Source organism: Diplodia corticola, assembly GCF_001883845.1.
Source record: "Diplodia corticola strain CBS 112549 chromosome Unknown scaffold101, whole genome shotgun sequence".
Classification (NCBI taxonomy): domain Eukaryota; kingdom Fungi; phylum Ascomycota; class Dothideomycetes; order Botryosphaeriales; family Botryosphaeriaceae; genus Diplodia; species Diplodia corticola.
The window spans coordinates 1-60,315 of NW_017971580.1; the positions used below are offsets into that span (position 1 = coordinate 1).

A 60,315-nucleotide genomic window follows, 5' to 3' on the forward strand; every position below is an offset into this window, starting at 1 on the left:
GGGGGGGGGGGATGTCGGCGGCAGCGGCGAGGGGCAGCGCCGCAGGGGAAAACGACGAACCTGACGACGCTGAGGAGGAGGAAAACAACCTCCCCGACGGCGGCGGAGGCGGCGGCTTCCCAGCAACCCTAGTGCTGTCCCACGCGACGGGCGCCAGGGCGCCACGCCCTCCGACATCGCCCAGGTGCTGAAAGCCCACCCACCCGGGGCACCTCGCTCGCTCGCTCGCTCGCCAGCGCGTACGCCCTCTCGACCGAGCTGCACCTACATGGGCGCTGGGCCGGCCAGCCGGCCGCTCGCCCTCGCCCTCGCCTGCCCGCGGACACCGCCTGAGTTCCCGGCCTCCACCACCACTTCCACCACTTCCACCTCCGACGCCTTCCGACGCCCTTCCCCCATCGCCTGCGTCGTCAGCAAACGACTGCCAACCACTCGGCCGGCACACCCTTCCTTCCTTCCTCCCGAGCGAGCGAGCTGCGGCTGGTGGGCCTACCTGCAGTCCGCGCGCGCAGCGAGGCGAGGCGAGCGCAACGACGCGCGCGCACTACCTGGCTGGCGGCAGGGGGCCGTGCCGCGCTGTGCCGCGCAAGGCGTGGCGGACGGTGGAGGACGCGTTCAACCTAGCTGGGGACGGCCAAGGGGGGGGGGGCGCGCGCGCTCTAGGGCTGGGAGGGGTCGTGGGCCGTGTTGCGCGCGAGGGCGAGAAGGGCGAGAGAGCGGATGTGGTGGTGTGTGGGATGCGACGGGTCCTGGCATTAGTGTGCGCGGCGCGGGAGGGAGGATCCGGTGGCGGCGGTGGTGGTGATGCACGCGGGGGGCGCGGGGGGCGCGGGGGATGTCGAGTGTGTTGTGGTGGATGGGGTGGTGAGGGAGAGGGGAGGGAAGCTGGTGGAGGAGGGGATGGTGGTGGAGGAGGGGGTTAGGGGCGTTGTGGGTGGGGTGGGGTGATGTGGCGAGGGAGTTGGTGAGGAGCAGGGAGGAGGTGAAGAAGAGGGGAGAGGGGGTCGATTTCGAGGCCGCGAGGAGGGTGTTGGTGGAGACGTGGTATGTTGATGCGGCCAAGGTTGTTGGCGAGGTTTGAGTTGAGGTGTTTTTCCCTTGTTTCGAGGTCTGAGACATGCCGGCATGAACGGTTCCTCCCGGTCGCACGGGGGGGAGGCTGCGGCCGGTGACTGGTCGGAAGATGCTGTGTCTGATAAGAGCCGTGCTAATTATGGAGATTCCTTGCGACGTTCTCGTTCAGGGTCCATGGATCCACGGTCCCGTTAGAACACATGTTACCTTGCTGCATTGCGTGACCCCAACAGGGTGATATGCAGCGTGAGCCATACCCTGATGGAACCACAATAATCAAAACGCGCACGCTTGACGCACGATAAGAAGAAAGATTTTCATCCCCGATGCTCATCGCAAATCACAAGCAACTCGCCAAGTGCGGTCCATTGCCACCCCTAAACCGTTAGGTACCGCATAGCGAGCTCACCTGGGCTATAAGTTCAGGCTGCACACTCTGCTGCCAACAACTCAACTCACGCGCAACCTCAAAGCCCTCTCCTCACATACCTTGTTCGCTTTTCGGAACATGGCAGCAGACAACAGTCGGACGCCTGGCGTCTCCATCGACTCCCAGCCAACAACTCCCACGCCCAACCAGCGGCCCTCAATCTCAAGAAGCAGTTCTTACACCAAATACTTTGTCCAGACTCCTCGGGCTATGGCTTCAGGTGGGTGTTTCGTTTGTCGCCTCGCTCGGGTCTTCAGCCGTTGCTAACAGGCACCTTCATCAGGCCTCTGGGATTTCTGCAAATACGGCCCCGACATCCCCGACTCCCCAGAGCGGATGCTCAGCGTGGTGCCTGCAGATCCGGAAAAACGCCGCCTGCCCTGGAAGAGGTGGGAGGGATGGTGAACGATTTTAGTCGGTGATGCTGGTCATCTGATCTAGTTTCGCAATCCGCTCGAGTGTGATGGGAGAGAAGGGAATTTTGGTCGATAGAGGAGTTCGTGGTTTGGTTTTAGAGAGAATTAGATCATGGTAGTAATCGTAATGATGATCCATCTGGTGAGTTGTCAATTTTTGTGGGTGCAGCAGTGTGGCGTTGTGTCAGAGTTGCGCGACCCCTGTGCGACTTGCAAAGAGCACTTTCGTCTCCCTCGGGTGGTTAGGAATGCATGCAGTGCCTCGGGCAGGCGTGTAAAATGACCTGGACAGACAATTGACAGGCGTTCGAGATGATTGGCGTGTGTGCATGGCTGGGAGTACCGTCAGCCAAGAACCCTCGGAGCACTTTCTGGGCGATGCTCGAAGGGACGGTCTTCTATTCTCGTGAGCAGCACTACCATTGCCTGGAGGCCTGACGAGGGCAGCCGTCCCTTCACGCGCGCCACGGCTGACTATTTGCGTCATGGTTGGCTGCTGGATGAGTTGCATGAGAGCGGAAGGTGATGGAAAGGCGTCGTGGCTTCGTGGGGGTTCGGTGGTTGGCAGCTCCGCGGCAGCAAACGTGTGCATCCACAGCCCGTCCGCCCGGCGAAATCACGGCTGTGGCTCGTGCGAGCATATGACATATGATGCCTCTAATAATTGATCGCACTGTCCAGAGCCCCTCCATCATCCCAAGCACACATAACACACCTAGGCACGCGTCAACCGCAAGTCGACAAGCTTTGTCACATTCCTAAATCCTACCTCTGCTGGGCCGTGCTCTAAGCTCCGACGACAGGTTCAATTGAGCGGACAAACAACTATTCTGCGCCACGCGAGCTTCCCATCACCACACTTCGAGCGTCCACCGCAACACCCATGGAGCGCACCCTCGAGGGCTCCTGCGCCTGCGGCCGCAACCACTACGTCGTCCAAGTCCCTCCCGCCTCCGACCAGCTCGCCTCCGTCCTCTTCGACAGCAGTCTCCGAACCCGTAAGCAACCCAGTCATCCCCTCCCCAAAGCTCCCGACGCCCGAAACTAACCGTACCGCCTTGTCCTCCAACACAAACAGGCCGCCACCAAGGCACACCGTTCAGCGCCTTCCTCCGCGTGCCCCTGAGCTGGTACCGCTCATCCGCCGAGCCGCTCTACCCGGACGAGCCGCTCTCCCTCATCCGCCGCACCTTCCACGAGCCGCAACCGCCGACGCCGCCGCCGACGCCGACGGCCACGACGCCGACCCCGCCCCTCGGCCTCCGCCGCCAGTTCTGCGGCTTCTGCGGCACGCCGCTGACGTCGTGGCACGAGCGCACGCGCGAGGACGCCGACTTCATCTCGCTGACCCTCGGCAGCCTGCGCGAGCAGGACGTGCGCGAGCTCGAGGACATGGGGCTGTTCCACCACAATGGCGACGCGGAAGCGGGGATAATGTCGGCGCCGGCGAGTAGGGCTGCGACGCCGCCCGGGGGCCAGCAGCAGCGACAGCCGAGACTGGCGCGGGAGGTCTTTGGGCCGTTGCAGGTCACGCCGGGGCAGGGCGCGCCGTGGTTCGAGCGGTTGGTGGAGAACAGTCGGCTGGGGACGATAAATAGGACGCGTGGGGGATATGCGGCCGACGATGGCTCCTATCGCGAGGAGTGGGAGGTGGTGGAGTTTGCGAACGATGAGGGCGAGCCCATGGATACGGAGCCGGTCTTTACCGGGAAGAGAAAGTTGTCGTCGTCGTGATTGCTGCATCCTTCCACGTTGGGGGTTTGTAGCCGAGTTGGTGGCATTGTTGGAATCTTTGTCGCATCTTTCTGGAGCTACTGTGGGCGTTATGAGCTGGCTTTGGGTGGGTTCCTCCACAACACACGCGGCGAATTTGTTAACATAGTTGGAGCCTTGGCAATATCTGGCCTTCCCTTCGTTTTTCACCTCTAAATAGATCTTTTCGTGGAAACGAAGAAGAATGTTTCCGTCTGAAATTACTGTTTGTAATCCTGTTTACAGGCTGAAGTACACATTCTTTAGTCGTTCAAACTGTATAACCTTTTAAGGTTGTTTTCGTGCAGTTTTGTTGTAGTAGCGCAGTAAGCGCTCTACTCGGCATAGTCCGCACAGTTGGTTCCATGGAATCAACTTGCAGACGGCCACGCACGACATCAGCATGTCGCAACAGATCTTTCGGTCCCGGCTAGTGTGGCAGAGGCATCTCGAGTCCACGTTCTGTGCAGGGCGCCAACGCGACAGAAGCAAGAGCAATTGCAAACGTGCCGGTCTGCGTAGGTGCGGAGCTGGAGCTTGCGATGCTGCGCATGTCCTTTTCAGGCGGCGCAAACCATTCAAGCTTCCAAGCGGACCTTTTGCCACGCAGAGCTCCGGGTGGGCTATGATATATCCTTATTCCCATCCGAGATCGTTTGGACTTTCCGGTATTCTTCCTCCAGTTTTCGTTGCATTTCGAAATCGAGCATACGTTCGCGCTTTAGCTTTTGCTGTTCGAGGTCGCGGAGGACGCCAGCATGCATTGCCTAGTATCGCATTAGTTGGTGACATTGCCATAGCACGTATGCGTTGAGCGTACCGCTTTCTCAGCCTTCTGTTGGTAATGCACCATGATGACGATGCCGATGGCGCCGGCGGTGGTGCCCAGGAGGGTGAGCTTGGAGGCCGTAGACATGATGGCGGAGAAGAGAATGGCACTACTCCCGCAAGGTCAGGGGATCGCTCCGCAGGAAGAAGTGTGGCCGATCGAGAGCGAATGAGACACGAGAAGGTGGTGCGAGGGACAAGACGGGCCGGGATATTTTGAGATTGGCGGGCGTCAGTCAGGCGCCGCACTCACCGCCTTAGAGGCTTGGCTCGAGCTCCACGCGGGCAAGCACGACCGACGACGGTGGGTGCTGCAACTCCAGTCGCAGCTCCAAGCATCGGGCACCTTCGACCTTCTCGCGACCATCCCACCCACCTCGTCATCGATCCCTCCAATATCCCGGCACCATGGTGCGTCGAGCCTCGCAGCCCGCCCCTGCCTTGCTCCCATGCTGACCTGTCTCTCGCAGTCCGCCCAGAACTCCGCGGGCATTCAGACGCTGCTCGACGTAAGCTAGCCCGAAGTTGCGGGTCCATGTCAACGACACCGAGCTCACAGCAACGCACAGGCCGAGCGTGAGGCCCAGAAGATCGTCCAGAAAGGTCAGCATCGAGACACCCTCTCCAGACTCCGGCCAGGCTAACCTCTCTCCAGCCAGAGAATGTACTTCAGCTCCGATCCCCCACCGCCGCTCTCGGTGACGACCCTCTCGGACGTTTCTTATCTGACCGCATCCCGTAGACCGCACCAAGCGCGTGAAGGACGCCCGCAGCGAGGCCCAGAAGGAGATCGACGAGTACAAGAGCAAGAAGGAAGAGGAGTTCAAGGCCTTTGAGACGGAGGTACGACCCACGCGATGCCCGCCGTGATGGACCGCGCCATACGAGAATGGCCCACGCAACTGACGATGACTTTCTACTATAGCACTCCAGCGGCAACAAGAAGGCCGAGGAGGAGGCAGACAAGGCGACGGAGGTCAAGCTGCAGGAGATCAAGGATATCGGCGGCAAGGGCGGCAGCTCGGTCGTCGACCAGCTGCTCGAGGCCGTCACCAATGTCAACGCAGAGCCCGCGGCGTAGAAGGACTGAAAACCCTCGGCATTCACTATGGTTACCCTCTGAAACGCATCATGTTGTCCTGTTCTGATCATGTATGAGCTGACGGCTCTTCTCCTCTATACGCAGTGCGAGGCCTTCGACGTGTCCGCACCTGTCGCGTCGGTTGTGTTCATAGAGTCGGCCTGTATCATAGACGTTGCGAGCTGCTTTGGCACAGCGGCGGCTGGCATGTAAAGGCAGTCTGTTTACCTGCGACGTGACTCGTCTTGAATGCAAGCTAGTAAAGCACACGGTGGTGTTTCATCATCTCGATTCGTGAACCTAAAAACAAGTCTGCAACGATCATTTCTGTGTTTATGCAGGAGCTCTCGGCAATCATCGACAAGGTACCTCGTGCAAGGGACCTTGTGCATGGGGTTGCCGACCGCGCTACGTCATCGCGAACAACATCATCTGGAGCTCCAACACGCCATCTCTACTTTTCTTGACAATTTACTTTACACGTCTCACGCTATACTACCTTACCACAGATACAATGACCTCCGCGCTGCTGATACGGCGCCAGACCATTGGTATCCTGGCCAGGGAAGTCCGCGCCTCTTATCGCACGATACACAGCTCGCCCGTCGCTCAAGCATCGGACCCACGCATCGACGACCTCGACTTGGGGCACGAGTACCGCAACGAGTTCGCCGCCTTGCGAGACAAATATGGTCTGTAGCAGCGCTATACACTCACTCGCGCGCCCAGCCATCCAGCCACCCATCCAGCAACTAACACACACGCCATCACCACAGACAAACCGGTACGCCGCCCACCCAACCCAACCGACCTGGCAACCAGCTAGCCCGCTCCTTAGCTACCCACAAGCACCCACCGGCACTGACATAACGCCCCGAACAGAAATACCCCATCGTCCTCGCCCACGGCCTCTTCGGCTTCGACGAGCTGCGCCTCGCGGGGCCGTACCTGCCCGGCTTGCAGTACTGGCGCGGCGTGCGCGACGCGCTGGAAGCGAACGGGATAGAAGTCATCACCACGGCCGTCTCGCCGTCCGGCAGCATCGAGGAGAGGGGGAAGAAGCTGGCGGAGGTCATTGCCGCACATCCGGCCGTGAAGGTCGCGGAGGGGAGGGAAGGGGGGAGGGGGGTCAATATCATTGCGTGAGTTGGTTTGGGGCCTTTGCGGGGGAAGGGGGGGTGGTGTGTGTGTTTGTGTGGGTGTGTGTGCTGATGCGATAGGTGTGGTGGGCAGGCATAGTATGGTATGGTGGTGGTTCTGTCTGGGTCGATTACGCTGATGGACTTGGTGAGCTGATGAACGGAGATAGGGGTAAGTGCTACCTGCTTTCTTTTGGATGGGCGGGGTTGGCTGACGAGGCTGCGCAGAGGACTGGATTCGCGGTACATGATCAGCCAGCTGAGGCCACGCAACGTCGACGTCAAGTCCTTGACTACCATTGCGACACCACACCGCGGTTCCGCCTTTGCGGATTGGATGATGGACCAGATTGGAGGTGCGTCTCCGGACGTGGTGGACCATGAGTGGTGCTAATGCCGACGTCAGCGGATAACCTGCCTAGGGCGTATAGTGTGCTGAAGTTCTGCAGACTTGAGACGGGAGCTTTCGCACAACTGACCCGAAAGTACATGCAGGAGGAGTTTAACCCCAGAACCCCGGACCGTGAGGGCGTGAAGTACTACTCGTATGGCGCCACGCTGGAACCGGAGCGTTGGTCGAGCTTCAAGCAGTTGCACGATCTGGTCGCGATTTTGGAGAATGCGCCAAACGACGGGCTTGTCAGGTATGGCGCGACTCGGCTTTCGGAATTTGTCGATGATTGCTAACACGCATTCGCAGTGTCCCAAGTAGTAAATGGGGGACGTACAAGGGCACCATTTCGGGAGTCAGCCATCTGGACCTCATCAATTGGACCTCACGGGTCAAGTGGATGCTTTACTCCTTGGTGGGGTACAAGCCGACGTGAGTCTCCTCGTGTTTGGGAAGGTGAACGGGACTGATGGATTGCGCAGCTTTAACGCAATTGCGTTCTATTTGGATATTTGCGGTAAGATACTCACGAGAGTTTCTCGGGACTTGACTCACCCAATTGCAGATATGTTAGCGAAAGAGGGACTATAGATTCCAGGGGACGTCATCCACGATGACGGAGGATCGCCCGAATAGAGCGAATCAAAGGTTCTGCATGTATCGGGACTGATATACCCACCTAGACTACCCAGCACGTGCTACGATGTTCATTCCAATCAGTTGTTCACGTAGATCCTTTCTCGAATTGTCCCTGTTGCCGAGTCTATGAGGCTGAAGTGGGGTACGTTCTCATTGGCTCATTCATCCATGCCGCCGGCTTACGTACATGCACGCATGCGCGCAAATGCGCGAGAAGCCTTCTCATAAGACGTGCAAGAGTCGCCATCTCCTGGTCGGCTCTTTTTCTTGCGACCTTTAATGCTTTCACCTCCTTGCCTGTACTAAGTGCGGCACGCTCTTATCTCGAATTTGAAGAGGCTCGTACGAAAGGCACATCGCTACATACTTGCTGACAACTAACTCATTCGCAGATGCAGACAAGCTGTCCCCCGTACGAATATGGATGATCCACGGCCCTCTCTAGCATCCAGGTCCCCGCTGGTAGGCCATCCGCCATACGATAGGAACGCGCAGTATCAACAGTGTAAAGCCGATGGAGCGACGGAACACACGTCTGTGATCCAGTGTTCGTCTTCTCTTCATGCTCCGGAGCGCGCAGCGCCATTACTGGATGCAGATGTTGAGAACAACGAAATCCCACGACATGGAAACTCGCATCTAAGAATTGGCGGGGCACGAAGGGTCGCTTGTCCATTCACCAAGAAGTTTCCATTGATGCAGCCCATTGATTCATCTTGCCTCTTCGGCTTTACTTGTACAGCGAGACTCAAGTGAGTTTAAAATATTCAAGCAGCTATTTCACCTAAAGACACCCATGATATAATATGCATGTCTAACTGATATAGGGAACATCTTTACAGGCGTCATAGACTCCCCGACCGCCACTGCCACCTCTGCTACGAAGGCTTTGAGGATCATGAAACGCTATACAAGCACTTGTGGACGCAACAGGGCGGTAGCCAGTGCTCTGGTTCTGGGCGTACCCCCGACATGTATATGCTCAAGCCACAGGAGAGGCAGCTCAAGATGAGACATAGAAGGGTTTGCAGCGAAGAAGAGAAATGGAGGAACATCTACTGCATTCTTTTTCAGAATGAGGAGAACACGCTGAACAGCATCCCCTCTCCATGTAAGACTTATCCATTCATTTCGTTCTGTTACTACAATAGCTTATCCGGAAACAGTCATCGATGACTACAGCCCTGTCGTCACCAATCCTCACCACCAATATCGGCATGGCGCAACGAACCACCCCCCGGTTTCCCCTGAGACAGAACGCAGAGTTCAGGCGGATGACTTCCATCACTTTGGGCAACAGCCCGGACGACGACGCATGATCCAAAACTTCGTCGAAGCCGAGCACATTGACAACGGGTATAAGAACCTGGTTGATCAGAGACGGAAGCATTTTCTACTGGAAGCATCCGTACACGTCAACTCGGAGGCCGTACCCACCTCACAGCCTTCAGATCCCGCAGATTTTTCTTCCCCTGACGCTGATATGAAGCGATCTTCGAAAGAGAAGTATGCCCCCCAAACTTACGAGTTGGGCCATGCGTGGAAAGCCACCTACAGCTGTCCGGCCATTGCATGCAATCGTAGGGGAATTGAGGCTTTCTACCCCGAAGACGAACTCCAAGCACACCTTCAACGTGCACACTCCCGTGATGACCTGTGCGCATGTCCTGCCTTCAACTGTTCAATCCAGACGCTTCCTCTCGATCTAATGCTCATTCACGTATCGAGTCACGAATCCAACCAACTATCACAGTCCCTCACGGCATTGCAACACCACCGACCCTCGCAGTGTCCTCTGGATCAATGCAGTTCCTGTCTAGGTGCCGATACGGCCCAACTCTCGAACCATGTACTATCCCACACAGAAGAAGACCGTTCCAAGGCCCAACTCAAACTCTCCATGGCAGGCTACAATCATTTGACGGGGAACCCGATCTGCCCCATCTGCCATCTGGAATCCGCCCCAGACCTATTTGCGAGACACGTCCATGATCAGCACCTTATGAAACCAGGATCGTCCGAGAGCTCGGATGTCTCACTTGCATTCGAACACCGCCGCCAGATCTTGTGGCTTTATCCCGGATTTTCCAATCATTTTATCTTTGACGACCTCCGCGAACCCCGTGGTGCTTTGCAAATGCCTTCCGATTCGACCTTGACTTGTAAAAGTCCATTTGGGTGGGGTTGCGATCTGGATTCCGCTCTTGGAGAATCCATCGTCAGCGAGGAAGGATATACCTGGAATGGCTTTTTCACAAATCTGGCGACCATCCTGCCTGGTTCATCGGCCTCGGAAAATTGCTGGGAGCATTCAAGTGCTATCACTGATGGAAACATCAGTGACGAAACGGACCAGGGCGCACCTGAAGAACAGGTTTCTGCGAAAGATGGCAACGCCCTGAATGTGGTTCACGAGTTGTTAGCGTCCAGGGAAAACAGCTTCGTTGCTCTCCTTACTTCCAAGATAAAAGAACGATTGGGATACGACGAGGATTCCAATTACTCGGAGACTTCCAGCGATGATTCTACATCAACAGGTGAATCATTCATAGCTATCGTCGCCTGTCAAGAAGGGAACGAGGAAAACAGTCGAGCGGATGAATCCGCAACTCTGCGCTCAACGCGCTTTTCCTCCTCTGAGAAAGGAAAAAAGAGGACGACCTCTGGAATTGGAGCTGACGAGGAAAATGACGAGTCTCAAGGACGTGACTTGAAACGGAAGCGCACAAATTCTCCGGCTGACACGTCCAAGAATTCACAGAAGCGATTTGCCTGTCAATACAGAAAAAGATTTCCTCGTATTCCAGGATTGGCTCCATCCTGTTCTCATGGGTTCTCGACCCCAGGCAGAGTAAAGTATGTTCACTTCCATATTCGATTGGAGATTTCATACTAATGAAAATCAAAAGAGAACATCTTTCACGAAGACATGCCCTTAGGGAAATACACTGTCCAGAATGCTTTGAAGAATTCCAGAATTTGGAAGGCTTAGCAAGACACCTCAGACCGAGCGCTTCGGGTCAAAGTGGCTGTCCAGGGCATCGGCCACGTCCTGAATATAAGTTCGGTTCGGAAGAAAGAAAAGCGCTGGAGCCAAAACAACGGAAAAACCTTCCAGACGTTGAGAAATGGAAAGTGATGTGGCGGATCGTATTCCCCGATGCTATTGCTCAACAAGACATACCATGCCCGTGTAAGATTTTTGAGACTTCACCTATTGCCTACATTATACAGAAACTAATCATTCTGAACAGACATGGACGGAGAAGACGATTACACTGCTGCTCAGTACTCTCACATAATGCAAAATCGGTTGCCTGAAATTCTGCACGAGCGAGTCAGAGGACTGCTGGACATGGAACGAGGGATTCTGGAGGCGAGGGCTGAAAGCATCATCGATAGAGTGCTTCCAGAGATCATCCGATCCATACGGGAAGAACTCGACCACGAGCGCGAACCTCAACCATTTCGACGCGACGGCATGGAGCCTCCAGTCTCCAGAATTCTAGCTGCAGACTCAAATACTGTCGCGACTTTGGTCCAGCTGCCTGAAGTGACCGAGAACACTGTGATGCCTTCCAGCCAACGAGCAAATGGAACTGGTGACGGTTCATCGAGCAATATCAACCGCATCGGAAAGCACAACTTGACTATAGCGCGGAGCTGTATTGGCGAGGCCAGTGATTCCGGGTATCAGTCCGGTTCCTTCGACATACAAGCTTCGGACACGCAAAACCTCCATCAATCAGACAGCCCATCTCGACTGGAACAGAATGAAGAGCCTAGTACCACTGGGATTTCTTCAGGAACAATGCACGATGTCTCTATCACGGCTGATGTATCGCGTAACGCTTCCTTCGAACCATTTCTGGCACCGGAACCAAGTCTCTTGGACACTCCCGAAGTAAATGGTCCCGAGTTTCCTCAGAACTCACAAGGTAGAGGTGGGTATCCCATGCCACAACTTCTTGGCCCGTTGGTAGATACAGCGGATTCCGGTGAACAACCTCCGGGTCCAGACTTCCCTTTCTTTGACTTCGATCCAGATCTTGGCACGTTTGGTTTTACCTCTCAAGGTGAAAACGAGCCTTTTTCTTTTGATGATTTCTTCTTCGACAGCACTGAAGATTTCAATCTGATTACTCAAGACTCCCAAAATGGGAATCCGGGCTTGAGCCATTCCTTCCGTCAACCACCACTTCGCGGTGGTGAAAGCTCCGCCGCGGCGCAATTGGGGCCAGGCAGTCCGAGTATTACTGGCTTGGATAATCCAAGTCCCGACTGATTGCCTTCTTGGTAGTTCTTTTGTTTCATTTTTGCTGCATCCAAAAAGTCATGTGTCTATTACGGAGCTTATTATTTCACTATTTCCTGATTACAGATGAATAGAGGCCTCGGTTAACACTTTCTCATTACTCAAAATGTTTTACATCTTTCTTATATAGGTAGTGGAGTCCTATATTTGGATGCTTTTATACAGTTTCGTACTCGCATCTACATCCAAATTACTACTGCAGCTACTTAATCAAGAAAGCCGCTTAAGTGCACATTGACGTCTGCATACTTACCAGAAGTACCCATTCAGAGTATCGCCGCAGGTTAGCTTATTTCGTAAACCATGTGGCGTGGTGCAGAGGGTAACGTCAATCACTATGGCGCATTCTGTGGCCATTTATATTTTATGGCTTCCGTATATGACACAGATCATTTCTCGAAGCATGTTCCATCGCTTAATCTACGAGGCTGAGCACGCAGCTGGGTCCATTAAGGATGAGACCCGACGTTACACTGCACCACCGTATTGTTTTAGGTAGCGCTCGCTTGCTGGTTTGCCGCACCAAGACTTTTCAGAGAAAAATTCTCTTTTCACACCCTTCAAAGACGGCACCATTTCTGAATTTGAAGCATCTCTTCTACATCCCGATCCACTCTGAGTCAAGTAGCCCAAACAGCCAACATGAGTTCATTCTTTCCACTGTCTTTACCTAGTGTACGCGACCACATACTTTGGACGACTTTATACTAAGTTTGTAAAACAGAACTCACCCTGTAACGATACTTTGGACCGGTTCATGGACGAGATCTGCGAAGAACATTGGATCCATTGGAGCACTTTGATGAACATCGTAGCTATTTATCGTTGCATAGCAGGCGAGCCTTCGTATGGCATTCTCGACTCTCTGTGCTTCTACGGAAATCGGAATCCAGGAGATACATGGTCTGCAGAGGTTGAGGATCTGATAACTCGTCTGGAGAACACTTCTTCGGAGCTTCACATCCTTAAGCTCTCCATGCCACACGACTTCACGAAGCGTGTATGCGACAGGCTTAGACAAAAAGACCCGGGACTTTTCAGGCGTATGCAGACGGTGGTCCGACCCGACTCTCCGGTTGCTCGCAATATCCATAAGTGGATATTGATGATCATCTTGTTCAAAACATGGCGAATAACATTCTCGGATTGCAACGTACTTTTTGGGGACGTTTGGGGCAAGCCTCGACCTCCTGCGCCTCTAGAATGGCGACCCGTATGCCCACCGAGCCACACGAGCACAGCTTACTTGCGTGACCGTCTGGCGATACTCTCAAAAAACCGGGGCTTTCCGCCACCTGAAGAGCAGCCAGAAGATCCTGAGGAGCAGCCAGAAGATCAAGGTTTGTTCAGCAGAAGGACCATCATTCGGATCCTTTACCTAGAAAATTCGAGCGCTGGTTCTCTTTCGACGGATCACCTAAATCTCATATTCTTCCAAGAGACAGGCAGCTCGGGAGGCAAGAAGATGCTCGTTATGGCAACAGAATTCCGGCCGCTGTATCTCATGGGATGTTACTTTCCGGATGCTGAAATGTTGGGAATCGATCCCGACTACGGAAATCCCGGCACTCCATGGTCGAGCCAGCTGCTTAGGCAGCTCATCAATCTCGTCTCAGCCATGCGGGAGAAAAGGATGGTGATGTTAGAGCCTCTTGAGACAGAGCTCAAGTCCTCGGTAAGCATCTTCCGTCCAGCTATACCCAAGCGTCTGCTAAACATACCAGTCGGGCTTCGAGCATGATCGGACCCCTCTGCGCATCCGATTTGCGATGGTGTCTCTCATCAGGAAGAATCTGCACACCGTAGTTCTGTACTGCACTGCGAACGACCGGGAAATCGCGTCTCTGCTCCAAAAAGTGGACAACACTCCCGGTCTTCTGGTCTCCGAGATTGACCGTGAAGCTGTCCATCGGCTCCATATGATGTTTCTCGATATGGAGCATCTGAGAGGTATGCTTCAGCAGCTTGAGACTGAGTTTCAAGAGGTTGGAGAACGGATCAGAGACAAGCTGGCTGCGAGGCAGCAATCCACGATCGTGCTGCTCTACACATTCGTCGGCGTTACGGTATGTGGGACTAATAGACCACATGTCTTCAAGGATGACACTGACGGATGATATAGTTTCTCCTGTCCATCGCGCGGTCTTCACTTCTACCCGGAATGATTCTATCGTCCTTGATCGCGTTGGCATTCAAAGAGCGACCCATCCAATTCGTGCGGTGGTGGATACAAGACTTGTCTTCCTATACTTTATCTCCTTTCGATTTCCTTCCTGTTGCGTAAACGCTTCCATGGTCTACGTTGCTTTGACAGTATTCTGATGGAAGTCTCTAGTCATCCTTTCCCATAAAAACATTGAGTTGAGTTAAAGTGTCGCACGGTCGTGATTTCTGCTGGTGGAGCTTGAAAAGTTTTGGCAGATGCATCCGCTGCTGAAGTTGCCTTTTTCTCCATCCAGGCTGCAGACTATATAAAGTATTGTTCCGGTAATGCACCAGTGTTCATTGAACCGCTACTGTACGTTGCACTGCATGCGCTGCCGTCCATCGCATTGTCCTCCTATCACGACAAATATCCGGCCTCTCTGGTCCCAGGTCATTGATTCTAGGTCTTGCATTTCGAAAGAAGGTGAGAGTAAGAAGTTACTAATTCCCGGAAACCAAATACCCAAGCCTACGCACCACTAAAACCAACAATGAAACCAAGCAACCTACAGCACGGCCGTCAAGTTTCAACCACAACAACTATAAACCAAGTTCATCACCACCCACACATACTTCCATGCCACAACCACTCATTACCCTCCGCCACCACCTCCACCTCCTCGCCATCACTCCTTCTCCTCAAGCTCATCCCCCGGCACACTAAACGCGAACCAACCCCTAATTGCCCCCAACTCCTCCCTCGGATCCCTCTGCCCCTTCGCCCAAACCATCAACCACTCCTCCCACCTCGGCTTCCCATCATCATCATCCTCCTCCTCCTCCTCCTCCACGGCCCCCTTCCTCCCCTTCCCCTTCTTCCCCCCCTCTACCCGCGTCGTCGTCGTCGTCGTCGCCGCCGGCCCCTCCCACGCCCTCTGCCTCCCCCACCTCAAACCCACCCACTGCCTCCCCAACTCACACACCCTCAACCCCCTCTCCTTATCCGCCTTCCTCCACCCCCCCTTCTTGAACGCCTTCCACCCCGGCCAGACGGTCGTCCGCACGAGCGCGAGCTGATACTTCGCGTCCTCATCCACCACGTCCTCGTTCTGCGTCGTCGGGTTCGTCTTGACCATCCACGACCTGTTGAAGGCGCGCATCTCGCGCTCGTTCCAGAAGTCGCCTTTCCCCGCCGACGTGGCGTGGTAGACGGTGGAGGGGTCGAGGCGCATGCGCAGGGAGAGCAGGCCTGCGCGCGCGACGATGCGGTAGAGCGCGGCGACGAGGTGGTGCTGGGTGGCGCGGGCGTGGTGGTGGTGGGAGGGGGAGGGGGCGACGAGCGCGCGGATGGGCTCGAGGACGGTGTGGAGTTGCCAGGCGAGGAGCTTGGCGGTGGCGGTGAAGTCGGGCGGGAGGCCGTGGGGGTGCTTGGAGCCGCCGAGGATGGCGGTGCGGATGTGCTTGTCGCGGCGGATGGCGCGGGTGAAGCCTGTGAGGGTGGGTTGGTGGGTGAGTCGGTGGTGGATGGATGGATGTGGGCATGGTCACTTACCGTCTTCGGGGTAGTCCCGGTACTTGAGATCGATGTCTTTATGTAGCTTCTCCAGCTGCTTGGGCGTGGCGCCGAAGCAAAGGCTGGCGAAGACGTGCTCCTCCAGCACCTTGCCGATGATGGCGCACACCAGCGCCTGACGCTCCAGCGGCGTCTTGAGGATCTCCAGCCAGCCCTTGACACCGCGTGGGCCGCCGTCGGTGACGCAGCCGATGAGCAGCGCCGAGTGGACGCTCATTTCGCGCAGCTTCTGCAAGATCTCGTCGTCGTCGTCGCTGAAAAGATTCTTGAAGCCGAAGTGCTTCTCCGCGAACTTGCGGATCAGGCCCGGCCGCGCCACCGTGGTGATGCCGTCCTCGGATGTCTGCTGGCCAACGAGCTCCCACAGGCGGTCCTGGATGTAGGCGTACGTGTGCTCGACGTACGCGGGGCGCGACTGGTAAAAGTCGGTCTCGTCGTCGGTGTCGACGAAGAGCTGCTCGGTGATGGGCTGGGCCTTTTGCTTCTTCTTCTCCTTTTGCTGCCGCTTCGGCGTGGGGCTCACCACGTCCTCTGTGTAGCGTTCTGAATAGGGCCTCTTCTTGGTGTCGGAACGCGTGACCGTCTCCGGTGGGGTCAGTGGCATGGTCTTCGTCTGGGGTGGCATGGTTTTCTGGGGTGTTGATACAGCAGCCCTTGCCTCCTTAAGACGACGGAGTTTTTCCATGACTTTTTGCTCACGTGCGGTAGTGTATTGAGGCATGTCTCGGCTTGAAGTTGCTTGTTCTACTCTCTCAACGCAAGGTGGTTCGCTTCTTGCCTCGCGGACGCGGCGTGTCGTAGCTTCTCCCTCCTGAGCGGGACCACGAGACTTGTTTTTATCGGCGGCTGCGGTTTTCTTTCCGCGGCTTTCGCGCGGCCCCGTTGATTTGGGCGGCATGGCGTATGCTAGTTTGCTCGCTGCAAGATTTTGAAAGTATAGAAGTGGATGGAAGAAGACCAAACTGCAACGAGATGAAAAGCAGGAGCAGGAACAAGAGGCTTCATAAAGAACAGAAAGGGCGAAGTTGACTACCATTGAAATGAAAAGAAGTGCTATGTGCATTTCCGTGTTCAGCAGTCGTTGGAGTTCCATCCAGGCCGCTTTGTCCTGGCTCCTGCATGCAGCACAACAACTTCATTGTAGACAAAATTGAAAAGAGTGACAAACGAATCCATCAAGTTGAAAGAAACGCAAACCTCACCCTGTGAAACTTTCGCGAGCAGCAAATCCCGCTCGGTTGAGAGGATGGGTGTTCTGATGATTGCGGAATCCTCGAGGAGTGATGGCAGTGAGCGACTGTTCCACGCCGTCACCCTCCCAAAATGGTCTAGTACCAAGTGTACGAGGAATGCTCCCACTCAGCGTTCACACTCTTTTCATTCGACAGGATGTGGTGCTTCTTGCGACGAAAACAAAAAACCCCGCCTATTTTCCCGTACAAAACACTCATACCCGCCACCGAAGACCGTGGAGTTCGGGCGAGTAGCTTTCTGAAAGTCTCCTGAGTGGATCACGTGCATAATAATTATGCATGAATCTGATGGTCCCGGACGCACGGTCGTGGGGGCGGAACGTTTCTCTCCGTAATTTTCGCTCATGCCAAAACAAAGGCCTAGCTTCTGGCCACCTAGCGATCCGTACACAAGGAACAAATTGGTCGAGATTCTTTGAGGTAGTAGCGGACTACCACGTCCGTGAGATACGGATCATTCCAGTAAGAGTGAGCTCACATTATGCGCTCTCCTCCTCCTGACGTCGTAGTCGTTGCGTACTACACAGTATTGCATGGGGCGGTTGGATTCGAATGTGCACCAGAGAAAGTGCTAGGCCCGTTCCGGAAAATGTCTGGACCTTACACGTGGATGATAATTCCGTTTGCGGTATCACACGGTACCTACCAGCTCGACACGTTGGGCACCCTGACGGACATACCAGAGCCGTTGTCGCGGTTAAGGTTATCCTTAGCTCGTGAATGCTGCTTACCGGGTTTCATCAGGCGCAAATCCGCTCGACGAGCCCAATTTCTACGCACGTTGCTTCTGTCCCTGCTTCCAGATCTCCCTGAGCGTGGGCGCGCTAGAGGCCTTCTCACGCAGTTCTTGAACCACCCGCATCGGCTGCTCCGGCTTCTTTGACCATACGTCGGCGATATTCGACGGCACGCCTCTCGCGGTGAGGTCCATATACGACAAGGTCCGCTTCCGCGGATTGTAAGGGCCGTACCACATGGAGCGCTCGATGTAATCACGATGGTTCATTTCCGAGATGTCTGCCACGACGTGGAACACGCGTGGAGGCTGTGGTGCGGGGACGTGCTTGGGCGCGGAAGTCGGGCCTGGCTGCTGTTGCCGTTGGCCGGCATAATCGTGCTCGGGACGTTCTACCAATTCGGCGTCCGGGCTTGCGGAGCCGGCGTCGGATTGGGCGACGCCCGAGACATCGCTCGAGGCTGTGTCCTGCGCCGTCGCCGACTGGGCGGTTTTTACGGGGTGGGAAAAGGCATCGATCGTCTGATAGAGCAGCGTGCTCGGACGGAGCATCTCCTCAGCGCCGGGCTTGCCGCGGCCCTCCTTTATGCTGAACTGGGCGTCTCCCATGACGTCTGCCACCTCTGGGTCTAGATCCGAGTCTAGCGTCGATGCCGTTGCATCCTCCCGGGCCGACTGAGGAGTTTGATCGTGAGGCTCGCCAGCGTCGTCGTTGCCAACAACAGGTTCGAGCGTGAAACGCAGCGGTGACGCTTTGAGCAGACTGGCAGCGGAGGTGGCGTCTCGGTAAATGGCGAGACAGGTATTCGGGGCGGGCTGGAGGTAGTCTAACTGCGTGCGCGGGCTCCATGTGAGCGTCTGCACTCGCACCGCATCGCTGATCTGATCGTCTTACCCGAAGACTCTTGAACATGGTCACTTCGCCGAACTGCTGGAGGACGTTGAGGAGCTCGCGGCTCTCGCTGAGGCTGGTCGGGCGCGGGAAGACCTTGAGGTGGACGGCCTTGGCCGCGGCGGACCTGAAGGCGGCCATTGAGCGGTTCAATCGAGTGTGCGACGGTGCTGGGCGCGAGGGTGGAGGTGCAGCTTGACTTCTGCAAAGTGACGCGACGACGCGCGCTCGCAGGGCAACGCCTTCGCTAATCAAGGCTGCATGCAGACGGGGGACCGCCGATCTGCCGGCGCCAATCACGTGCACGAGCAGCGGGCTTTCCGAGCCAGCTTTCCGGCGCAGTCCATGGCTTGCACTAAGTAAAATCTCTGATGATAATTACTGTCGGTACGTTGGTGTACGTCAACTAACTACATGTTTTGGGGAACAATAATCGGTGGCGGTGGTCTAGAAGAGACGACCGCCCCTGTGGTGAAGAAGAAGAGAGCCTCCGAGCCTGGGCTCGGCCGTATGAAACCCCATCGCGTGGTACCCCCTGGTCCAAGCTGGGGTGGTAGTACCCAAAGAACGCCTGTGTCCGCCGTGCGCGTGCGAACATCATATTACAATGCTGTATCCCTATAATGCGTCGCGCAATGTTTCCAGAGCATGGGGTATCAAATAAGAATGCTTCGTGTCCCCTCAACCGTAACGCCTGAAATCAGTCACCCGAAAGATGACGACGATCCGATGATCCTAAAATCACCTGTGGCTCGTCACCTTGCGGGCGTGACGCCTGCGGAAGCGAATGTTTTTGGATACGGCCGCCGTGCTGAGCACCTCGCCCGACCGCCTGTACCGGAGGTTTTGCGAGATGGCCGGCGAGCTGTTGCTGCGAGGAAGGTCGTACGGCTCGTCATCGGCGTCGTCGCCAGACGACTCGGACGAGACGACCGAGTCGTTGCGCGGAGCCAGCTTGCACTGGTCCCCTGATTCGATCATCTTCTTGACCAGCGACGAGATGTCGCGCATGTGCGCGGCGTCGCACTGTAGTTGTGTGTGCGCCTGTCTGCGCGAGCGGATGGCGGTAGGATCCGGGAGCGCGTCGTCCGGGAAGTATGACGAGGTGGGTGACGAGGCTGAGGTGGACGTCCAGTCGTCGTGCTCGGTCCACGGCGCAGGGAGCGAGAAGGGCGATGTGGGCTGCGAGAGATCGCTGGTGATGTTCTGGGCGCCGAAGCGTCGCGAAAGTTCGGCCACCGACATGGAGGATTCGGGGAAGCTCTGCTCGGACATGGGCGACGAGGTGGGCGAGAGGGAGACGTCCGGGTAGGCGTAGTCGTCCGGGTCGAGTGAGGAGGGGTGCCGCGACGCGGCGGCGAAGCTGAAGGATTCGAACATGTGGAGCGGTTTGGACTGCGACGGATGTCTCTAAGGTGGGTGTCGAGGAGCGCGTGGGGGTGCAAGGACGGGCTTCATAGGCGGGCCGTTGAGTGAAGCAGTTGTACTTGTAGGGCAGCGAGGCTGGCGCTGGGGAATGCTGGTAGCGTGTGCTCTGGTCTCGACGGCGTCACCTAGCGCAGGTGAGCGAGCTTGGAGCATAAAAAGCAACGAACCACGGCGCCGGGAAGACGCCATGGCGTAGCGGGTGGCCAGGGCTGCGAAAAACAGGAGAGCTCGAGATGAGAAAAGCCTGGGCCCGATTCAGCCCTGCGCCGTGGGTGGCGAAATAGGAGAGGAGGCGACGCCGCCATGCGAGCCCGCGCGGGCGCCCTGGACTCATCGACGCCTAATCACGCTTTGCGCCAGCGCCATAGGTGGCCGTTTCGTCGCCTCGAGATGCTTGCGCAAGCGGGCGCTGACGGCAGCCTGGGAAGGGCTGTGCCTGACAGGCTGGAGGAGAGGGTGTGGCAGCAGCCAGAGAGATTGGCCGATCGGCACAGGCAGTGTGCGGAGAGAGTCGCGCTAGAAAGCATCGAAGGCGCAGCGAAAAGGCGCATCCAGCCCTGCCCAGCAGCCACCATTCCTGAAACGATGCGAGGAGCAGGTGGCGGCTCCTACTGTTCATTCCCGCCGCGGCCCCCCAGCGGCCAACAGCAATCAGCACGCAGGGCGCGGCGGGACGAGCAGGCAGCCTCCACCGCCCCAGCCCGTCGCCGTAAGGCAGCCGGCTCCGCTCCGTCGCCGCCCCAGGCACCCCAGCGCCGCAAGACCTCACCACCTCCCAAGCCGTCTCGGCGCGCCCGCGACGAACCGTTCCTCCAGCCTGCCCGCCGTCCAGCTGTGGGCCGACGGCGCGGCTGCACGAAGCTGCGCGGAGCCCGCTGCCCGCTGTGATTCGCCGCTGCTCGACATCACCTTCCTGATGCCCATGCGTCCAATAATCCTGCATTCGCGAATAGCAGTCCTCTGAGGCCGTGCCCTCCACCATCCGAGGCATGGCTCTCTGCGCTGCCTGCACTGCCATCAGCATCCCGGCCCTGACTGCTGCGGTCGACGACCCGCCCGCTTGGCTGCCGCGACCCAGCGAGTCGTCGGGCGTCACGGGCATGGTCCATCTCCCCGACGCTCGTCAGCTCCCGCGCTCCGCTGCCGCCTGCTCGTTCTGCGCGCTGATCGCGGCGTCCGTCCTGCAAAACCACCATCTGACTTCAGACGACCCGCCGTACTGGGACGAGGCTGACCTGGCCAGCCTGGGAGGCATTGTCGCGGCTGGCCCCGTGTACCTCCAGCTGAGGAGAAATGGCGTCGGCCGCCTGCCGCGCGAGCGCCCGCGCGCGCATCTCGAGAAGCTCGGCAAGGCCATCGCCGTGTTCTTGCCCGGAGCGGATGGTGTTGCTCTGCGCGGCCGAATACGTCTTTACGCGCAGCCAGGTATGACAAAGTCCGGTGACCGGGCAGCCGGGTTCTCCACTGCTGAACACCGTCTTAGACAGCCCCGCCTCCACCAGCGGCGACGTCCTGTGCGGGCCTCCGCTGCCCTCGTCTGATTGCCCCGACGCCTTCCGCATGACGCGCGAATGGCTGAGCACTTGCTTGAATTATCATCCGAGCTGCAGGCGGACGTTGTCAAAGTCGACCCTCGATGAGACAGACGAGCCCGTCCTGCCTAGCCGCGTCATCGACGTTGCACCGCCCGATGGATCGGCGAACGTCCGCTTGCTCCAGCCCATGGGTGCCAGTGGCCGATATGTGACACTCAGCCATTGCTGGGGCCCGCAGGACAGACACCCGCTCACCACCATCAAAGCCACCTTGCCACAGCATCTGACAGAGATCTCCTGGCACCGCCTGCCCAAGACCTTTCGCGACGCCATCACCGTCGTGAGAACGCTGGGCCTCCGCTATATTTGGATCGACTCGCTGTGCATTGTACAGGACGATCATGATGATTGGCTACGCGAGTCCGAGCAGATGGGCATGATCTACGAACGAGCAGTGCTGACCATCGCCGCGTGCCACGCCAGGGACTCGACCGAAGGCTGCTTCTTCGAGAGACCCCCCGCTCGCCCCGCAGTGCAACTCCCCTACTGGAACTCCGAGGGCAAGCAGGAGGGTCACCTCCACTGCACACTACTGCCCGTTAATTACTTTTCCATCAGCCCCGAATTCAGCCCCTTGTCCGAAAGAGCGTGGGCAACTCAGTCAGTAACCTGCCTGATCTGGCAAGGCTTGTCCGGAACTAACCGGTACTTTGCAGGGAGTGGTTGCTGTCCAGGAGAGTCATTTTCTACACACGAGAGTGCATTGTGTGGTCCTGTCGAACAATAACTCAACGAGAGACAAGGGATTCGTTTCATGACACGTACGACTCTCGCTCACAGTAAATCCCAACCGGACTAACGCGCTATCCAGGGCGCGAAACACCCGCTGGAAGATCATCGTTGAGAAGTATTCGGCTAGGAAGCTAACTAATGCGACGGACCGTCTCGTAGCGCTTAAAGGTCTAGCGAATGAAATGCAGAAGGTCAGTAGCACAAGGTGCATCTACGGCGTCTGGGCGGACACACTAGCAGACGGCCTCCTCTGGTTCCCTTTGCAGGCCGCAGAGAGAGACAGGAGCCCAAACAACTTTCCAACCTGGACGTGGGCATCGACGTGTCACGGCGTGCGGTACCAGAAAATCGAGAGGGCGAAGCGGATAAGTCGGCGCTTACGCATATCAGAGCACGACGACAGGGTCGTAGAAGCGACTGGTTGGGTCAAGAAGCTGCCTCATCTCAGGCCTCTCCCCGACGTTACACTCAAGCGACAGGACAGCGGGCTCTCTGCCGTGTCACAGAACCAGGACGATGCTGATCCACGGCTGACCGGCGTGCTGCTTAGCATTGAAAGCAATCTCCACGACAAGTTCTCGTCACTCAGCTTCGATCTAACGGAACATCCACTCGGCTGGGCACTGACCCACCTGGTTTACGACTCCGATCAAGAGCCGGTCGGCTGGGCCTTGTTTGACGAAGGCAAGCTCTTAAGTGAAGATGTCTATTCTTTGGCCGTGCTGGGGAAAGAGGAGAAACAGTTTCCCAACGGAATTCACCACTACTGGATTCTCCTTCTAGTGCACTGTGGCACAGACGGGGATAACGAAACTTACAGAAGAGTCGGGGTCGGGAAGATAGAGTCGCCAGGATGGTACGCAGATACGGAGATGAGAAAAATGCGGATAGTATGAGGCGTCCGTCATGACTGGTAGACTATCAAGCACGATATCAACGGCCGCTCACCAATTCAATAACGGCTTGAGGGAAACTCCGGTGAGGTTCCAGCGGTAGAACAATTCGGGGCTCCCGCAATTGCAGATCCATGTGGCTGCGGGGCATCTTCCGTGTGCGTGGCTACCTAGGCGCCGATCAGAGAACATCGCCGGATCGATTTGAAAACGGCGGGGAAGCCCTTGTTAGACCCAGAGTTGGCCACATGCTAGTTGTCCAAAGGCGGGCCGGAGGATCCAAGGATTTCAACGGCTAACGGAACGCAGAATTTCTAGAGCGTGCCACTTACCAATCGTTGGGAAAATTGAATACGTGCTCTTGAGGGTGTTTGTGAACCCTTGCAGTAGTGACTTTCTGCTGGCGCTTTGAAATCTGGCTTCTGGTGCTGCCACCAAGAACTTACCTGGCGACAGTAGATCATTCCGTCAGGACCTGTAAAAAAAAAGAGTTCGTCCTCGTGTGCTCCACTCCAACTTCCCCGCGTAAATAGTGGAAACGGATATCCCGAAATGGGTGCAAGTATTGAACCGAGTAACTAATTGTATGTAGAATTTCAATGTCAACATCAGTACCGCGTAATATTCCTGTAGTACAGATGTAAATGCCCAGACTCAATTCTTTTGCAACCAGCTGTGGGGCTGAGCCTCGACGTCATCCTAACAACACGCTACCATGCGTCACGTACAGCTTCCCCACACTCGGTTCGCGGGCTCTGCCCTGACCCCACTAACAAATGTGATACCTACAGCAACCTCAAACCGATCATGCATTCAACCCGCCCAAACACCTCCATATAACAACAACAAAGCCACGACCCCTCGTGAAAGACGCCACACGCACGCCAGCACGTCTCTCAGCCAGCCCCGCAACCACTTGTACATACATACACCCGCGACACGACACGACCATACAGACATACACAACACACACTCCCACTCGCCATGGCAACCACCAACAGCGCCTCCGGCGGCTTTTTCCACCCCGCAACCCCGCCCGCCTCCTCCATCGCCTCGGCGACCAACAGCACCACGACGACGACGACGCGCCTCCCCCACCCGCGCTCGAAGCCGCTCAAGGCGGGCGGCACCATGGAGTCGGCATTCATCCGCTTCACGGACGACCGCGTCAGGCAGATACGGAGGCGGTATGCGAAGCGCGGCGCCGCGGATGACAGCGCAGAGCCGAGTAGTGGCGGCGGCGGCGGCGGTGATGTGAAGGGATACACGAGCCTGAAAGAGGCGTTGCGGGATGTCGACCAGCTGATGGACTTGGTGTGGGTTTCTGGGACTCGTTAGTTGCTCCGTCCGTCGTCGTCATGCATGTCCAAGGCATTATTGTTCTTTTTGCTGACGTTGGTGCAGCGAGCTTGCAGATCGCGTACCTCCTCACGCTCGCGGACCTCGTGAACGAGTGCATGAAGGGATTCCCAGTGTCGCCGAAGTCGTTGTTTCACTCGTTGGACAAGCTGGATCATGCGTTTGCGTCGTTGATTCAGGGACGCGATGTGGAGACCGGTGATGAGCTGCCCGGGTTTGAGGGCGGGAGGAGGGTGAATGCGACGGAGAAGGTCAGGATTAATAGTATGGTGCATTACTCAAGGTCAGCGGTGGTGGAAGCCATGCTGAAGTGCGATCCGGAGATGGATGACGTGGAGGAAGAGGAGTCGGCGCTGGAGTCAGGCACGGATGTAGACTGGGATCAGGCGGACGACTATGGGGCTGGTGATGATGGGGAAGAGACATGGGGCATGAAGACGGCGAAGGTCTTTGACAGGACGCTGGTTGAGTTGGGAGACGACCTAACCAACGCTCCACCTATTGGCTTGAGGGTGGAGAAGCCCGAGGAAGCTTGCCGACCACGGGAGCTGGAGTTGGAAGATTCGGACCGTGTTATGGATCTGGATGATTGAGGTCGCCCGGATGCTAACGCCGTGTCTAAAATCGAGCGCGTCGCGTGTGGACGCGATTTTCCATGATTTCATGCCTTTCGGTGTTGGGCGCGTCTCGAACATGTCAAGCGGGTAGGGCGAATGAAGTAGAGGGCACCACTGCGCTCTAGCTGTCACGGGTTTGCGTTTTCTCGCAAGTTTTACAGAGTCAGGTCACATGGGGGCACGTATCAAGCGCGTCGCATGAGCCTGCGCGTAGGTGAGGCTCGTTGCGGAGCGCGACTTGGTTCTTCATCTTTCGCGCTTCCCACTGCTGCCTCAACACAACCGCGTCTACTACATCCCACTTCCTCCTACTCTACACCGCTTGTCTTCCTGCGGCCGTCCTCATTCACCGCCCTTTTCTGAATCGCTCTTCGCGTCTGGGAACCTCTGGACATCCGACGAACCAAGTCCGTCTTGTTCACCATGCCCGTTCACCTTGGGTCTCGCACGAAAGTACATCTCGTCAGCGCCGCTCTCAGAAGTACCACTACAGATGCGCCCTCAAACAAGAAAGCCACGGCACTCACTGAGTACGTTGCGGGCGTCGAGCAAACACTCAAGAATGGACACGTATTGAGAGAGAGCAACATCCCACTGGATGGCGACAGCAACCCGCTGCACTTTCTCGACGGCGATGAGTACATGCCATTCTTCTTCGTCCGCGCCGGCGAGGACTTGCGCCACGTAGTAAGTAAACACTTCACTCCGCGCCTCACTGTGATACATTGACATGGGTACTCAGCCTGCCACCAGAGAAGCAAGAGCCTTCCACCCAGATCCTACGCGCAACGCCATCTACGCAAGGATCCTGGGTCCGGATCCTGCAGACGCGATCAAGATCCCGCAAGCCCTCGCGCTTCGCGTCGAGCTTTCCAAACAGTCCTTTCTAAAGACAGATCAGCCACTCGACGATATCCGCATCGACGTGCTCTTCAACGGCCAGCTAACCCACTCTAACATGTGGCCCAAGCGGTTCCACCAGGAGGAGCGGAGACAAGAGCAGCTGTTAAGCATCTTCAGCGGCCTGCGATTTCATTGGATGCTCGAGCGGGCCTGGGTAATTGTACCACCTGGCCAGGACCCCGATGGTTCTCGAAGGCGACCAATGGCGAGCAATGACACTCTCGAAGATCGCTGGGAGAAGATTCAGAAGGAGGTCATGAAAGAAGCCTCGGCGAGAGGAGTCGACAAGGAGGGGAACCCGCCTGTGGTGGCGAGATACCTTACGAAAGTTGCGAAGCTGGCCATGCCTGAAGAGTTGAAGGCTTGGTCAGAGCCACGCGGGCAGTCTTTTGGGGTCATTGATGTCGTGTTGTCATATGGCTACGGCTTCAAGCACAATCCTGCAAAGGCCTACCTTTCCGAACCCACGCGCATGGGGAGTTCAAAGTTCAAGCAACGGCATGAAACCCCTCCGATCTTCGAAGACATACCTCTTCAACCGAAGATGGATGCTGAAAGGACTACTGGCCGTTACAACCTGAGGACCGATAGTCCGGCTCGACGTGGTTCCGGTAAAAAGACCCCAACTATTGGGAGAATTCCGGCAAGACCAAGGCCAGACAAGACATCCTCGCGAGCCCTGCAATCTGATACATCATCAGGACCGTCCGTTGAAAAGGCAGGCAATACGATCAGGTCTTCCGAACAGCTGCCGCCACACATTTCTGAGAGCGTAACTAAACAAGGTTACAGCCTCCAGGTTGGGCCCGCCCTTGATGATTCGCCAGCCAAAGTAAGGGGTGAGATTGCCATGGAAAGACACAAGGAGCAAATGAAGAGACTTGATCAGCAATCATACGTCACTTCACCGAGGGCCGCCGTTAACCATATGTCTACTCGATTCGTAGAGCGACTTGGCGCAATACCTGAAGACGAGGCAACTTCAACTTCCAGTCCTGGTGACCTTTTCAACAGTTCAGGTACTGGCACACAGCCAGAGCCACTCAACGCTATCGGGATGTCATCTTCGATGCCTCTTGGATCATCACAAGCCTCGGAAGCAACCAAGACCGATCTCGCCCCTTTGTCAAGCTCAATGCCCGATATTAAAACTAGTTCATCGTCGCTTGGAGCGCCACTCTTACCGCCGATAGAAATTCAAACTGGTATTCGTACCCGCCGTAAGGCTGATCAAGATGAAGGAGGAAGTCCTCGCAAGAAGCGTCGGCTTTCTGGTGGAATCTCACCCCTGGATATCAAGTCGGCAGAACGCGGGCTTGGGATGACGAATCGTGGCGTATTCACCACACTGGGCAGCCCTCATGACAAGTCTCCACGGTCTCTATTCAACTCCTTCACCCTAAGCTCGAGAATCGACCTGGATCCCGCCGGACCGCGTCGCCGCCCTCCTACGTCCCCGCTTACCCCGAATCAGAATATGGACCAGAAGGAGGATCCCATAATCCGGCGTGTTGTCTTTAAGAAGTCCAAGGAAGTTATCCACACTATCAACATCAACAATGCCTTCCGCCTCTCGCAGCTTCCCTCCGCCGCTGCCGCCGCTGAGGATCGTACCAACATGAGACGGGTCGCAGAGGGCAAACAGCCTTTCCAAAGGGTCACATCTCTCCTCTCTCCCTCTCGTCCCCCCTTCCCACCTTCAACTCCTTACCAACACGGCCCCACCACCCCGACCCACATCATCCCGAGCACACCCGTCCCGCCCCGTACCCAGGCCGGCATCCCAAGCAGTACCGGCAGCACCTATCCCATCAGAGGCGGCATCCACAACACGCCCAACCCGCTGCCGCGCTACCCGCAGCCAACGACAACACAACAGAGCCCTTACTTCACCCCTGCTACCGCCACCCCGCCGCAAGCGATCGCCCCCACCCACGACGACGACCTGGGCTCCGCCTCCTCGTACGCACCGCCATCAACCCGCACAAGGGCAGCAGCCGCCACCACCACCACGCCAAACAACCGCCACCGCCGCATCCCGTCACGCGCGACGGCGACGTCATCAGCAGCCACCCCGCACAGACCGCCACCCAACTCCGCCACCACCACCACCACCCTCTCCGCCAGCGGCACCAGAACAACCCGCCCCGCATCCATCCGCGCAGGCGACGACCACCCCCGCCGCCCCAACCCGCACGCGCTGATGGAAAAACAGATCCGCGCGTTCGAGACGCCGGCGCTGGCGCGGGACTGCGCCATCGCATATGCGCAGCCGTCGTCGACGGCGACTTCTCTGCCACCGCTGCCACCGCCACCGCCACCGGCGGGTGTTCATCAACAAGCGAGGGGCGGCGGGCGGTTCTCTGCTGCTGCTGCTGCGGCGGCAGCGGCAGAGACGGGTGAGGATGGGTGGAGGGAGGGGGAGCCGAGGGCGTTTGGGGGTGGGGTCGTGAGGCAGGTGAGGAGTGAGAGGACGGGGGAGTTTGAGGAGGAGGGGATTCTGGTGGGGGTGAGGTTTTTGGTTGTTTGAGGGAGAGGGGAAAGGGGGGGAGGAAGGGAGGGAGTGAGGGATGAGTGAGCGGATGGTTTGATGATGATGGTGATGGTGATGGGCTGTGGGGGGCCAAGGGGCAAGGGGGATGATGTCTGGTTTGTGGGTGCGTGCGAAGAGGAAGGTTTGCCCGTGTTGTTGAACTGGGCGATAGGTCATGGGAAAGAGTATTTGCATGAAGGAACTTCGGAGCTCGGCCATATGGGACAGGTCCACGACGACATGTGGAGGAGGGGAAACTGGATTGCTTTTCTTGCGTGATGAGGATGGGCTGGGGTTTCGGATTTGTAGGTTGTTTTGCTGATTGTCGTTGCGGCAGGAACCTCGGAGATGTCGAGCTGCACTGGCACGATCAATCGTCTAGTAAACAGCTAGCTTTGGCTAGCCATTTCTAGCTAATAGTCAAATAGCCAATGACAGGGGAAGATGGTGAATTCACAAGCTTATCTTGACTGCCTGTCGATCTCTCTCTCGGACGTTTTGCAATTCTCCCCCCGATACAACTTTCAGTTCTAGGAGACACTTTTAGTATGTTGATGCTTTTGAATTTCTTTTGCTTTCATTTCTTCTTCCTTCTACGTGGGTGTTCATTCTTGATACTTCCAGACGCTGACGCTCGACTTTCTTTTTTGTGTCAAGCTATGAAGATTGTGTATCATAACGGCCAAAAACAGGAATACACTGCAAACACGTCTCCCGCCGAAAACGTTGCGCCTTAAAAAAACCTCATAAGTCTTGATCAATAGAAGGGGGAATCGTTGGGCCTATGAGCTGCTCGCCTTCTCCTCGTCCGGCTGCGGGGCGGTCAAAGCCTTGGCCGGGGCGGGGTTCAGGATGTTTGTGGCGTCGATCAAGGGGGCGTTGGGGGCAATCTCGAGGCCGAAGCCGGGCTTGTTGAGGTCGGCGACGTCGAGGTAGCCGTTGACGGGAATGGGCTCGTTGCTGAAGAGCGAGCCGAAGACGGGCAGGACGGACTTGCCGTCGGGAGAGTTGGCAAGGTACTCCTGGAAGGGCGAGTGCGGCTGGGCGATGACGAAGTGGTAGGAGTAAGGGCCGCTGGCGTGGGGGACGACGGGGATGTCGTAGGCCTGGGCCATGGCGGAGATCTTGAGCAGCTCCGTCATGCCGCCGACCCACATGACGTCGGGCTGCAGGATGTCGAGGTTGCGGCCCTCGATCAGCTTGCGGAAGCCGTAGCGCGAGTACTCGTGCTCGCCGGTGGTGAACTTGATGGTGGGGTGGGCGGCCTTCAGCAGGGCGTGGCCGTCGAAGTCGTCGGGCGAGAGGCACTCCTCCCACCAGTTGATGTTGAGGTGCTTGGTCTTCTCGACCACCTCGATGGTGTAGGGCACGTTCAGCGACATGTAGCAGTCGACCATGATGGGGTAGTCGGGGCCGACCGACTCGCGGTGCTTGGTCAGGAACTCGATGTTCTTGCGCATGCCCTCGGGGCCCTCGCCGGGGCTGTAGGGCAGCGGCACCTTGGACCCCCAGAAGCCCATGGACTTGGCCGCCGTCGGCTCCGGCCCCGTGCAGTAGAAGTGGAGGCGGTCCCGCGTCGCGCCTCCGATCAGCTTGTAGACGGGCTCGTTGCGGATCTTGCCGAGCAGGTCCCAGATGGCGAGGTCGATGACGGATATCACGGCGACGGGGAGACCCTTGCGGCCGTAGAACATGGAGCCGCGGTACATTTGCTCGAAGAGGTGGTTCGTATCTCTGGGGTCTGGAGGAGCGGTGGTCAGTTCTGCACGCCTCGTTTGTTGTAGCTGGGAAGCAGCTCACCGGCGCCGATCAGGAAGCGCTCAAAGTGCTCCGCAACGAGCCAGCACGCGGGCGGACCGCCGAAGCCGGTGGCGAAGCCCTTGGTGCCGTCCGAGGCCTCAATCTCAACGCAGAAAGAACCAAGCACGTTGATGCCCCAGGAGGTGCGCGACTTGCGGTAGGCTTCGTAGCCCGACATGGGGGTCGAGATTTTGGTGTCAATGAGCCAATGGCCGCCCTTGACATTGTGGTAGTCGCCGCCAGAGCCAACGCCCTGGATCAGGAAGGTCTTCACCTTCTTGATGGTGGGGAATGCGCGGGCGGAGGGAGACATGGTGGCGGGGAATGCGGGGGAGAAGGGCGAGTGCTGAGAGGGCCGTGTCGGGGAGCGGGCAGGGCGTTAAATAGGGACGCGTGCCTCGCGGCGCGCGCGTGGGCTGCTGGCGGTAGCCCGGCGCGGCATGGCGCTGGCCCAGGCGCAGCAGCTTTCATGCTCGGTGGAACTCGTGGTGTTGTCCCGCGACACGCACCCCGCACTGTGCCGGGGCCCGCCAGCCCGGCACGCGTTTGTCGTGGCTGCAGCCTTCCCCAAACTCGGCGCGCGCTGCGGCCACGCTCTGGCCACGGCAGGCCCTGACCCTCGGGCGAAACCTCCTCCACGCTCGGCATCTCGTCACATCTCTGCACCGAATCTTCATCACTGCCCGCCCAGCGCCATGGCTACCTCGTCGGCACCGCACCAGGGCTACAACGACGCGAGCCACAATCCGTCACCGTCGTCCCTGTCCGACGCGACCCGCCCGCAGCGCGGCGCCCACCAGCAGCACCATCAACGCCCGCCGACTGCCCCGCTCGACGATGTAGACAGCGATCAGGCACGCGACTCCGATGCCGACCACGACGCACCCGATGCGAGCCAGGACGGCGACGAGCATGACGGCTCCTCGCGCAAGCGCAAGCGGCCCATGTCCGTCTCCTGCGAGCTGTGCAAGCAACGCAAGGTGAAGTGTGAGTCCCGGACCCATCGTGTTTCATGTGCGCCAACGCTGACTGCTGCATCTCCCCGCCCAGGCGACCGCGGCCAGCCCTCGTGCGGCTGGTGCGTCCGCAACAATCAGCTGTGCGAGTACAAGGAGCGCAAGAAGCCGGGCCTGCGCGCCGGCTACGGCAGGGAGCTGGAGGCGCGTCTCGGTGAGCCCGCATCCCACGCCCCAAACTGCCGAATCCGAGACTGATCGTGTAGATCGCCTCGAGGACATGATCCAACGCCAGCAGCACACCATCCAGCAGCTGGCCTCCAATCAGAACAGCCACGCCAGTCACGCCAGCCACGCCAGCCCCGGCTCTGCTCTCTCCCAGCACGACACTCCCGCCTTTCACCACACCCCACCTGTCCTTCAGACTCCTCACGTCCCCAAGCCCGAGGCTGCCCTGTTCCTGCAGAAATCTTCTGCCTTCCCGCCCGCTCAGCCTGGCTTGTCCTTTTCTACTAGCTTGGGTCTGCCGAGCAGTCCCGCAATTCACCATGGTGGCAATGCCTACCAGCAGCACATGGGCCATGGTGTCCGAGGCCACTCGATATCGATACCCACCGGTGCCGGGGGAATGTACGGCAACCACAACGCGCCATTGGAGTCGCCGAGCCTCAACATCTCCATGAACCACCAGCCACAGCCTGCCATCAGCTCGCAAGAGCCCGACTTTCCCCCGTACGACCTCTTGTATGCCCTGGCCGACTTGTACTTCAAGCACATAAACACCTGGTGTCCGATATTGCATCGTCGATCCACACTAGACTCTCTGTTTGGCTCGTCAACCCTGGAAGAAGCAGACCGAATATTGCTGCATGCAATCGTTGCTACCACGCTGAGGTTCTCCACGGATCCCCGCCTGACCAAGGAGAGCCGCGAGCGGTACCACTCCACGTCGAAGCAGAAGGTCCTGCTTTACGGACTTGAAAACAGTTCTGTAAAAGCACTCCAGGCTCTCGTGATTTTAGCCCTAGATCTTGTGGGATTTTCCAATGGCCCTCCAGGTTGGAATCTGCTGGCTCTCATCACTCGTTCAGTGGTGCAGCTCGGCTTGTCAGTTGAAACTACGTCAAGCTTGGTCTCACCCAATGTGCCCTCGATTTACACACTAAGGGCCATGGTGCTTCCTGAACCAATGGATTTCATTGAAGACGAAAGCCGTCGAAGATTGTTCTGGATGGTATACTTGCTTGATCGCTACGCCACCATCGCAACCGCCTTTGAATTCGCTCTTGACGAAAAGGAGATTGACCGCAAATTGCCCTGCCGCGAGGACGTCTTTTCACGAAACCAACCCGTCGAGACACGTTGGTTCCGCACCGTGAAGCGAACAGACTACACCTTGAACAAGCCTGAAAATCTAGGATCGTTTTCATATTACGTTGAGCTCTTGGGTATTCTCTCCCAGATCCATCAATTCCTGAAGAAGCCTGTCGACATCGGGTCCCTGACAGACGTGGAGCAGTGGCAGCGTGAGTTCAGGGAGCTGGACAATGCGCTGGCATCGTGGAAGTACAGCATCCCAAGTGATTTTGGCAACATGTCACGCATTTACGCCACCTCAAAGGCCGACTCCGTGGTGGACTGCGGCTGGATCATGCTGCATGCCGCTTTCCACACGTAAGTACACGCATCACACCGTGCCTCGTACAACCATGTTAACCCCCGCGTGTAGCACCGTCATTCGCCTCCACTCCTCGGCGGCTTACCCGACGACCCGCTCCCCCATCTTCACCCCGTCCTACACCGCCATCCAGCGCTGCCTCACGGCCGTCGAAGCAATCACGGGGCTCTGCGAGTACGTCAAGACCAACGGGATGCTCTCGCAGCTCGGCACGCCCTTTGCGTTTTCGCTCTGGGTCGCGGCGCGCGTGCTGCTCGTGCACGGCTCCACCATCGAGCACCACGTCGACCCGGCCATCAACCCGCTCGTCGAGACGCTGCGCGAGCTGGGCTCGTACTGGCGCGTCGCGGAGCGCTACGCCACCCTGCTGCAGCGCGTCCTCGACGAGTATCGCGCCAGCCGCCACGCGCCCGCCGACCTCAACGGCCAGCGCGCCACGCCGAGCACGGTCAAGATCTTGGCGGACATGCGGCGCTGTGCGTTTGATCTGGACTTTCTCATCTCGAGACAGCCGAAGCTGCTTGGCAGTGTTGGTGGTAACAATAACAACAACACGGCCAACGGTGGTGCTGGTGCGGGTGTTGGCAGCAGCAATGGTTTCCAGCAGCAGCAGCAGCAACAACAGCAACAGCAACAGCAAGGCGGAGCGGGTATGCAGCAGTCGGACCAACATCAGCGCTACAACAACAACAACAACAACAATAACAACGGCCTCGCGGTCGCCACACCTGCGCGCACGCCGGCACCCAACGAACTCGAGTACCTCGATGTGTTCGACTTCTTCAACATGCCACGGTTGCCGCTGAACGGCGCAGGGGCGGCCGCTGGCGGCGGCGGCGCCGGTGCCGGGGCAGGAGGCGTAGACGGTACTGGTAATGGCGGAGGCGAGCTGGCGGGTGGTGCTGGCGCTGGCGCTGGTGGTATGGGACAACAGGGAGCTGGCGTGGAGATGGGGGATGGTTTCAATATTACGAATTTCATGGTGGATGCTAGTGCGGATTGGTTCGCTATGAAGGGACCGAACTGAAGGAAGGGAGGGGAGGGGAGACCACCGCAATAGGAGTGAGGTGGAGGGGCTTTTTTTTCTTCTTTTTTTCTGTACATGATTCTATGTGGTTGTCGCTTTTTTTTCTCTACCGTCATCTCATGTTTGGCTTTCTTTGGTAATTGGAAGGCCGGCATTTACGATGATTCACGGGACGATCAACAAAAGTCTGTTTCTTTAACGTAGCTATTGCTTAAAGCGTTTGTGGCGACGAGATTTTTTGATGGCGATTTTGTGTATATATGTACAGAAGTCTGATGCGGTGGTTTTGCCACCCCACGCGCTGTTTGTTTGGCAATGTATGTACTGTACAGTCTGGCGGCATGTATACGAGGCCTTCATAGCAAGTGGTATTGCAAAAGTCACTTCTACCAGGCGGCATGTAGAGTCGAAGGCAAAACGGCCGGATCCATGTATGTATATTCCGCGGACACGACGACGTTACAATCCCAACGGCTCTACTCTCGTTCAATCCGTTGAAAAACTGCTGCAAATGGATACTGAGATAACTTACCTCATACGTCCCTCTCGATGATGGAATCCATCACATGCTCTTTCTTGCGCTCAGCAGTCGGGGTCAATGTTGGAAGTGTCTCATCATCACATGCAAAAAGGCGCCTTTATGCAGGAGAACGAAAGGCGTTGAGCGATTCAGTTAGCTGCATCTTCATGACTCCAGTCCCACCGATCCGGGGCCGGGTATGTAGTCATTGATCCCGTGTTGTCCACGTGGCGATGATGCTACGGTGTATACACATGTACAGAAGCTTCTCGGGCCTTTTTTTTTTCTGCACGCATGTGCATATGCACGTTGATGTGATGGATCATGAGAGAGTAGGACCACGTGCTTCCTGCCTTGCTTTTACTACGTGGGGCCCCCCCATTGCCTTGTTTATCTCTTTGCTCCAGGGGTTTTTTTTTTTTTTTGCGCCGACCAGCGGAGCGGACTTTGAGCCGCGCTCTTTCTCTTCCCTTTCTACCTCCCTCTTTCCTTGTCTCTCTGGTTGCTACATTCACCATTGGTTGAAAGCAAAAGCCAACACGTTGTCTTGTAGGGATGTGATAAGCAGCTTTCTTTTTGCGCAGGATCGACAGGGCAGCGGTAGCTAGAAATGAGGAGAGGAAAGAGTTGATGACGTAGTCTTCAGAAATGGTACATCAAATATTGTTTATCCCTTTCGTCCCCTCTTACTCATTATTATTGACACATATTGCGCATATAGGCAGTATTGGCTCTTGCCTGACTATTGACTGGGTGTGGTGTTTTGGCTCGCTCTCGCTTCCCATACCTTCCATATGCGGTTAAGACACCACTGTTTAGGCGAACGTGGGACCCTCCCTTCCCTCTCCTCTCTCGTTCTCCTCCCTTCTTTCCTGCCTTCCTTCCGCCCCTTCCCACCCGCCCGGTTGCGGGACGATGCTTCCAGTCGCTGGTAGGCGCGGATAATTATTCTCCGATTTGCTGGCTGGCGACAAGGATTGTTTGAAATTTGACCGTTGGAGTGGCGTCAATATCCAGTGCGTATAGTACAGGGTTTTTTTTTCTTCGGGATTCCTTCTACTTTTCGCTTGTATCAGGTCACATCCCTCACAGACTCCTCTCGTTCCGTCTTCCCTCAGGATCCGTCCGGCCTCCGTGCTCAGAGCGCTGATCGGGTCTGGAACCCATGCTCCACTCCACGACTCGTTTTAGGTGTAAGTAGGGGGGGCATTAAATATCGATTGTCGCTCCGAGCAAGGGTCGAGCGTGATGGACGGGCACGGGGCGGACGTCTGTCGGCAATCTTCATGGGGGAGGATCTTCATGGATGAGGGGATTTCCGTCATGCACTAGTTCCTGTTTTGGCACCACGACACACGGCAAACATCCACCCCCCCCCCCTTGGCCGGCAGTTCAAACATTTCATCATGCCGATGATCAGCGCAGTTGTCGTGGTGTCGTGGAATGCATTCCGCTCGCAACGAGAGTTGTTCGGGCGGAGAATGGGAAGTGGCGGGGCGAGGATCGGATCATATGCTCTTCCTCCCTCTCCGTTCGTAGGCACCTGCACTGAAGGTCCAGGCGGGCGAGGCTCGGGCAAACTGTCGGGCAAAAGAGCGTTGACGGCATGTCTGGCCAGAATTGTTCTCAAACAGGAGCAAAGGGCAACGTGCAAGGAGGGTGATGTATGGACATAGTGGCGGCGGTAAAGGCACACTTAGTGGCTGGCCTTGGGTTTTAATCGTCGTCGTGTGGACTGATTTTCGTGTGGATTCCACGCCGGGTGGTGGCCGTACGTACATCGCCCAGGGCCGAGGCTCCTCGGCGCCTTTCCCACCGACGCCGCGAAAAGCAGCATGGAAAAAAAACGGCCGAAGGAGCGGTCGAATAGTGGGTTTGGCGTAGGATTCAAATGTGCTATACATGAGGATTGTCGATATAGTCATGGCTATCGAGGGTATCTTCCGCCGCCACGCACGCCAGCAGCTGATGGCCAACTCCTTCCGCGGGTCGAAGCAGAGCCTCGTGTTCCGCTGGCATCACTGCGGGACAGAGACCATCCATCCACAGCAAGAAATAGCGAAGTGCCAGTATCATTTGTTCAAGCCGAAACAAATTCGACCGCACGACAAGCCTGTTGCAAGACACCAACCACAAGCGGGAGAAAAATGAAGCACTTAATCCCTAGCGAACGACAAAGAACAACATCCGCTCGCCAGGTAGTAAGATGAGGAAGCGCTGACAATCCGCCCAGATACGCAAATCCCAGCCGTTATCACGCCCCCAGTATTGCGCGTCTGCGTTTTCCACTACAGGAAAGACACGCTCAAACGGGTCTAATCCGTTGCGGCTCTCCTACTACGAACGGGATCGGGTACCGCGAATTAAGGTTTTGTTTCCCCCCCTTCCGCCTGCTTGTTGGGCCGTACCCGCGCGCGCGCGCGCGCGCGCTGGCGCGCTGCTGGCGCCCGCCCTGGTCTGCAATATGCAGGACAAACGTGCGCCCGATGTCGTAATCGCGGCTGGTCGTCGGGCTGCGGGCTGCGGGCTGCGGGCTGCGGGCTGCTTTGGCTAGCGCGCGCCATCATTGTCGATTTAAGGCTCCCTGAGCGAGACTAATGACTCTGTAGTGTGGGGATATCACGGCCAAGCCCCGCGTATTCTTGCTGGTTCGCCGTTACGCGCGTTGTGGGGGCAAGCGGATTTGTCTTTTTTCTTGTCAACTCCACTCGTTTTTAATTGTCTCGCGTGGAAAGAGCGGGAGCGCTAGGTAGGGGAGGGATGTCCGCAATAGTGCCCGAGGAGGGGCGACGGCCCTAACGGCAGGTGGGTTCCGTCTACCGGTGGGCTGGGCCACCCTTGGGTTGTCTTTGCGGGATGTGATTGTTACGCAGCGGAGTAGGCGGAGCATCGTTGCGGTGTGCTTTCTGTCACGGGGGAAATAGACTGTTGTGGCGGTGAGCGCTGGTATGCAAAGGCACAGTATACTTAGAGTTGAGGGGTTCTGAATGCATGGTTTGAACAACTCCGCGGGGCAGTAAAGGAATAGAGAGGGGAGCGAAGGGTGTTGGGTAACACGACGAGGACATCGTGAAGAGTCATGGAGAGAGCCGCAGATGACTTAAACAGTAGAGGTTCTGTAGTCGTTTCACGTGTAGGAACGGCCTGCAAAAGGGTCGCTCGTAGACATGGGATTAACGTGGCTAAAATGTTCAAAGGAGATGTTCAATTCCCATCTATACACGATTGTGGTGTTGTGCCAACGGGGAGCGTTTGCAGAAGTCATGGCCTCAATAGTACGTTTCAATATCCATCATGACATATTCTCAGGTCGCATGCTCAGTATGTGCTTTCCTTCGGCAAGCATCCAAGACCCCGGAGCTTCTTCCGCACCCAACTGAATCACGCAGTGCCCAAGAGCGCCATGCATGCAGCGTGGCGCCGCCCGTCCATCGCTTCGAAGTTCTCCCGCTAGAGTACCTACCTACATGGAAGAGGTTGTATCGTTACAATAATAGATACGAGGAACCAGAGAAGCGCGAGTGGGCCCGTTAAGCCGAGGGACCGAGTCGAGAGAATGGTACGGTCGAGGGGCGGGATGTTGGTGTGCCATGTTACCGGGAAAGAGGCTTGCTTATACGACCAATGGCTTAGCGTTGGACTTTGTTTTTCTCTATGTATGATTCCCGCCAGCTGCCCAATACAACCTACATTAGTGTGATCCGACCTGCGTTGTACCTTACCACTGGTACGCGGACGCAGTCATCACCTTCCCCGCGCTTGTCATAGGCTACCGGAAGCGATGGTGATTGACGGTTCGCCAGAGGGAAGAACGTCTGGATCACCGGGTGCGGCACCAGTGTTTGCTGTAGCGGTTATTGTGATTCCGACGGAGCATCTGATTGGTACACCAGATGATTTATGCATTATTGGACGCCCTGTACCTGAGACTGGATGACTTTGTGAGAGTGAAGTCTTTGCGGGCAGTGTGGGAGCAGTGGTGCCTGGACGTAAGGATCGGCGTGCCTCTGTTTCGGTGAGCTTTTGTCAGTACTGATTGGTCACTAATTCATGCCAGCAGAGTCATTGAATCAGCTCGTAACGCCAGCGCGACTGGTGGAATGATGAAATAGCTCCGTGTGAATACCGGACGAAACTGAGTGCTTTGTCGTTCCCCACATTACTGACGCTTGCTCCGTGGCCCAGCATGCCGCCTCTCACTCAGATATTACAACAGTCGACGAAAAGACTTCCACGTAACCCTCGTATCCGTCTCGAAACCGCTCCCTGGCCAGCCGTCCCGTTGATGGCATGCTGTTGATCTATGTCGCACACACGTCGCCTAATCAATGCATACGATATGAGCATGTGGTTGGAAAGGGTTCAACGTCGTATGGCATGTGGCGCCGATCCCGGACAGCGGACGCCAACGGTCAGCGACCCGGAACCGAGCTTGGCAATGCAACAGTGGTTATTGATTCGCGAGATCGATCGCAGAATACGGTTGAAAGGGCTCCACATTGACGAGCCTGGAGCGCAGAAGAGTGGCTCTAGGTATTGATAAACATATCGAGGCTATAGTGCGGGTCGCTCCGCTATATCATTGATCTTTTGGGATTAGGATTGTTCATACCGCCTGCTTGTCTCTGTCTCTGAGCATTGCCTCGAAGTATACCGGATCGACCCCCGGCACACGAGAGTACAATGACAGCTCAGCGGCAGTAGCCCCTGCAAAACTTTGCCATGACAAGAGCAAACCGTCTCTGGCGCACTGCGTACCAGATTGTTTACCTTTGGCCGGGCGGTGGCAGTACATGAGCCCAAGGTCCTCGCTGCTTTCCGCAAGATTAAGTTGCATAGCTTTGTGGATCACACTAATGCATCGAGTCGTCGGCCACCGTCGTTCATGCACACTAGGTAGCCCTGCCGTTTTGGGGACGACGACACGAGCTGGGGGCTGCGTGTGGGGCATATCCGCGGAAAATTTCATTGAGAAATGATGGTCGGGTCTGGCCAAATCTGATTTTCTGCCCATCGGCAATCCCAATGCCTGCTTCCACGCCTTGCGCACCTTCAATTCGCCGAGCAAGCCGGGCGGTCCGATGTGAGCCAGGGGGGCGTGGCGGAAATAACCCAACGGCTATCATGCCGATTCCGCACAGGGGCCTGGTATCTCGGAGCTTGCTCCAACGAATTATACCGACAATACTCTTTTTTAGCAAGACGCAAGCGGGAAAAAGGTGCGACACGGAGAGAATGCGATTGGTGACGTAGGGAACCATCTATCCGAGAGTCCCGGCCAACATGAGGATGAGAAATCAATCGGTCGTCATCTAAGCCGTCATCTGGACGACGACGTCGTCGGTATGCCTGGTATCGCCACGCAACACGATCAAAGCTTTGGTCCGCGCAACTTTTGTTGGCATAGTACCCGCGCCTGTTCGTACTCGTCAAGACTTCAAATGCCACTCGTTTGGCGTGTCGAATGCTGTGGTACAGAGAGCAACAACCCCGCACGTGGGGTCAAAAGCAGAGATCCGAGAAAAGAAAGGAAAAGAAAAAAAACGGCATGGTTAGCTGACTGCGTTGACTCGGTACGTTCACAAAAACGGCTTTTCCATCTAGTAGTTAGGTAGTATTTTCTTCGTGAGATCCTGTTCCCTGGGGCGATGGGGAAGACGATCGGAATTTGACAAGGAAAGTTCCGTCCATCGCTTGGGGTAAGGATTTCCGGAAACTTGAGGGACTCGACAATGGCTTGATAGGGAAAGCAGAAGTTCAAACAGAGTTTGGCAACGTCAGATGACGAACAGTGAAAGCAAGTCAATCAGCCTCTGAAGCTTGGTGAGCTTGGTTCTGCAGCGTGAGCTGAGCATCATCATCAGAACCCCTGAATCCATACGAATGCGCCATTTTTCCAGGCATCGAGGCCAGCGTGGTTTTCTCTCGGTGAGCGGTCGCGGTATTTTCCAACCGACAAGAGCTGCGACTCTTAAAATATCTGTGTCTTACAAGGTCCACACACTTGTGTTGCTTCAGCAGCAAATGACGAGGGCACGTGCAGCTTACCGTCTTGTGCGATCGTACAGGCGGTGTGCGTGAAGCGTGCGCGGGATGAGGTGAGGTGTTGAACAACAGCCTCCATCACACGTCCGCAGCACCCTCATGACCAGTGGAGGGCGCGAAAAATCTGCCGTGGACAGGGACAAGGCGCTCAACAATACCTGTATGTGTGGAGCCGAGTCGTACGATGCCTTCTTCGCCTCCGGCAGCCGTGAAACTGATTCGAGTCGCCATTGCCTTTTGCGGCCGTTCGACCAGCCTGCCGGTACGCACCGTTACACTCACCGGTGCAGGCTGGGGGGGTGTGGCGGCACAGGCGGGGAAGGCTCCATATGACATGCGGCAAACGACCTGAGGCTGCGGCGAGTCACAAGGCCGGCGAAGTCCGCTCGTTGATCCCACTGCCCTGGGAGCCGGGACGCAACTGCTCGCACCGCATCGTCGAGGCCGAGGAAAAGGGGGAGAGCATAGGCTCGCCTCACTCCTGGCATTGCTGCCGTGCAGCCCATCTCGATCGCAGGCAAACGCGCGGCTTCCGACCGCCATTGGTATGAGGCAGAGCAGACCATCTCGAGCTCTGAGCGGCGAGCACTGGCGCGGAGCTGGAACACCGGAAACGGGGGACATGGCAGCGGTGGATAAAGCAATAGTACGACCCAGATGGCCGGGAATACCAAGAAAGCAAGGTTGAGAAAAGGTCCAAAGGGCGGCTTTATCTGCCGAAGTAGAGCGTATCCCTGCGCAACGGCCTATAATTGGTGGTGAACCCCTAGGGACGAATCGACGGCGAACCCGGTTTGGCGGATGCGCGCTCGATCCGCGGATGCCATCTTCCACTTCCGCGAATCACCAGGGCGGCCGTCCAGGCGCGGGCGCGCCGTCATGTGCCGTCATGTGCGCGCCGGGATGCAGCTATAGCCCCGGCCGCTATACACCTCGCCGGCGACGAGGCGTGCTGACTGAGGATCTGAAAGAGAGGCGGCTGACGGGGGGCGGCGCATCGGTGGCAGGGCAGCGGCGCAGAGAGGGCTGCGCCGCAATGCAAGATGAAGCAACCTACCATGTGCGTGATTGAGTGCTGATCATGCCGGGGAAGGCCACCGCGTGCCTTGGGCAGGCTCCCAATGCGTGGCCATGTCCGGCGGGAGGGCGGGGCGTGGCGCTGGCGCTGGCGGCGGAGGATCTCGCGGACGGTGGGTGAGTCGGAGCTGCGGCAGGCGGCAGGCGGCCAGGAGCAGCGTCCGGACGGTGGATGGAGGAGCGCAAAGACCCAAAGAGGGAGGATTGGGATATAAAAAAAAGCGCCGGGGAAACGAGCGGGAAATATGGTGAGTGCCGATCCGGCGGGCGATCTCGGCTGCTCGCTGTCTCCTGTTCTCTTGACGCGCCTAGGGATCCGCCCGGGCGGTGCGCGGCCGCCGTTGCAGCTGCGGGCGCAGGCCGGGGAGACCTGGAGGCGCGTGGGAGGGCGGCGCGGTGGGCGAGTGCCCGGGTTTTCTCAGCCGGCCAGCAGCGTGGCAGCGGCGGCGGCGGGGGGGGGGGGGGGGGGGGTCGTCCGCCTCACTGCTGCAGCACGGATATGCTCTGGCGGATGGCGGCAGCGGGAACGTGGCAGCGGTTGCACGCTCGCGCGCCAACGGCGAGATCGCGGGGCTTATGTGAGCGGGCAATCTCGTTCGAGCGGGCTCAAGGCCGTGGCAGAGTGCCTTGCATCAAGCATGGCTGCAAGGTCCCAGCAGCTCCGCAAGCCGCCCGGTGCCCTTGCGGGTAGGATCACCGCGCGGAAGCCGTTGGCGCTTCGCTGCAACGGCATGACTTCCGCGGCCCACCGCGTTTCAGGCCTCACGGAGTCCCAGTGCGCCGGTGTGGGAGCCCCATGCGCCCTCGAATCCGCCATACAGAGCCTTCTGCACCCCCGCCTAGCGCGAAGATTGCGGGTCGACGGACAGGGGCGCCAGGCCCGTCGTCTGCGCCCGCCGGCCGCCATCCAGCCGGGCACTGTGCAAGCAAGCGGCGGAGGCGAGGCAGAAGCAGAGACAGCCGCAGCCCGCAGCAGCAGCAGCGGCAGCAGCAGCAGCAGCAGTCGTTGCGGCGCTAGGCGTAGGCGTGGGCGCGAGCATGCATCCTCCGCGTCGGAAGCGAAGTGCTTAAATGAAGCCGGTGCGACACGCGCTCGAAATGAGACCTGTCGCATCCGCGGGCTGGTCGCGGGCTGGTCGCGGGCCGGTCGCGGGCTGGTCGACTATCGCGGTGGCGCCGGCGTGGAGCATGCCTCTCCCCAGGCCTCGGGCTCGTGAGAGAGAGGGCGAACCCCAAGCGCCGCTGTGCTGGGTCGGCTGGCGAGCTAGCTGACGACTGCCAGGACGCCTAAGCGCACCGAATCACCACCACCCCTTGACGCGCGAAGCGGCGAGGAGCCAGCTCCGCGAGCACCGCGGCCTCATGTCCGCCAGTCGTCCTCCTCTCCCGCCCAAAGCGGACCATTGCCCCGAACAAGCGCGTGGTGGAGCTGCTGCACCCGCCTCCGCCGCGCCCGCCTACTGCTAGCGCTCAGCCTGGGGCCAGCCCTCAGCATCATCTCCGCCGCGCAGCAGCAGCAGCAGCAGCGGCGGCGGCATCAGCAGCAGCAGCACCGCCCGCGACAGCAGCAGCTCACCGCCAGCCACCGCCATGGAGTGCAGCAATCTCGCGCGTCCGAGCCCGCAATCTCGCAGCCGCCTGAGCCTGCACCGCCGTTTCAGACAGACTCTCCGCGCCCGCACGTCTTCACGCCGCGACCAAGCCTGGCCCGGGAGGGATCGTTCGCCCGCCGAGTGCGTGCTTCGACGTGCCGCACCGCAGCCGCAGTTGCCGTCGTCAAACCCAGCGCGCCGGCGCCCTTGCAACGGAGCAGGGCGCTCCAAACGGACAAGGCGGGCGGCTTTGGCCGCAGGACGCACTCCCCTCGCGGCGCATCTCGGCGGAATCAGATCAGCGATGACCGTCAGCAGGGCGAGCAGAAGCAACGCGCCTCGACGCTTCGAGCACGCCGTCCTAGCCTGGGTCCTGGCGGGGCGGCTTGCCGCATCCACCGTGGAACCCCGGCCGAGCATCCCCGTCGTCGTTTCTTTTCCGCGAAGAGCCCTCACCAACGCCGCGCGGTGATCGCTGCGGTCCGCCCTGGGAGATTGGTGTCAGCCGTGGCCTGACTCAGTAGCACGCACCCGCCCAAGACCCATCAGGCTGGCGGTCAGCCATGGTTTTGTTTGTCTTTTCGTGCTACGTACAACGGCGGCCTGTCCGTATGCATGTGTTGGCAGATATGAAGCGTCGTGCGCCGCTGAGAGCTGGCGCGCGCCGCCCTCTCCACCCTCGCCATCCGCGGATCTGGATTGAAATCGTTCCAGCGCCCTGGGTCGCACCTGTGCTCCAAGCCGCCAGCGCTCGACGGGCGAGCGAGGTAAGCTTACAGTGCGCCCCTCGCGCGTGCGAAGGGACAGACCACCGCCACGCTGGAGGTCGAGGCCGGTTCGCTTATTAGTATTGGTTGGGGGATGGAGGGCGAGATCAAACTCTTGTCCAGACGTCACCGTTCATCGCACATCCTCTCCAGCGTCCCTGTGCGATGGTTCCGAGCCTTGCCAATACCGAGGAAAGCGACCTCGTATGCGGTCCGGGACCGCCATCACGTTCTTCGCGCGTAGGGGGGGCGGCGGCGGGAACGACGCCACACGTCTGCCTAGCCCGAGCGTGCACACGAAATCTCGACGACGCAAGAGCACGCAGCTGCATGGACGGCACGCGCGTGCGGATGGGGTGGTTTGCTGGCCGGCGGCGTGCTGGGATGGCACGCATGGGCTGTCGGGCCCGGCGAAGAAGCTGCTTCTTCTTCACGGACGAGAGGGGGGGTGCTCCTGGAAGGCAGGACTTGCTGCTGAGGCAGGCCATGACTGGCCGCCACGAGCATGTCGCGCCGTCTAAACATGATACAGGTGGCGGCGTGGGTGGTCGCGCGGGTGCCGTGTCTACCTGTCGCTCGGGTCATGCAGAGAGACAGGCTGAGAAGAGCAGCCGATTGGCGGTGAACGGCTTGCGAGCAACGAATGGTGGCGCCGGGCTGGTGTGGCCTGCCCGACGCAGCGGAGAGCTAAGCGTCGCATCGCAGCGCCGGCGGGGCGGCCGTCGCGTGCCGGCCGCAGAGGCGTGGAGCAAGTCGGGCTGGCAGCTGCGCGGCGCGGCGCGGCGCGGCTTTGGCTTGGACGCGCTCGTTCAGCGGACGGCTGGCTGCGTCGAGGTCGAGCTGCGAGTCGTGGTGGCTGGCAGTCAGTCTCCAGAGGCGTGGGCGCACTACCGCCGCGCCGGGGCTCCTCGCGTTGGCCCACCGACTTTCAATTTGAAGGCCCCCCTGCGGACCCGACGCTCTGGGATTGGGACTCCTCTCGCGCTCGGCCTGGGATTATTGCCCGCCTGGGAAACGCGGCCGCGACGAGGTAAGGAGCATGGGCGGAGCGCCTCTTCATGCCCAGATGCCATGCCCAGCGCGACTCGCAGGCGCCCGCGCCCGGCAGCGCAGCGTACAAGACACGGCAGATGCGGCATGCTGCACTGCAGGGCTATCGAATGACATAACGCATAAAACTCGCACAGGCAAAGCAAGCAAAATAAGGCCCGCGCGGCCAGATGCCCTCGCACGCCCGCTCGTGCACTCGCTTTGTGTGACGCTGCCCGCTGCCCGGTGGTGCCCTGTATAATAGTTAGCCCGCAGCACGACCCTGGCTCCGCGCTGCTTGCTTGCCTGCTGCCCGCCCGCCTGCTTGCTGCTGCTGCTGCTGCTGCTTCCGACCGTCACTACGAACAGGGTGCCGCTGATCAGCCCTTGTCCTGTCCCCAGCGCACCACACGCCGGATCCGCACCAAGCTGCACACCTCAGCGTGTGTGCGCGCGCGCGATAATTACGGAGCGACAGTCAAGTCAAAACTCCTGTCCCTCCCATCCCCACCCCCAGCGCCAGCAGCTTCCTAGCCGCTCCAGCAGCATTGACCGGCCAGCCCGAGCTCTCGGAGCGTTGCATCCAGTCTTATGACCCGGCCCTGCTAACCGCCCTGGCCCCATCGTCCGCTTGACATACCTCGCCCGCCCTCCAGCTTCGCAGCCCGCAACCTCAACCACCCCCCCAAACGTCCCAATGGTCACGATGGCGTCGAACGGGTAAGTCCCAGCCGCTCCCCCTCGCTCCGCAGCAAAGCCCCGTACGTCCACGCCGCTTCGCTCGCGAGCGCTGTTCTCAGTGCTGCTGCTGCCGCCCGCCGCCGGGTGCGAGAGAGGCGCTCCGCCGGCCGGTGCCTGCCCTGCTGCTCAGCCCCCCCGCGTCTGGCTTGCGCAACGAAGCTGCATACCTCTCCCGCCGCCACGACGCATGCCTGAGCTGACTCCATGGCCGCACAGGTTAGTAGTCGCTATTCCGCAGAATTACACGGAAAATGGCCGCCTCTATCACGGTTATCGAAGAGGGATTTACATGTACCCGTGCGACGAGGTAGGTCCCCTCCCCGCCTAGCTACCCCCATTGGCTGGCTCACGTCTCACGATTTGCAGCAAGAAAAGGACCGCATGGACATATTCCACAAGCTGTTCCTCGTGGCCCGCCGCGAATCGCTACACCAGGCGCCGGTGGCGCCCATGTACCAGCCGCGCATTCTCGATCTGGGCTGCGGGACAGGAATCTGGGCGATCGACATGGCCGAGTAAGTCGTCCTGCGTGCCGTCGAGACCCGCATGACGCCCGCTAACGCTCCTCGCAGCAAGTACTTGGATGCCGAAGTGAGCTATGCCGCCGGGTGGCCCGGAGATTTTGTTTGCTGACGTGCGTCAAAGGTGCTCGGTTTGGACCTCGTGAACATCCAGCCTGACAAGTATGCGTGCCCCTTTCGTTCGCTGCGCGCGACCAGAGCTGACATGACGCCCCAGGATTCCGCCCAACCTGCGATTCCGCGTGCCGCGCGACTACGAGAGCCCCTGGTCACTGGGCGAGGATTCCTGGGACCTGATACACCTGCGTCTGGCGGGCGGCAGCGTTTCCAGCTGGCCCGAGCTCTACCAGAAGATATTTTCGTACGTCTGCGTGCCACCGGGCAGGGCGAGCGCGAGCTGACGTGGGCAGACACTTGAAGCCTGGCCAAGGCTGGATCGAGCAGGTCGAAATTGACCTGGAACCGCGCTGCGACGACGGCACGCTACCCCCGAACTCACCGCTGGTGCAATGGTACCAGTACGTGGCGGACGCGACGGAGCGCGCGTCGAGGCCGCTGGCCTACAACCACAACACGAGGCAGATGCTGCAAATGGCGGGGTTCATCGACATCCAGGAGACCATCATCCGCGCGCCGTACAACTCGTGGCCGGCAGACCCGCACCAGAAGGAGATTGGGCGGTGGTACAACCTGGGGATTTGCGAGGGACTGGAGGCGCTCAGCCTGGCGCCCCTGACGCGCATCTACCGGTGGGACGCGGCACAACACGTCAAGCCGCTGGTGGAGCAGGCGATCCGGCAAATACGGACGAAGAAGATTCATGCGTACAACAACATGTGGGTGCATTCCTTGGCTGGTGGGTTGCATGGCTCGGCTGACTTTGCATTAGACATATCTGGACTGCGCGGAGACCTGGACACTGAAACCACACAGCCCGGCATTTTCCGCAGGATTTGACGACCTTATGACGACCGCAGTAGTAATACCTAATGTACTATGCATTACTCCCCCCCTGGGCTTCGGAATGTTTCCAGTCGGACAGAATTGGAGGCGTGGTGGTTGGCAAGCTCCCATTTTCGGCCGAATCGATATTTTAGTTGGCGGGCAGGACAAGGAATGGACGGGATGGACCCTTGCGTGGACTTTCACCAATGGCGAGCTGGGGCGGCGTGTTCCAAGAAAGCACCGGCAGATTCGTATGCGCACGGCAGGCCACCCAATACCACGGCGCACCCTCCATTTTCTCAGCCACCATCTCGCGCGCCCCCACAGCGGCCAGAAGGCAAGGCTCGCACGCTGGTTGGACACGTCTCCTGCTACACTACACCTTCACGCCGGCGGTCTGGAAGTCAAATTTGAAAAAGTAAGAAAAAGAAACTAAAAAAAAAAATTGGCTGCGAGTCTGGTATTTCCATTGGCTGGACTCGGGGTGGGCGGGCGTTCTAGGAGCACGGCGTGGGATCGGTCATCTCCTGCCTCGTAATTTTTCTGTGTTTTGGTGTACAAGAATATTGGATGGACGAGTGCACAGGGTGGGGGCAAATGCGGTGGCGGCGTGTGGATGGTACTATCTTCTTCTTCATCTTCTTCTTCCTCTTCCGGCTTCCTGTTTCTAGATATATCACGGTGTGAGCATTTCCGCGTGGGATCCGTTCTTCATTCTCTCCTATTCTCATTTTTTTTTTCATCTTCTGTCAGCATGGTGGTCAGCAAACCGGGCCAGGGCGGCGAGCTGCCTTTGTTGGACATGACGGGGGTCAAAAGTTGACGAGCGCGCGGAGTCGCGGCGAATTTTAGCGATTTATCGGTTCAGTCTTGTCGATGCTTCCACGGACCTGTGAATCTATGCCACGGCTCTGCGGACTGAGGGATGACGCTTACACATGCCGTAGGGCGTTTGACCCCAGCTTTTGGCGCAGCTGTCTTTCCCGTCGCTAAGCGCTGTTCGCTCAGCCGAGGTCCCCGGCCACAAGCTCCCCCAGACGGAGCCCCGGTCTAGGTATTCTGTCCTGAACAACAGCTCTCTCCTCCACACAACACACACACAAACACCCCCCTCTACCCGAATCCTCGCAAACATGCCTGCCTTGACCAAGATCCTCCGCCCTGCCCTCCGCGCGACCTCCCTCGCCGCTCGCCCCGCCGCTCGTCGCGTTGCAGGCGTGCGCATCGCTCCGCAGTAAGCTTCCCCCAAGCTTTCGCACGCATGTGATTGCCCGGCTTCCCGCACTGCACTGCACTGCACTGCAACAACGCCATCCCAGCCCCCAACGCGCCTTTTCTCTCCGCAGGACAGCGGGAAAACAGCATTCTCCTCCGAAGCGGCAACCACGCAGCAATTTGTCACAAACGAGTTCTTTTTTTTCCTCTTAGCTAACGCCCCGCCGGGGGTGCCGCCAGCAACAATGCACGGAGCATCTCCTCGACGTTACCCCGCCGCCTCGCCGCCGACGCGGTCGACATCACGGACATCCCGCCGACGCCGATAACGCACCTGTCGGAGACGGAGGCGCTGATGGCGGACTCGGTCAGCAAGTTCGCGCACGAGGTGGTGCTGCCGCGGGCGCGCGACATGGACGAGGCCGAGGCGATGGACCCGGCCGTGGTGGAGCAGTGCTTCGAGCAGGGGCTGATGGGCATCGAGATCCCCGAGGAGTACGGCGGCGCCGGCATGAACTTCACGGCGGGCATCGTGGCCATCGAGGAGCTGGCCCGCGTCGACCCGAGCGTGTCGGTCATGGTGGACGTGCACAACACGTTGGTGAACACGGCGATTTTGAAGTATGGGAGCAAGGCGTCGCAGCAGAGGTGGCTGCCGCAGTTGGCGACTGGGACTGTTGGTAGGTTGGACTGCGATTGGGGGGAGTGAGAGAGAGAGAGAAGAGCGCGGATGGTTGACACTGTGTGCGTGTGGTTGTAGGCTCCTTCTGTCTCTCCGAGCCCGTCTCCGGGTCGGACGCGTTCGCGCTCGCGACCAAGGCCGTCAAGACGGACAAGGGCTACCGCATCTCGGGCAGCAAGATGTGGATCACCAACAGCATGGAGGCCGGCTTCTTCATCGTGTTCGCGAACCTCGACCCCAGCAAGGGGTACAAGGGCATCACGGCCTTCATCGTCGAGAGGGAGGACGCCGGCTTCTCCATCGCCAAGAAGGAGAAGAAGCTGGGCATCCGGGCGAGCAGCACGTGCGTCGTCAACTTCGATGACGTCGAGGTGCCGGCGGACCGGCTGCTCGGCAAGGAGGGCGAGGGCTACAAGTACGCCATTGGCCTGCTCAACGAGGGCCGCATTGGCATCGCCGCGCAGATGACTGGGCTGGCCCTCGGAGCGTGGGAAAACGCCGCGAAGTGAGTGGGAAAATTTCCTTGATTCGAATGATCTACGCAGGGCGTTCATTTCGCCCCCACTGCCCATATGTCATTACCATCTTTGCTCTCCAACCCCCTCCCCGCCGCGGCCACACGGAAAACGACAACCGCGGTGTTATGGATTCGTTACTGATTCACGACGGGGGGCAATCCCGGGAATGGCTGGGTCCCCACTGCGGGTACCTGTTTGCCACGGCCCGGAGTTCCTCTCGTTCTTCTTACAGATACGCGTGGAACGATCGCAAGCAGTTCGGGCAGCTCATCGGAGAGTTCCAGGGCATGCAGCACCAGATGGCGCAGGCATACACGGAGATCCAGGCGGCGCGGGCCCTGGTGTTCAACGCGGCCCGCAAGAAGGAGGCGGGCGAGGACTTTGTGCGCGACGCGGCCATGGCCAAGCTGTTCGCGTCGCAGGTCGCCGGCCGCGTGTCGGGCCAGGCGGTCGAGTGGATGGGCGGCATGGGCTTCGTGCGCGAAGGGCTCGCCGAGAAGTACTTCCGCGACAGCAAGATTGGCGCCATCTACGAGGGTACCAGCAATATCCAGCTGACGACGATTGCGAAGTTGTTGCAGAAGGAGTATACGTCGTAGACTTTTTGTGTGTTGGTAGATAGATGGCTACCCATGTAAGACTTCTGACGGGCATTGCGATATCAAGGAGTGGAATAGAGCATCTTTTTCCCACCGGCCATTGTCGTCACCGGATTTTGAACATCAGCATAATCATACCTCGCATGGACAGGTTCAGAAGTATTGCAGACCCGCAATGACCCCATCTTCTCCGTCCGTATCCGTCGGATGCATCCGCCTCTTCTCTTCCATTGAGCCCCCAGAGGCAATAATCCCACTTTTTTTTTTCCAACCCCCATCACCCACTGTGGCAGATGACCATGACGCGCGTGATGGATAATGCAAGATCCTCTCTTTTCTTTCCATGCCCCTTTTCCTTTTCCGCCGCCATTGTTGCCACTGATCAACCGAGGGGGCCAAAAGGCAAAAGCCGTCGACTCGAGACGCGGCAAGTTCGGATCACATGTCAGCGTTGTGTATGCCATTGACGCTTTGATTTCCGCTTTCGGCAAGCGGGATGGACGAGAGAGGAAAGTTGGGAAGTAAGGAAAGGGGAGAGCCGTCGCGCTGAAAAAAAAAAAAAAAACGGACTAATAAGCGTGTGGCTATATTTAAACAACAACAACCTTCCTCTGTCTTCTCAGACATTCGGATAATGCCGTGGCCGGGGGGAGTAATTTTTTCCTATTTGTCTGTCCCCCTCTCCCCCTTTTCTTTTCTCTTGCCCGGATCGTCGGTCACTGTGTTGTGGTGTGCATAAAGATTACACAAAACGGCCTCCGCCGTTCGCCGCCGCCGCCGCCGCCGCCGGTTGGATGGGGGGGAGACTACCGCTAAAGTAAGACAGACACAAGACTATCATCTGGCATATACCGCATGAAAATAGGAATCCCATCGGCGTCTCACCCGGGAGCCCGGTTTTTTTTGTGTGTGCTTCTTCGCCCCCTGCCCTGCCTTGCCCTGCCCTGCGGCGCTAAATCGCACACCAACCAACTCGACGCTGTTCGTCAATGCTTTCGCGCCACGTTCGAACCCTTTGTTCATGCGTGCTCACTCCCCCGTCTGGTGGATCGCTTGTTCCTTGCTAGCCAGGCACGCGGCGGCGCCGTGTTATTATGCGACGCCACCACACGCGCACAGGGACGACTGTTTGCGGAGATGCCGAAGTTTTTTTTTTTTTTTTTGACGTTCTTCTTTCCCGACGTTTTTGGGTTGCTTTGCTGTCCGCCCCGTTGGTGTGGCGGGTGAGACCGAATGGGGGGAAGGTTTGTCGACAGTTGCGGGTTTCGTGGTGTTTTTGATGTCGTACGAAATGGCATTTCCCACGCGGCAGTACGTTTAATGCATTTCGATATGGACGAGTGGCGACGGCAGAGCCCGGTGAAAGTAGGATGGTGCCTGGTAGTAGGAGACCACCCTGGGAAGGGCTGCACATGCTCCTAAGTAGTGAGCATTGCAACAGCGAGGAACACATGTAATACTAGTGTTGTTGAACAACCCGCTTGCGTATTCTTCGCTGGTGCAAATTTCCAAGTCAGTACCCCTAGTCGTTCGGCTATTAGGCGCTCGTCATTATAGACCATGCATGCCCAGCTTGACCAACGTCTCTCGTATATTCTTTGTTGTTGTTGAGTATACTTGCATGATCGTATATTGAGTCGAAAGGTCTAGAGCTGGCTTTAATGTATGGCCGGAATCTGGCTTGACCGAGGAGCTCGGAAGTGCTTCTACCCTGTGCTGTCGTACAAGCGAGACTAGCGATATGTACATACGTACATGAAGCTATGGCCGCGCCGTCTTGTCGCCAGAGGTATGCAGCATTGGGCAATGGTCCGGGCCAGCAATGTATTGTGGAGGGCCGGGCTTTGTCTGGGGGTACCTCCGGGATATGAAGTTAAAAGAAACTACCACTTCACAAGTGCAGCATCGGTATAAATGAATAGACTCGGCTTATAGTATTATTGAGTGCTACGTGTATTGGCAGCTGAATAGAATCACACCTGAGAATAGGTTGATAAACGACAGTGATCTACTGACTTGAGAAGTGGAACAGTGTGCAGAAAGACACCGACAGTGAGGAGAACACATGGATCTGAAGACAGCGAAACAGGGCCATGATCCGTAAGAGTGGGGGTTTCCTTTTGTTGTAAATGGAGGACGAGTGAAGTCGATTATGATATACTACCTCGTACAATACCGTCCATGGAGATGAGCGCCCCGATCACCATTGAACAGCTCCTCTCGGAATTCTATCGACAAGGTGGGACACAGTATGCATGGCATTACATTACTCCTCTGTCACCAAGCACGTCTCTCACAATCCATTAAGAAGTGAAAATACAGCCGGCAAGCATAGAATACGCCGAAATCGCGAAGTGCATCAACCAACCACTAAGCGCCAAGAAGAAAACAAGACCAAAAACAAAGCGTTTTTGAGACCATATCTTTTCTCTCTCTCTCTAAAGTTTGCATACCCGTCATCCACAACCAAAAGCCGCGGCAACCCTGCCCCCACACTCTCAGTCAGCCGCGCGTCTACTGCACGTTAATTGTATCACACCACTCACTCCGCCTCTCGCCTCTTCCATTTCGCCCTCCCGGCCGCGCTGTCTTGATCGATCGCGATCTCCCACGCCTACATTGCTCCACTCGAACAAGCCTGTGTCTTCGCTCGTTCGGGGGGTCTCCGCGCACATGCAACAACCCGGAAGAAGAAGAGGAGAGAGAGAAAGAGAGAACAAAAGAAAGAAAGAGAAGAAAGCCCCCTCCCCCCGTGATCGAAGAGTCATTCCTTCTTCCGCGCGCGCGTTCATCATGTACGCTCAGCAGGGCCGTTCCCTGTCCGCCGCGTGCGTACGTGCGCGCGCGTGCGCGGGTGCGTGCATGCTTGCATGGCGTGTGGGATGCGCAGGGAGAGAGTAGTGTCGCCTTCCCAACAAACGACAGAGCTCGTGCATATATGGCCAAATGCAGAGTATATGAAGTTTTTTCCAGGGAAGGCCATGGACCGGGGGGTGAAAGATGAGCCGGGTGGGTGGAGAAAGGACTTGTTACACTGAAGCATGGATATCAGACCCACAATGACTAATCAGTGGGGAAGGGAAGAGGGCGAAAAAAAAAACAAGGGGAAGGAAAAGAGGAAGAGAAGTTCATGGGCAATCGTCTTCTCCGTCCCCGTTGCGTTTCTTGTCAACTATCACTTTCTTCCTCTCCCCTCTCTCCTGGGCCAATGGCTCGGCTCGCTGTGTTCTGTCACAATCCACAGATCAACACACCCAGTAAGTAAGCGACGCGAATCATCGATCGACGGCAAGACGAGCAGATAGGCGAAAAAAGAAACGAACAAACAAGAAAAATGCGTCGCCAAACAAGCGAGTCCCTTGAAGCGACGTTAAGGATCCGCGGCCCGGCAGGGAAGGGGAAAAAGAAGGCACAGACGAAAAAGAGGCTTCACCCCGTCTCACGGTCCCAATGCGTAGAGACCAAGACGACAAGGAGGGAGAGGCGCGCCGAGCCAAACACGAAAAGAGGGGGAACGGGGAGGGTGCCGGGCATCGAGAATAAGACCTGCAGATTAGACAGCGTACATATGTAAGTCGGTGGCTTTTGCTTTTTCCTTCTTCTCTTTTTCCTTTCCCCGGTTCTTGTGTTTCGTCGCTGATGGAACACCCTTGGCCATCATGTATAGCTGACTGAGGAAACGGGGGAAACCCAGAAGATTAAAGAAAAGAAAAAAAAGCAATTAGCTACCTGCCCCTATTCATGCAATCCGCCTGCCTCTCCCCCCGGTCGACCATTCTGTTGAGAGGAACCGAACAGCTAAAGAGGCGAAAAGGAAAAAGCAATGTGAGCGCCTGCAGTAGCTTGTCTGGGTGGACTCATCATCACACGAGTGAGCGGAGACACAGTGGGTGACGAAAGAAATCGGCCCGCCTACATGGTCAGCAGAATCCGATATCTGGACGCATTCGTATCGTTTCAATGCTCGTATCTACATCCGGATATCTGCTTTAGCTATTGATGAAGAAAGGTCGTCGCAACTTACATCTACGTCAGCATACTTGCTTCAATTGCCCACACGAAAGATCGCCGTAGTTCAGTTTCTTTTGTCACTCACTGTGGAGACGTCCCGGGAGTATGTAAGCGATGTGGTGATACAAACGGGAACGGCAGAAGAAAAATCAAGGAAGGGGAAGAGAAACTGCGTATATGCATGCCTGCCCTCCCTGCCCGTGCGCGGACGCATGCATGTCATGGAACGCTCAGACGCGACGACGCAACAAGCGGGTCCCCCAGAAAAAAAGAAAAAAAAACATCAAGGTCAGGTTTCGAAGAGGAAACAGAAAACAACCCTAGCCCCGGCCTGCAGGACTTGATTTGCCTGAAAGATCAGATGTTGCTTCGAGGTAAACACCGTGGCACAAGGGTAGAAGAGTATGAGTGCACATATCGACATAACAACCGAAGTATGACGCGAAAATTCTCCCCCCTACGACAGAGATCAAAGTGGCAAAAATATGACAATGAAGAAGAAGAAGAAGTAAGCAGAGCGGATAATAGGACTAGAAATGGGGAAGAGGGGTATCGAACAAGTCCGCGATCCAACACAGTGCCAACCAGCCGGCCCGCTATACGAAAATAAATAAGAAGCACACATAAGAAGCATCCCAAGCATCCAAAACAAAAACTTTCCATCCTTTTGCCATCCCATTGTCCCTGTAACCCCATTCGCCCTCCCCTTCAGAGTCCCCTCCCCATCCCCCACTCTATACCCGGACCCCTGTTGCATCTGAGACACACGCTCATCCACGTTGAGCCGGTCCACCGGGCCGGAGACTCTCGCTCCCACAACGCCTCTGGGGGGTGGGGGCCAGCTTACCCCAAAACGGGCCACATCGGGCCTCATCACACCGCAGCAAAAACGCTCCTCTCAGGTCTGGATGACGACATTGCCCCTCTGCACGCTGTCCTCCGGGAAAAAGCCAAAGACCAGCCTGTACAGGTCCTTGAACCAGCTGAACTGCTCCGCCCGGCTCATCCACTGCACAGCCATCGCCACCTCGGCAGCGCCCAGCCTCCGCGACGGGAGCTGCGCGGCAGGCACCCGCATCGTCGGATCGGCCAAGACCAGCTTCTTGTACGACGACAACAGGTCCATCTGCCAAGGCTGCGACCCGAAACTGTTCGAGGGGAGCGACTTGACAAACGCAGGGAGCGTCGTGGCTGCGGTGCGCGTGTAACCGGCATTCATGGCAGCCCGCAGGATGAGCGTCTTCAAGCGGATGAGATGGGGATCTTCGCGGCCCGCTCTTGCCGTCGAGCTGGAGCGTTGCGATGACGTCTCTGTGTAGCCGGACAGGATGGATGCCGACGAAGACCAGCGGTTGTGCGTGCGCGTCGTGCGGTTCTCCGGCCCCAGAACGAGGATGTTGGGCACGTTGGGCTCGTCGGGGGAACTCTCGGCGACGTCGTCGAATATGGTAGTGGGAGTCTCGGGCGGCAGGGAAATGGCACTGTGGAAGCTCAGATCCAGGGAACGCTCTGACTCGGTAACCACGGACCGACCGCGCTGACTTGACCCATGCGCATTGCTGTAGGAAGGAGCTGTGGGGAACCCGGATTGACTCGGCCGTGGAGTGCCACGATCAGGGCGGATCTGGGTCCATCCCTCGCGGAAGAGGTCACACAGCTCCCAGCAAGCTTGAACGGCGGACCCCAGGAGCTCCTCATCCGGCGGTTTGCCGTCCCGGCGATTCTGGCGGATGCTGAACAGCATCTCAGCCAACGACCAGCAAGCGCGCAGCAGCGAGTCGGTCTCCTGGGGCAATGAGGTCCGCTGTTTCATTAGCCGGTGGCAGAGCGTGATGTAGAAGTCCAGGGTCCGCTCGCGGAATGCCTCGGGCAGGTTCCGGTCGGCAGTGTTGTACAAATGGTTGTTCAGCTCGAAGCTCACCCGGAGCACCGAATCCGACGCCTCGTCGACACGATGCCGAGCCTCGAACAGCGCCTGACAAAAGTCACGGCACAACTCCAGGGTGGGTCGCACCTCGCCAGCCGAACCTTCCTCGCGGCTCTCGTACAGCTTCTGGCACAGCCGCCAGCACGACTTCCACGCCTGCTCGCCCTGGTCGCCCAGGCCGGAGAAATTGAACATGCGCTCGCGGTGGATGGAGCTCAGGCCGGCCAGGGTGTTGCAGAGGGTCCAGCACTCGGTCAGGGCGGTCTTGAGGGCCTTGACCTCCTGCTCGGCCTGGTTGAGGTCCTCGAGAGCTTGGCCCATTGTCTGGGGCTGGTCGGCGTCGGTTTCGTCACCATCGCTGAGCTCCGTGTCCAGCTCCGACTGCGAGTCCAGCTCCGATTGCGCGTCCGTCTCAGCTATGTCTGGAGAAGAGGTGAGCATGTGGGGTACAGGTACGGCCAATGGACCGGGGAGCGCACCTTCAAGCCGGCTGTTTGGTCGGCTCCGCCGCTTCCGCTCCTCGTCGGCCTCCTGTCTCGTCTGCGCGCGTGGCGTGGTCCTGTCATGCCGGCTCGGGACTGACGTGTCGAGCGTTGGCGGGGGCTCGGACGGAGCGGCGTGCAAATCATCTGCGGCTGTGTGGGGCTCGCCATGCTTGCTATGCTCGCTGTGGTCGCTGTGGTCGCTGCGGTCGCTGCGGTCGCTGCGGTCGGCATTGGGCTGGGCTGGCGAGACGACGGTCGTGGCCGAAGTGTCGGTGTTCTCGGTGTCGGCGGGCGACTGAGCAGTGAAATGCTGGTAGCCGGGAGGGGCGTGAATGACGGACTGCGGCTGGTCGTCCGAGTTGGAACGGGCGCGGACGGTGGTGTCGAGCTGCAGCTGGGTCGACGGGGCGGCGGAGTCGGGCTCGCTGTCTTGACTGCTCATGCTGCCATGGCTGCTGCTGGCGGTGCCGTCCTGCGACTCATCGTCGATGTCGGTGGTGTTGGTGGTGTTGCTGTCATTGCTGTCGACGGGCGAGGGCTCGACGGTGCCGTACGGCGAGGGCGGCGGCAGCGAATCGGACAGGGTGTGGGCAGACGACGAGCTGGTTGGCAGGTCGGGTCAGCGTCAGTGCGGGCTGGGCGGGGGGGCGCTTGCGCTCACCGGTTGGAGGAGTGGAAGTGCGGGTTGAAGTTGGCGGGCGAGGCGGGCGAGTCTGTGTAGGGACTGAAGGCAGACTGGAGGCCGGCCTGCTGCTGGGCTTGGGAGGGCATCAGTTGAGTCGCGGCGGCCATGCTGTTCTGTGACACGGCGGGTATGGGGTCGCGCGCGCGAGGGGGCAGCGGCTCCGGGCGCTGGCTGCTGGACGGCGTGGTTGGCGCTGGGGCTGGGGACGATCGAGGGGCGGCGGTTGGAGGGCGGGTATGAGGCGGGTATGGGCCGGGGCGGGTTTAAGGGCGAGGCGATCAGGCTGGGCTGTTGCGCCCGTCACGTTGGTGTCGCGGACCGAGGTGGCACAGTCTGGTCCTGGGCAGCTCACAGAAGCACACGTTTGCGCAGCTCACAAGCGGCCAGCTTCTTTGCGGCCGCGATGGCGATGCTCAGCAGAGATGCGGCGGGGCGTGGTGCGCACTGCCATAGGCCTGTTAAGCGCCGGGCAAGCCCCAGCGCCCGGCCAGCACGGCCTCCCATTGGGCGCTCGGGCTCGAGTTAAACCCAGCTGTCGGTGTCGGATCTGCCACGATGCTGCGCTCCCGAGTCGTGCAAGGCCACAGGGCTGGCAAACGGATGGCCGGCCACTGCCTGCGCACCTCGTCCTCCGTGTGCCGTGACGCCGTCTGACCGCAGTGGAGCGGTCGTCGTCGACGGCGCTGCATGCACCGTCACCCACACCGGTGAGCCCGCTTCCCTGCGCGCCGCCAGGCAGCGGCGAGGCTGCGGCGTCCCAGGGCCCAAACCACCACAGCTCACCAACACCTGGGTCTCCACCACGGCCGCCCATTCGCGCGGTACCCGGCGGTGGCGCCCTCTTCGCAGAACCCGTCCAAGCTTCCACGCTTCCGTGCCGCCTGCGCCGCCTTCCCGTGCGCGACACGCGCCAAACGACCCTCTCCCTCGCTCGCAGCCTGGCCCCGACTCGCTGCGCGCCGCCATGAGCTGCTCTCCCCGCCCGCCCAGCTGGTTCATCGGCCCGTTTCCAGATGGGAGAGCTGCTCAATCCATCTGCTCCCGCAGCTGCAGGATCCACCGACGCGCTTAACGAACGACACTCCTCGGTGGCTGGAGCTGGACCTCTGTGCATCGTGCGCTTTCCGCTGCTTCGCCGCTGTGCTCGCCTGTGCATGTTCCAACTTCGCTTCCCCCATCACATCTCTGACGTGTCCGGCTCAGGTCGAACACCTTTCCTCTGGCAAGGCCTGCCTCTCGGATCATGTCTGGGAGGCGCCGAGCCAAGCTTCTCCCTTCCCCAGCCTATGGCCGTCCCGGATTGACGGGTAAGCGTGACGAACCCGATTCTCTGGTATAATAAATTGTCGCAAACGGCTGAAGCCGTCGCTGGCCCCCAGTCCCAGCCGCCTTCATCGGCCCTGCGCCCGCCAATCACATGGCATCAATTGATCCTGTGCTCAACTGTTTGCAGGGGGTTCGCCGTCGATGGGTGCCGGGGGAAGAATGAACAGGTCAACCCGTGGCCGCCTTGTCTTCTACCAGGTTCGTCCAGAACACTTGAGCCTCAAGCATCCATTCCCCATGTGCCCGCCCTGATCTCGTGGCACCAATCGGCACTTGCAACCCCTCGGGTTCCAAAAAGTTCGAGACCTTTGCTGATCGTCAACCGGTGTGAGGCACTCTGCAGAATCGTAAGATGCAACGGCAAAGCTTGAGCAAACCTTTCATTGCTCCCACCCGAAGACAAGAGAAAGTCTTCTGCACTCGGGGAACGCGCCAAGCTCGACCCAAACCAGGTGACGTGAAGAACCTACTCCGACATTCTGGGTTTGGCGACCCTCCCTTCAGAATCCTACCACGCTTTCCCAGAAAGGAAGGATAGGGAACTTGCCGAACCGACACGAAACTCCCGATCACACATCTTACCCACCCAGAATCCTTCCATCACATCCTTTTACCAGGAACACCCTCCACGAACTCCATCTTGCTCACCTTTGGTTGGTTGAGACTGACTTTCGCACGCGGGGCTTGTGAAGTCGTTACCCCACGTACAACACTAACGCTAGAGATCAGAACTAAAATCAAGGGCCCCACGCACGCATCAAGTGACGCAGCATCGTGTGCAACATTCCATCGGCCGATCATCATCGCTCGCCAGTTGGTGGTGTATAATTGTCACTTTGTTGCCTTGCTGTTGTTTCTTCCATGGCCAGCGGAATTAAAGTACGGTAAAACCAGTGAGACCGTACGGGAGCAATTAATGTTCTCTTGATGGATTGGGACAATCGAAATCATCAATTTTCCCTCAATGCAGCGTAGGCATTCCCGCCAAGTCTTTCAACGGTGGGGGAATTGCCCATCTCCTGGCGGCGTCACGCCGCTCCGTTGTCGCAGGCCGGGATGTAGGGGCAACGGACAGTTTCTCAACATCGTAAGACAGCGGTACCGAGCAAGGCAGACCGCCCTTCCCAGATAGTCTCATCCGGTGTGCTTGGGCCAACTGGCATGCATCTGTTCTAAGACATGCTCATCCTCACCAGCAATGAGCTCTCCACCACTGTCTTCGAAGTCTTCAGGCGTATGACCGTGATGAGGGGCAGTGGGAGATAACAAATGATCGGGTTGTGAAGCCAAACGGCCAGAATGACAGCAGACTCACTTATGCCATGATCAGCTTCACTACTCTTGCATGGAGCGTGGAGCTGGGCGGTCAGGGATGAGTTCCTTTTTTTTTTTTCAAGGGGGGGTTTGTTAGTAAACTGGTGTGGGGAAGAAGAACGGGAGGAGGG

The 60,315-nt window shown here is 58.0% G+C and overlaps 16 protein-coding genes across 16 annotated transcripts; 10 read left to right on the forward strand and 6 right to left on the reverse strand.

Moving 5' to 3' along the window:
• Positions 1 to 2,803: 2,803 nt before the first annotated feature.
• On the forward strand, positions 2,804 to 3,654 carry BKCO1_1010001 (mss4-like protein; the record flags this gene model as incomplete). Its single annotated transcript, XM_020270123.1, has 2 exons — positions 2,804 to 2,918; positions 2,999 to 3,654. The coding sequence occupies 2 exons, from the start codon at positions 2,804 to 2,806 to the stop codon at positions 3,652 to 3,654; spliced, it is 771 nt and encodes a 256-aa protein (XP_020125215.1).
• Positions 3,655 to 4,295: 641 nt separating this feature from the next.
• On the reverse strand, positions 4,296 to 4,588 carry BKCO1_1010002 (cytochrome c oxidase assembly protein; the record flags this gene model as incomplete). Its single annotated transcript, XM_020270131.1, has 2 exons — positions 4,296 to 4,439; positions 4,493 to 4,588. 2 exons carry the CDS (start codon positions 4,586 to 4,588, stop codon positions 4,296 to 4,298), a joined length of 240 nt encoding a protein of 79 aa, XP_020125214.1.
• Positions 4,589 to 4,908: 320 nt separating this feature from the next.
• On the forward strand, positions 4,909 to 5,581 carry BKCO1_1010003 (vacuolar atpase; the record flags this gene model as incomplete). The annotated part of the gene is made up of 5 exons (XM_020270132.1): positions 4,909 to 4,911; positions 4,971 to 5,009; positions 5,070 to 5,103; positions 5,243 to 5,343; positions 5,426 to 5,581. The coding sequence occupies 5 exons, from the start codon at positions 4,909 to 4,911 to the stop codon at positions 5,579 to 5,581; spliced, it is 333 nt and encodes a 110-aa protein (XP_020125213.1).
• A 514-nt stretch (positions 5,582 to 6,095) lies between these two features.
• BKCO1_1010004 (triacylglycerol lipase) lies at positions 6,096 to 12,035 on the forward strand (the record flags this gene model as incomplete). The annotated part of the gene is made up of 13 exons (XM_020270133.1): positions 6,096 to 6,273; positions 6,319 to 6,365; positions 6,464 to 6,723; positions 6,949 to 7,076; positions 7,127 to 7,364; positions 7,421 to 7,543; positions 7,594 to 7,628; positions 8,143 to 8,162; positions 8,297 to 8,502; positions 8,578 to 8,861; positions 8,917 to 10,606; positions 10,660 to 10,943; positions 11,005 to 12,035. 13 exons carry the CDS (start codon positions 6,096 to 6,098, stop codon positions 12,033 to 12,035), a joined length of 4,524 nt encoding a protein of 1,507 aa, XP_020125219.1.
• A 672-nt stretch (positions 12,036 to 12,707) lies between these two features.
• Positions 12,708 to 14,349, forward strand: BKCO1_1010005 (uncharacterized protein; the record flags this gene model as incomplete). The annotated part of the gene is made up of 4 exons (XM_020270134.1): positions 12,708 to 12,740; positions 12,790 to 13,740; positions 13,790 to 14,131; positions 14,188 to 14,349. 4 exons carry the CDS (start codon positions 12,708 to 12,710, stop codon positions 14,347 to 14,349), a joined length of 1,488 nt encoding a protein of 495 aa, XP_020125218.1.
• A 547-nt stretch (positions 14,350 to 14,896) lies between these two features.
• Positions 14,897 to 16,681, reverse strand: BKCO1_1010006 (uncharacterized protein; the record flags this gene model as incomplete). Its single annotated transcript, XM_020270135.1, has 2 exons — positions 14,897 to 15,699; positions 15,763 to 16,681. 2 exons carry the CDS (start codon positions 16,679 to 16,681, stop codon positions 14,897 to 14,899), a joined length of 1,722 nt encoding a protein of 573 aa, XP_020125217.1.
• A 1,127-nt stretch (positions 16,682 to 17,808) lies between these two features.
• BKCO1_1010007 (pal1-like protein) lies at positions 17,809 to 18,805 on the reverse strand (the record flags this gene model as incomplete). Its single annotated transcript, XM_020270136.1, has 2 exons — positions 17,809 to 18,603; positions 18,668 to 18,805. The coding sequence occupies 2 exons, from the start codon at positions 18,803 to 18,805 to the stop codon at positions 17,809 to 17,811; spliced, it is 933 nt and encodes a 310-aa protein (XP_020125216.1).
• A 600-nt stretch (positions 18,806 to 19,405) lies between these two features.
• BKCO1_1010008 (uncharacterized protein) lies at positions 19,406 to 20,044 on the reverse strand (the record flags this gene model as incomplete). The annotated part of the gene is made up of 1 exon (XM_020270137.1): positions 19,406 to 20,044. One exon carries the CDS (start codon positions 20,042 to 20,044, stop codon positions 19,406 to 19,408), a length of 639 nt encoding a protein of 212 aa, XP_020125212.1.
• A 1,037-nt stretch (positions 20,045 to 21,081) lies between these two features.
• BKCO1_1010009 (heterokaryon incompatibility protein) lies at positions 21,082 to 23,315 on the forward strand (the record flags this gene model as incomplete). The annotated part of the gene is made up of 4 exons (XM_020270138.1): positions 21,082 to 21,517; positions 21,576 to 22,287; positions 22,344 to 22,448; positions 22,499 to 23,315. 4 exons carry the CDS (start codon positions 21,082 to 21,084, stop codon positions 23,313 to 23,315), a joined length of 2,070 nt encoding a protein of 689 aa, XP_020125211.1.
• Positions 23,316 to 24,296: 981 nt separating this feature from the next.
• On the forward strand, positions 24,297 to 25,264 carry BKCO1_10100010 (meiotic recombination protein dmc1; the record flags this gene model as incomplete). The annotated part of the gene is made up of 2 exons (XM_020270124.1): positions 24,297 to 24,645; positions 24,717 to 25,264. The coding sequence occupies 2 exons, from the start codon at positions 24,297 to 24,299 to the stop codon at positions 25,262 to 25,264; spliced, it is 897 nt and encodes a 298-aa protein (XP_020125210.1).
• A 447-nt stretch (positions 25,265 to 25,711) lies between these two features.
• On the forward strand, positions 25,712 to 28,721 carry BKCO1_10100011 (gata zinc finger domain containing protein; the record flags this gene model as incomplete). The annotated part of the gene is made up of 2 exons (XM_020270125.1): positions 25,712 to 25,975; positions 26,031 to 28,721. 2 exons carry the CDS (start codon positions 25,712 to 25,714, stop codon positions 28,719 to 28,721), a joined length of 2,955 nt encoding a protein of 984 aa, XP_020125209.1.
• Positions 28,722 to 29,506: 785 nt separating this feature from the next.
• Positions 29,507 to 30,837, reverse strand: BKCO1_10100012 (mandelate racemase muconate lactonizing enzyme family protein; the record flags this gene model as incomplete). Its single annotated transcript, XM_020270126.1, has 2 exons — positions 29,507 to 30,465; positions 30,525 to 30,837. The coding sequence occupies 2 exons, from the start codon at positions 30,835 to 30,837 to the stop codon at positions 29,507 to 29,509; spliced, it is 1,272 nt and encodes a 423-aa protein (XP_020125208.1).
• A 382-nt stretch (positions 30,838 to 31,219) lies between these two features.
• BKCO1_10100013 (c6 transcription) lies at positions 31,220 to 34,185 on the forward strand (the record flags this gene model as incomplete). Its single annotated transcript, XM_020270127.1, has 4 exons — positions 31,220 to 31,511; positions 31,575 to 31,694; positions 31,747 to 33,154; positions 33,210 to 34,185. The coding sequence occupies 4 exons, from the start codon at positions 31,220 to 31,222 to the stop codon at positions 34,183 to 34,185; spliced, it is 2,796 nt and encodes a 931-aa protein (XP_020125207.1).
• Positions 34,186 to 45,912: 11,727 nt separating this feature from the next.
• Positions 45,913 to 47,400, forward strand: BKCO1_10100014 (methyltransferase; the record flags this gene model as incomplete). Its single annotated transcript, XM_020270128.1, has 8 exons — positions 45,913 to 45,935; positions 46,173 to 46,263; positions 46,323 to 46,471; positions 46,529 to 46,547; positions 46,602 to 46,639; positions 46,695 to 46,838; positions 46,888 to 47,313; positions 47,367 to 47,400. 8 exons carry the CDS (start codon positions 45,913 to 45,915, stop codon positions 47,398 to 47,400), a joined length of 924 nt encoding a protein of 307 aa, XP_020125206.1.
• A 1,155-nt stretch (positions 47,401 to 48,555) lies between these two features.
• Positions 48,556 to 50,436, forward strand: BKCO1_10100015 (acyl-dehydrogenase; the record flags this gene model as incomplete). The annotated part of the gene is made up of 4 exons (XM_020270129.1): positions 48,556 to 48,656; positions 48,878 to 49,317; positions 49,398 to 49,824; positions 50,070 to 50,436. The coding sequence occupies 4 exons, from the start codon at positions 48,556 to 48,558 to the stop codon at positions 50,434 to 50,436; spliced, it is 1,335 nt and encodes a 444-aa protein (XP_020125205.1).
• Positions 50,437 to 55,345: 4,909 nt separating this feature from the next.
• On the reverse strand, positions 55,346 to 57,651 carry BKCO1_10100016 (uncharacterized protein; the record flags this gene model as incomplete). The annotated part of the gene is made up of 3 exons (XM_020270130.1): positions 55,346 to 56,796; positions 56,854 to 57,461; positions 57,521 to 57,651. 3 exons carry the CDS (start codon positions 57,649 to 57,651, stop codon positions 55,346 to 55,348), a joined length of 2,190 nt encoding a protein of 729 aa, XP_020125204.1.
• Between the last annotated feature and the right edge of the window lie 2,664 nt (positions 57,652 to 60,315).